Below are 72,089 nucleotides of genomic sequence, written 5' to 3' on the forward strand. Positions count from 1 at the left end.
AAAATTGTACAATTAAAATAATATTTTTCGGGCTGGGGTTGTGGCTCAGCACTCTACCACTCGCCTAGCACATGCATGGCCCTGGGTTCGATCCTCAGCACCACATAAAAATAAACAAAATAAAGGTATTGTGTCCAACTACAACTAAAAATAAATATAAAAAAATCTTTTTAAAAATATTGATTTTCAAAAGTATTTGTAATTTCCCATTTGTGTGTGGTGTTTTTTTGTCTGTTTGTTTGTTTGGTTTGGTTTGGGTTTTTGTTTTTGCTTATAGCACAGATTAAACCCCAGGATGCTCTACCACTGAGCTACATCCCCAGCCCTTTTTATTTTTGAGTCAGGATGTTGCTAACTTGCCAAAGTTGGCCTCAAACTTGTGATTCTCCTGCTCAGCCTCCCAAGTCACTGGTATTACAGGTTTGTACCACCCCACCTGGCTGTTTAATCCATATTTAAAGCATTTTTAAATTTCCAACTGTATTGCAATGAGCATAAATTGTGTTGTTAATTTTATCATAATATTTTGATGAGTAATGTAGTATGATTCTGCCTTTTAAGTTGTGTCGACCTTTATTTTGTGACTTAGTTTTTTGTATGAAAAACAAATAGCATCTATTCTCCATTTGGGGGCGCAAATATATACATAAAGATATGCCTATGTGTGTTTAAATCTCATATATGCTACTTAAGGTTATGTTGAATAGTCTAAATACAGTTTCCCCCAACCTCTAGTTGGAGTAGTTGCAAGATCTCCTACCCATTTCACAAACCTTTAGCAGGAAGATCTACTTCTGATTAGTACATTCCACAGATGTACAATCACAGTTGGGGGTGGGGTATATGTCATAATCCAGTGGAGAAACTAGATAATGAATAATAAGATCTAGAAACTAGTATAAATTGTATTGGCCTTACCACAGATGGGCTTGGTGACCTTAGGCAAGTCGTTTTTCAGTGCTTCTATTTCCTCCTCTATCAAATGCCCTGGGTAGTCATATCTGCTCTGCCAACATTCCAAGGTGTGTCGGGGAAGCCAAGAGATAAGGAATGTGGCCAACATAAAATGATAAAGAAATAAAATTTTTTTTAAAAGGAGCAGTGGTTGCTAACATACATAGGAGCTGAAGAAAAACCATAATTATGTAAAATGGCTAACCCAGGCTCCAAGCAGGTGCTCTTTCTATTGGCTCCCTTCCCTGCTCCAACCACCTTCAGCTCCCTTTGGAAACACCCTCCCTTCCAGCACTGAGACACCACCGTCCAATAACGTGAGCCTCCCTCTTCGTAGCACTGGCAGTTTGGAACCTGATGAAAGTGTATTTTGAGAACCAGCAAAAAACCTGCCAGCAGCTCAAATTCGCGCTTCATCACAATCAGCCCTGGCAGAGCATGTGCAATGCCTCCTCCTTCAGCAGTGGAGGCTGAATGGCAGATGCTACCCAAATGCTCATTAATCTAAGGAGGCTTTCGCCCCCAGACCCCCCTAGGCCTTGGACAGAAAGAATTTCGGCCCCGGAAATATAGGATGAGGAGCCTCCACGTCCTCTGAGCCCGTAGGAGGCAGCCGCGGGGTCAAATTTAAGCATTGCCCTCTGTAGAGAAGGAATCAATGGTGTTCTGGATGCGGATTTCCAGGGAAGATGCTCCTCCGGGTCCCGCGGCCCCTTGGGAAGATAATTGAGCGCCCAGCTAAGCTCAGAGCATGCCAGCCCCGGGAGCCGCGGGAGCTGGCGCCGAGCGTCTCTGCACCACCCCGCAGCTCCGGGCCCTCTTTCTCAATTTGCCCTCCTGCCGCAGTCAGGCCCAAATTAATTCTCTGCACTTGTGAGTGAGCACACACAAGTTCCCCAGGCACGATCCGTCCATTTCCCCGGGGAGGTTGGAGTCGGGGGAGCTTTTCAACCATTAACCTCCCAGCCACCTGGGGGAAGGTGGCAGGATGGAGCGAGTCGGGCGGGGAGAGGCGTTTTGCCAGTTCAAAGGCACCAAAATTAGCTGCCAATTCTAAAAGGGTTCTCTTTTCCCGGTTTTGACAAACAGATGCAATGGGATGCCTACTGCTTCCCTGGCCCAAGTCCTGGGCTCACTTCACAGCCTGATGCAGAGTTTCAGACCGCAGTCCTGCTGAACGGATACCCGGCGTTCTTCGACCTCTTGTCGAAGTCTGCAGACGGGTGGATGCGGGGCGCAGGCTTTTCCCTGAACGTTTTAACGTGGCCTTAGGTTAAAAAGCCCCAGAGCTCTCACCTTTGCACCTCCCCTTTATCTTCCTCCTCCTCATCATCCCCATCACTCCCCACCCTTCTCCACCACCATCCCACCACCACCGAAGGACGTGCCCCTTTGGTAGTGTCGGGGCTCCCAGACCGAGCGAGGGGGAGGGCGCCTCCCAATCCCCTCCTCCCCATCCCTGCCTCAGCTCGGGGTTTTACTGCAGCAGCCGGGAGGTGACAGCGACGCCTTAGCCTCCTCTGTTGCTCTCGGAGCCCGGGTTTCCCCTGCACTGGGAAAGCGCCCTCTCCTGAGAGGCTAGTCCCGGGAGAAGTGCGAAAGAGCTACAGAAAACCAAATTATAAAATGTAGAAGTCTCTGGGTTGCATTCCTCCGAGGACGAGCCTAATCTCCCAGGACAGAGTGGCAGCGTTTGGGAAGTTGGGACCATAGAGCAAGAGGGGGAGGGGAGTGGTGCAACCGGCATTCTCTTCTGGAAGGAGTCGCTGGGAGCCGTGCGGTTGGACCTAAGTTTGCGTAAGAGTGTTTTCCTTTTGTCAATAATTAATCACCGGAATCAGTCTGGCAGAATTGGAGTTTTAGCAATAGTGCAGAGGGCGGGGCTGAACACCTAACTCCTGGAGCCTCCGCGGCGCCCCGCGCAGAGGGAAGCTCGCAGCAGCTGGGGAGGAGCCAAAGCATCCGAGCTCACCTAAAGCCGCAGGGAGGTACACCCGACTGGGGACTGGGAGGTAAGCATCTTCCAAAATATCTACTTGGACTGGAAAGTAGTTAGTAGGATAGAATTTCTGTCTTTATTGCGGGGAGCGGGGACGTAATAGTGAGTTTTAATGCAGTTTATCAGTTTATTATTTAACATCATTGCAATTTTAAGAATTGAATGGGTTTTTCCACTTGCCTTTTACTATGTTGGCAACTAAGGTGTGTCACTCAACAGAAACTAAACTTTAATATTGAAACTTTCCCAGCCAAAATAAAATTATTTTCATTATTTATCTTTGCCTGATTCATTAGTAACGATTCAGGGAAATATCTTTGGGATGTGCAGTTTCCTTCTTAAATATTCATCTTTCTAGTTTCATGCTCTTATATAGTACTTTTTTTTTTTTTTCGGCCAGTGAGCTACTTTAGGCAATAGCACAAACAAGTCAACTGTCAAACGGTGAAGAATTTCCAAGGAGGAATGCATTTTAACATTTTTCTTATGATTTTCAAGCAATATTATATTGTCTCAAAGATGCATAAGTAAGCATTCATAAGTAAACAAACTTCAAAGCCCAAGAAGAACTATATGGTTAACTTTGCCTTAGGGTGGAAAAAGGGGATGAGGCTAGACAGAGAAGAGTTTTAAATATGAACAGGTTTCTAGACTCCTTTCAACTAAACTGGCATTCAACTGGTTGTCAATTCACAGATGAGCCCAGTCCATGCTCAAAGAAAACATTTGAGAAACTGTTAAATGTAACATTTACATCTTTGTCTCCAAAGTCCAAATAAATGCATCAGGCAAGCGAGGAAAGTCATTTTTATAAAAGACTTTATGGTGCAGTAGTTATTTTAAATTAAACAAAAATTAAGAAATGCATGATATTTTTGTGAGTTTTTAAAATTTATATATAAATCTTGAAGTTTTTTTAAATATATATTTTTTTAAGTTGTAGGTAGACACAATACCTTTATTTTATTTATTTGTTTTTATGTGGTGCTGAGGATCAAACCCAGCGCCTCACACATGCTAGGCAAGAGCTCTACCGCTGAGCCACAACCCCAGCCCAATCTTGAAGTTTTAATAACTTGATTTATGCATCTTAATTATTCCTATGCTTGTGAAGATAACCTTCATGTTCATGACTTTCAACAGCCATGATGACTTTGTACGTAGATCATTAGACCACCACCAACAAACTTTAGTATGAAATGCATATGGGCTCCCTATTCAAATATTTCTCTACAACTATTCAATAACCACAAATTAAGAATGGTTTGTCAAGCCAAATGCATAGACAGTTTAAAACTTTAGTGGATATGAAGCTTAAAGTCAACAAGTCCTCAACTTCCATAGGTTTTTCTAATCTGCTGTTTATAAATTTGCAAATATTTTATAAAAACTATCCTTTATCATTCTATAGCAAATTTTGTTTCTACTATATCTATTTGATCACCAGGTATACAGAAGCAAAATCTTCATTTAAAAGTATCCAAATGAGACTCAATCTCCAGAATAGTGGTGTGAAAAGCTATGTGAATCCACTCCTTATAAAATAACTGATAAAAAATTATCTCAGCATTAGCCTGAGGGAAAATAGCAAATAAAGAAATAACAATTCAAGACAATCTCTAGCATTTCAGTAAGAAAGATAAGAGTTTATAACATCTGAAGCTGAGCCCATTGTCAGTCCATTTCCCTACCCTCCTCCAGCTGGGTTTGATGGTGCTCCACCCCGGCTGGATGGTGCTTTACTCTGGTAGATAAAAACAGCCAAGAACACAGGGCTCTCTCACAACCTAGAACCAAGCCTAGAGCTGCAGTACATCCTCACGGCAGTTGTGTTGCACAAGCTTTATTTCAGGCAAGACCAACTAAGAAGTCTGAGACTTTCTTTCTTCCCACCCTACTCTTACAGCAGAAGACAAAGAACTCAACAACAGAAAGGCAAATAACCCATTTTAAAATGGGTGAAGGATTCAAATCAACATTTCCATAAAGAAGATATACAAATGGCCAATAAATTTATGAAAAGGTCCTTACTATCATTAGTTGTTAGGAAAATGAAAATCAAAACCACAACTAAATACCACTTCACACCAAACAGAATGGTTATAATCAAAAAGATATGTAAAAGCAAGTGTTAGAGAAATTGGGGCTAGGAATATAGCTCAAAGGTAGACCACATGCCTAGTATATACAGGGCCATGGGTTCAACCCCTTGTACAAGGGGGAAAAAAATAAAAATTAAAAAAATGTAAAGAAAATGGAACTGTTATATATTGCTGGTGGGAATGCAAAATGATACAGTTTCTGTGGAAGATAGTTCAGTAGTTCCTCAAAAAGTTGCACATAGATTTATCAAATAACACAGCAATTCCTCTCCCCAGCATATATGCAAGAAAACTGAAAAGTTGTATCTATACAAGAATTACTAGTACACAAATGCTCACATGAGCATTGTTCATAGTAGGACAGAAAGTGGAAACACATCTAGCATCCATTGAGTGATGAATAGATAAATGAAATATGGTATGGAATGGAATGATGGAATATTATTCAGCAATAAAAAAGATGTAGCTGATTCATGCTGCTGCATGGATAAATAGTGAAAAGATTATGCTAAGTGAAGGAATACCACATATTGTATATTTAATTTACGTAACACATTCAAACTCAATAAATCTATAGAGATAAAAAGTAGATTACTTATTGCTGAGGGCTAGAGTGGGATTCCTCCCACTCCAGTGGGGGAGAAATCCAAAGAAAATCAAAACCACAATGAAATACAACTTTTACCACTTCAAAATGGCATTTCATTGTGGTTTTGATTCCTCCCACTCCATTGTTGGGGAGAATGGGAAGTGACTACTAAAGGGTACAGGGTGTGTTTTGGGGATGATGCAGATGATCTAAAATCGACTATGGTGATGGTTTGTGTAATTGTGAATGCCATACTACTAAAAACCATTGAGTTTAGGTAAATTATATCTCGATAAAGCAGTTTAAAAATTTGTCCAGGAAATTAAAAGAGCAAATAAGTTTATAACTTGAAGTTCATAAATCTGTGTGTACTACTAGACCAATAGTTTAAACTTGAAGTTCATAAATCTTTGTGCACTACTAGACCAATAGTTTACTTGAGGATTTCTTTCCCCCCAAAGGACCACATTAAAATATATGAAATAATTAAAAGTAGCACAGGTGTTGCATAGCTATATGATTTGCATAGGTTTACACACCTGCCCAAGCTTTCTTCTATTTGGAAATAAGTCAGATGCCATTAATTTATTCCTATAGAGAATTTGCTTGCAATGTCACATCTTTTTGGACTCACCCATTCATTATATTAATCTAGGACCTGTGAAGCCAGTTGCTCCTCCTGCTTTTAGAAAAGTCTAATCCTTTATCAGTTCTTTAAGTCTGTTGTTGAGTTTGTTATGGCCCACGTTGTGTTGTGTGAGAGAGGGAGTTACCTGAATCTCAGCAAAAAGTGAACTTGTCTTCCATACGAATGAGCCCAGTTCTGCTTACACTAGATTGACCCTGAAAGCTGGAATCTTGGAAGAGCCAGGGGAGCATCCACTCTGCCATGTCCCTGCTGGAAAGAATCTGCTGTGATCATGACAATCTCAGATGCAGGGGAAGCCCCTAAATAATTCATTCATTCCTCTATTCATCCCTTATGTTTTGAGTTTCCCCAAGCTTCCTGATCCTGCATTAAAAATCATCAAACGGGATGATAAGGCTTTGTTCAGAAATAGCAGTGTAAAGTCAGTATGTCTCAGAGTCCCGCGGAGGTGGGAAGCATGTTTGCAGAATAGTTATGAGTAAACTGAATCAAACCAGGCTCTTAGCTTTAGGGATTCAGTCTACCTGCTTCAGGAAACTTCAAGGATTTTCCATTCTCACCAGCACAGGCCTATCCTTCTATACCTATGCTCTGAAGAGTGTACCATGCTGATATTGCCTTCATCATGGGGATTAATAATTTATTTATTTAACAAATATTTATTGCTTATCTACACTGCACCAGGATAGTTTTAGGCCCTGGGTATGTAATATACATATAACAGACAAAAACTCCTTATTTGAAGGAACTTAAATGAGAGCAGGGGCTTCAGACATTAATAACAATAATAATATTAAGTGAATATAAGGATATGAGAAAGAAATAAGAACTCTGGAACCAATAAAAGAGAAAAGAGAATGAGGTACAATTTTGAACTGTGGAATCAGGCTAGGAAATAAGATTCTATAATAATCTAATGTGAAGATCATGCACAAACCTGGCCTCTGTGTCTCAGGCAACAAAGATTGCCACCTCCAAATGAACTTCTGTCTTCCCCCAAAGTTTCAGTGTTCCCTTCCCATTGGCTTCAACTTCCAGCATTATTTTTCTCCCTAGATATTCCATTGTTTCATTAAGTAAAACATTATGTTATCTCCAAAACATTCCAAGCAGACACAAGGAAGCCCTAGCCTACCCAACACCTGCTCTGAAGAATTACAACCTAAATAGAAGACTACCTCATGAGAACAAATATTCTCACTCAGGGAAATCAGTCTAGGCTTTCAGTTTCCTTTTGGCCTTTTTCTCCAACTTTTCCATGGATTCTTGGAGTCTTCCAAGGGATTGTGTATAAACAATTAAAATCTGATTCTCCAAAGCTAACATCTTTTGAAGAGTGAGAATGAGAGAGAAATTGAGAAGAAAAATGTAAGATCCATGTGGGAAAGGTGAAAGGAGAACAAATCTTTCAGAACTACAGAGTGAGCAGAACAAATGGAGTGGGGGATGAGGGAGAAAAGCAACCAGAGACTCTCCACTTCACCAGATGGCCCCAGAGTTTCTACTCGGCACCTGATTTAAAAGGTACCCAACCAGGCCTTGTTCTAGTAAAATATAATGGGTGTGGCAGCTTTCCTGGAATACAGTTTTTTAGATAATGGCTTAAAAGGAGCAGGGACTAAGTTTTAAGTCCAAAGGGAGCATTCATTTCAAGGCTGGAAGAGAAGTGTTTAAGAATGTTCAGAGCAAAAATAGAATAAGTCAAAAGACCCATTGTTACAGTGGAGCAGTAGGATTCTCATTCATTTATTCAACAAATTTTAAATAAGCAGCTATGTGCCAGACACTGTGGGAACAAGACAAAAGAAGACTGAGTTTCAAAGACTTTTTTTAGAGGTTACATAATATGCCTTTGCTACAAAATAGCTGAAGAACATGGGGATAAGAGTAAAAACTTTCTAACCTCCTATCCTGGTCCTGACACCTCCTTCTTCTATACAAGCCTTCTTCTATGCCCTCAGAGTACCCAGAAATTCCCTGTCATGGCACTAACTATACAGGGATGCCCACTTAATTATCCTTTCTCCTCTAGAAAGTGGCCCGAGGACAGTGACGGTCTGTTTTACTAAAATTTATATCCCTCCATCATCCTTGCTAAATACTTGATTGAATGGCTAGATGTCCAAGTATATGGATGGATGGATGGATGGATGGATGGATGGATGGATGGATGGATGGAGAGATGAAAAGATAAACAGATGGACAGACAGATGGATGATCTGCCAGGTTGTGGTCGGAATTCTTTGCAGAGAAAAGCAGCCTGGCAGATTGTTAACGATGTGTGCTCTGTATTTATTATGAAACTTTGGGGCATTTTTAAAAAATTTCCAAATGCCTCAGTTTCTTTATTGATAAAATAGGTATGGAAATGATCCTTCTTTTAAGTGGACTACATGAGGAAATACCTATAAAGTGCCTTTCAAAGTTCTGGAACATAAATTGCTCAATAAATATCTATACTATTATCAGTATAGAATAACAACTTCCAGGGCGACAATTTGCTATTCAAGTATTGCATCTCAGCTCTTTCAGCTCCATTATAAGATCAAAGGGATGTCAGTAATAAAGTCATCACATTGGGTTCAAGATCTGTGAAAAGATTAAAAGAAATTTGGGGAATAAATAAAAGCAGCATATTGAACAAGAAAATTAAAAGGACAAGAAAAGGGAAGAAAAAAAAAACTCAAGATGATATGTCCAAAGCAACTTTTCTGGGGCAATAAAACCCTGATTGCTCTCACATCTATCCCCCCCACCCCCATGGATATACAAAGCACCAATTCGTGCTTACGTTCTGGAACATACTCACTGTGCCTCACAGAATGTCATGCCCAATAAGCGTCAGTGAATGTTCACTGATGTAGAAGAAAGTGAAAGGAAAACAAATCCTATTTGAAATTGAGACTTATCCAAAACTAAAGGTATTGAATTGCCTTCTTGCTTCTTTTGAAAATCTAATAATCTTCTCTGTGTGAGACCTTTAGTCAGAATTTATCATGTGACTCCTTATATAGACCCATCTATTACCTTCTAAATGACACGAAAAGCTAACCTGTGGTCATATGAAAATCTAGTACCTTTAATGCTTCCCTATACTTCTGTCAGACACAATACCCTTGGGTTCCTCCCTAACTAAAGGTATGCTATAGGGAATGTCTTACTAAAAAAATAATAATAATAATTAATTACTCAGACTGAAGCCTCTGATGGCTCTGGGAGCTCAAGTTGCCAGCAATCAGACATGACAGAAAGTGTGTCAGTTATCCAGAATGGATCCTGGCCCACAAGCCCAGGTCCACAATAAATGGAAGCTCTTCTGATTGACTAGGAAGAAACTTTCTTTTGTCTCAAAATTTTCTGTTGTTATCACTAGGACTTGACCACTACATATCTGTTTGGAGAGAGAATTTTAAAAAAGCTTTTTTAACTTTAATAGATTTAAACCTGGCATAGTATCTACACAAATACATAGAAATATTCCCTTACCTTCCTCAGCTGATAATTAGCAACCAAATGAACAACACACCTAAGTGCTTGATTCTAGGGTAATAATAGTACCAAGATTTCAATTTTTTTCATACACTGTATGCACATCCTCTGCCATTCTCCCATAGTCCGCATAGGTATTTGTCAGTGCCTAGCATGGTGCAGCTCAACAAATATTTGTGGTAAGCATTGAATAAATCTTGGTAACTTAAAATTAGGCTAATGCAATCATTAGAAAAGTGATTTTAAAAAACTATATAATGACAATTTATTTTTTAAAGATCAGAATACAGAATCAAACACATACTATGATTATAATCAAATGTTTAAAAATGCAAAGAAAAATCCAAAATGCCAACTATACATACACGTTTTTTAAGATGGTAAAATCATGGATGTCTATTTTTTATATTATTATTTTATAAGTTTTTATTGGGACATTTCAGGGGGATATTTTATTTTCATAACAGCAAATATGGTTTCAACAGTGGTCAAGAACATTAATAAACAAGCACATTCTTCCTTTTACTTAAAACCAAAGACTATTTGTATAGTAACAATATTTCTCTTAAAGTTGTCAACAAACTCTTCCAACTTAGCTACTATCTTTATTTTACCTTCCTTCACTAATATTGAATTTATATATAAAATTTAATATTTATCAGTTGTGAAAGTCTTATTAAATAGAGTAATTTTTTAAAAGTATTACTGCTGAGGGAGGAGCATTATTTGTCACATAATGAAGACCTATATCTCTTTAGTAAGGTTAAATGATAAAGAAGTGTTTTTTTTTCCTAAAAATTTCACATTTGTTCTCTCCTAAAAGCTCTTAAGCTAAGCATATTGCCTGAAACTATAGTAAACACAAAATTTATAAATAAATAAAAGCCTTCTTATCTAGTATTTAGCAGTTATAAACTCCAAGAAACATACCTGACTGATTTATTATTTTAAAACTATAAATAAATTAATTCTGTTCCTTTAAAATAAAAATTTATATACCACCTTAGTGTATGTATGTATATATATGTATGTATATATGTACATATATACGCATGTATATATATATAAACAATACTAAGAGGTAAATAAATATTTGTATATATTACTATTAATACCATACAGTATAATAGAAAATTCAATAACTCCTTATAAAAAAACATGACCCAATCTCTACATTCAATAATCACACGTAATATCAATACTCAACACTAAATTATATGCTTTTAAAAATGTTTACCTATTTTTCATGGAATTTGTAATAATATATGTTAAATAGCCCTAGTTTATCTTATAATGCTTTAAATAAATTATTTACCATCCGGTCTTGGAATCTATTCATATAGTTATCTTTGATCATAATAAGGCAATGCTTAAAAGTTAACAAACTGTGGAATGATCATCCCCACTCTAATATTTATCAATTTTGATTAGTTATGGTTTCTAGTGTGTTTCTTGTTTTTAGAATTATTTTAAAATTCTAATATGTCTGGGTTTTGGGGAACAGTCTTCATTTAGAGTAGTTAATGCTGTGGAGTACAAATTTGATATTTAGAGAGAAAAAAAAAAACAAAGTAGTTAAGAGCCAGAGTGAAAAACTTAGGAAATTTTATGCAAACTTTTTACCAAAGGACTGCCAAGGGGTCGGTGGGGAGAGTGGCACACTAACTCTCACACAGTGTATCCAGGGTAGGAGAGTCTCATTTAATATTGGGCAGGATGCTTGAGAGAATAGGATCCCATGTGTTTTTATCTCCCAAGAATAGCAAACTGCTCTTCCTTTATTAACTCATTACTGAAGAATAATTTACTAACTTAGGGCCAGAAAAAGGAGGCCTAGAAAGAAGACATTACTCACCACAGTACTCCAATTACCTCCCCTTCTCACTCTTTAGAAGACTACGGATACCACATCCGCTACACAATTGTGAAATTGGGCTTTAACATTTTAATAGGGTGTTTTATTGCCTAAAATTCTGAACTAAGAAGAAAATCAAACAGGTTGGCCCAGTTCTGGTTTTGATGGGCAGGAAAATCAGGTTATAATTTAAAACCAAAAAAAAAAAAAAAAAAGTGGTTCTACAGGTTCCCTCCATTTAGGAGGAAACAAACATGGTGCAGACATGAAACAAGATTCTGTACCACCTGACCTACTAACTTCTTCCAGGTAAATTGCTCCTCCCAAACTCATGAAAGTCACCACTTTACTCACAATTCTGAGGGGTTCAATAGTCACCTGAAAGGAATCTCTTATGGGGGGTGGGGAGGAATAAAATGCATGAAAAAAAAATAGGAGAAACATAATAATAATTGGGATAAAATAAATTATTATCTCTGGGTCCTTACTTAGATCAGGCACAATTAAACATCCTTTGCCAATGTTGTGTGGCTTCCTCTTTACAACACTGCAGAGACAATGAATGAGTCACCTCCATGTTACTGATGACATAACTGATGATGTTCAGAAAGGTTAGATAGCATCTTGAAAATCACACAAGAGGAAGTTCCAGTTTGCCAATTTCAAAATCCACACCCTTTTAGTAAGACAAAACAAAAAAGGCTTTTAATAAATTAAACTATCCTTCCCATGAGACACTTAATTTTACTGTAGAAATATGATCTTGAAGTTGGTGAAAATTTTTTAAAATCTTCCTCCTGATTCATGGCAAACCGCAGAAGGCCTTGTCTAGTCTCTATTTGAACTATTTTCCTAAGGAAGCTTTCAGTGTCTCTCCAACAAACCCATTCCTTTATTATTTATTTATTTAGTGGGGTTAGGGATTGAGCCCAGGGCCTGGCACATACCAGACAAGCATGCTACCACTGAGCTACACCCTGATCCTTCTATAGGCAACAATCATTGTCTAATTTTTTTCTGAGATTCACCTCTGATGACAATGAAGGAACTCTAAACCTTCTCCTCCATGAGAGTCTGTAACTTCATTTGAGAACATTGGGTCTTTTAAATCCTCAGGTTCTTCCCCTGAAATTGTTTCAAAGCTTCCCAATGAAACCTTCTAGGCCTTCTCCAAGCATATTGAATCACCTATTTGTTAACTTATCAATCATATCACAAGACTGTTGGCTCATCATAAACTTGAATTCCAGAAAAATTCCTTATCTTTTTTTTTACTTGAACTGCTGAAGCCAAATTTTCCCCCATCCTAGTCTTGAGCAATTAATTTTTTGGACTAAAGAACAAGACCTTTTCTTTTTCTCCAAGTTTTACCCTTGGATGTTCTTGAACACTGCAGATTTCTGTCTCTGATACTTCTGTCCCATAACCTGAAGTCATCTGCAAATTTGATCATCCATGCTCTCTATGACTTAATTCAAGTGGGGAAAAAAATTGCTATAATGGTTAAGAAAAATGTCAAGCCCTGGGCACACTATTGAAGAATCATTAACCATCTTTATGGTGCCTCATCAATTACAAAACACTTTCCCTAATGTTATCTCTTTTAATTATCTCAATTACCAATGCAATTATTGTACTACATGTGAAGAGGAAGACTAAAAAAAAAAAAAAAAAAACTATATGACCTGCCTGATGTGAAAGAGCTAATAAATGACAAAATAGGAAACAAGACTTAGGGCTTCTGTTTCCAGTGAGTTTTCAAAGAGATTTTTATTAATTTTTTCTTATTTATTTTTGATGCTGGGGATTGAACACAGGGCCTTTGCACATATACTACCACTGAGCTATGCCCCCAGTCCCCAAGGACAGATTTTTAAATGCAAAAATTTACCTAATCGCTTTTGCCTTTTTTTTTCCCCCAGTACTGAGGGTTGAACCCAGAGGTGCTTAACCATTGAGCCACATCCCCAGCCTTTCATATTTTTTTTTAATTCTGAGGCAGGGTCTCTCTAACCTGTTTAGGGCCTTGATAAATTGCTGAGGCTGGCTTTGACCTTGCAATCCTCTTGCCTCAGCCTCCCAAACTGCTAGGATTACAGGAGTGCACCATCACACCCAGGTCTCTTTTTCCTTCTTTTGTCCCATGACATTAATATAGACAATTAAAATCAAGAAATATTTTCTACAAATAAACCCAGAAGCCAAATGCACTATGCAGAGTAAAAGCAGGCTGTCCTGACAGAAGTAGGGAGAGGGTGTTCACAGACTCTCTCTTGCAGGCCTCCCTTGGGCCTCCCTTCAACCCTGGAAACTGTGGCATCTTATACTTCTCAGACTACAACTGGGAAATCACCAGCCAATGCCATGTCCTTAACTGTGACTTCTCTAAAAATGATTTTTAAAGTAAGGCCAGCTTATCCCTTGTTTTTATAATACATTCTAGACTCTTGTGGGAGATTTTCTGGCCCAATGGTTTAATGATATTTTACATGGAACAGAATTGTTTTAAAGTTTGAAGGCATCTTTATTTTTTTAAATCTTTATTTCACAGATGAAGAAACAGTAACCCAGAGAGGAGAAGTAACCTTAACAGGATCATTCCAAAGAGGAGAAAAGCTGAGAACCAGACCTGGCTGCTCCTGAGAAGGTAAACTCCTCTGACTGTATCATGGAATCTCGCTTTTAGAAATCCGACCCTTTTGACTATGAAATGACATTTTTAACAAGATGAAGCCTCTAGTTCTCTTGTAAGCTACCAACAAACATGTATAATATACTGGGCATTATATTGGCACTGAAGATGATATAAAGGAGCAAAATGTGGCGATCAGCTTTAGTACAAGGCTTCAAAATACTGATTCTCAGCTTATAGACATGAGTTTCAAAGTGTCCTTTGAAACAAGCAGAAAAATGTTCATCTATGCAAACTTTGTATAAATTGCTGGGGTTTCATACATGCCACCCTCCCCCAACCAAGTCCTTGGCCTCTGGGTGAAGAATTCCTTGACCTAGAAGCCAATCCCAGCACAAGTGCCAAGGCAAGAATCACATAGCACCAGCTACTGCCTTATTTATGGGTCTGCTTTTAAAGACTGCTCTTGTTTCAACATCCTTCATCTTTTATTTAGATGGAACAGCTTCTTATCCTGGAAGGCCTTTAGTACCAGAGAAGAATATATGTTTAAATAAGCACTTAATTAACTAAGTAGGACAATTTGAGAGAAAAGTACAGTAAAATGAAGACATTGTCTTGCAAAAATGTTAACTAAAACAATAAGGATGATCAGTGTTCATATCAGGACATTCATTTTCTTTCTAGTTTTTTGTTTTGTTTATTCTAATTCTTTAGAAAGAACAGGAAGTAGAATGATAAGAAACATAGACCACCACTAGCTCACTAGCTGCCTGCCCACTTTATTATTATTAATATTTTTATGTGATACTAGGGATTGAATCCAGAGGTGCTCTACCACAGAGCTACATCCCAGCCCTTTTTTTAAATTTTATTTTCTGTTTTGAGATGAGGTCTCACTAAATTGGCCCGGCTGGCCTTGATCTTGCACTCCTCCTGCCTCAGTCTCCATAGTCACTTGGGATTACAGGGTGTACCACCACGCCTGGCAGCTGTCTGCCCACTCTTATTACATCTACAGTAAGGGCACCCTATCAGCTAGTGGAAAAGGGGTAAAAATGTGGACAAAGAGAAATAGATTTATCTTGTAAATGGTTGTTCCCTAAATCTTTCCTTTTTGCTATGATGTTTCAGGAGATTTATGGTGCTGAAATCTCCATTTCCTTATATTACAATGTTATGAGGAACTCCAGTATTACTATAAAGGTATTGATAATGAAGCTTGATTTTGCCTATTCAAAAAAATACTTGTTGGACGCTTAGCATTTGTTAGGGGTAGTTGATGGGACAGAAGGAACACTTAGATAGCTTCCCAATGTGGTTTCCAACTTGGCTTCTGAAAATAAGCAAGGCACAAAACTTTTCATGCCTCAGTTTCCTCATCTTTGAAATGAAGTAGTTCATTGAAAATGCTCAGAATTGTTAGTTGCACATGTGAGGTGCTCAGCAAATAACAGAGGTTATAGAGGTAGCTGAGGCCTCTGTTCTCCCTTCTGGCAGCCATGCCCGAATTGAACATTCTTAAGAATAATCTTTCTAAACCTGGCTTCTGATTTAGTAGGTGATAAAGGCCATGTGCTCTGCCTTAGAAAATGATCCCATTCTCTTTTATTCTTTGTCTGGTCTTCCTAATCTGGCAATCATATATCAACATAAGGTGGTGATAATCATAATAGCTAATATTCATTTACCGCTTCCTTTTGTTGTTGTTGTTGGTACTAGAGATTGAACTCTTCAAACCAGCCCTTATTTATTTATTTATTTATTTATTTATTTATTTATTTATTTTTGAGACAGGGTCTTACTAAATTGCCCAGGCTGGCCTAAAACTTGACATTCCTCTTTACCTCAGTCTCCTGAGTAACTGGGATTATAGGCATGCAACACCATGCCCAGTCTAAATGTTTTATCCTTTCTAATCTTCCCAGCAAGTGTATGTAAAGTTCTATTATCATTTCTGTTTTCCAATTAAGAGCAGCTGGGTACCTTAGCAAGGGCAGCACAGTTTGTAAGGACAGAGGGTGGCATTCAACCCCAGACAAGACCCAGCACCCAAGTGTGCAACCACTCTACCAATCCAGCCCTCAGCAGGATTCTCTTCCAGTTCCCATGTGACCACCACAAGACCTTGGACATTAATTCCTTCACCTTTGAAACAGGCATGATTTAAGACTCTAGGCATAGCCTGAATCCTGGACTCCCAAGATGAGGTTTTTCTGACTCACCTGAAGGAAGTCCTGTTTTATAAGGTTCTAGTCCTTTTAAGGATATCAGTATTTGTTTCCTAGGGTTACTAGAACATGTAACCCCAGTTCTGGTGGCTGGAAATGACATAAATTTGTTTTATGACAGTTCTGGAAGTAGAAGCCTAAAATCAAGGTGTTGGCAGGGTTGCGCTTCTTCCAAAGGCCATTGGGAGAATTCTTCCTTGCCAGCTTATGGCAGCTTCACTAGTTCCTTGGCTTGTGGTGGCATGACTCTGACTCTGTCTTCACATGGCCCTCTCTCTGTGTCTCTTCTAGGACAGTCATCATTAGATTTAAAGCTAACCTGGGTAATCCAGGATACGCTCTGGTCAAGATCCTTAATTACATGTTTTAGACCCTCCTTCTACATAAAGTCACATTTGCTGCTTTCAGGACATAGACATATCTCTTTGGTGGCCACCATCCACCCTACTACAATATCTCTAATCCAAATATGTTTATGTCTGGGAGAGATTCTTCTGGTATTTTTCCTGACATCAAATCCACGTGTCTTCAGAGAGTAGAATGCTTCCTCTTACACAATGTAGGCTTATAGTTAAAGTGCCTACAAAATATGTTCATTAAAAATACATATATTTTTTAACTGCCCAGTTGCCCTTAGCTTCATCACATTTCTCTGAGAATCAACAGAGTTCTTTGGAAATGAATAATTGTTAACTATTTTAAAGAAAAAAAAAACTTGAGCTCACTAGCCTTCCCCTTTTCACTAGGAAAATGCAAACATCCACACAATGGGGAGCTCAAGGAGGAGGGTAAAGCTGCATTGATATGTCCACACTGCTCTCCCCAGGAAAAAGAGAAAGACACTTGGCTAAATTGTGAGCAAGACTTTTTTTTTATATATATCTTTTCAATAACTCACTTCTCAGTACAAAACTATAAAAATCTAATTAATATAATTCTGTTGTCTAAAAGCAGCAAGATGTTTTGGTCTTATCTATAAATTCCTGTCTTTTTCCCTTCTCACCTTCACCCCACAGTGTCACCAATGTAACCAGGAACTATCTGGGGATTGGCTGAGAAAGCACCTCAACAGCACTGTGTCTATCACCATGACCTTTGGAGTCAGCCTGGCTTTCCATTTATTACTCTACTTTCTAAAAAGCAGTAACAACTGAGATGCAAACTTGGGTCACCAAGGGCAGTGTGAGGGCAGCAGGTACATCATTACTGGCGCAAAAAATCAAATCTATGAAAATTCAATGTTGCTGTCCACCATAATAAGAAAATCGCTGAACTCATTCTCCAAAGCTTTCCAGACTGTGTAATAAGAAATAAAGAAGCCAAAAGAAGAAGCAGGGGAAGAGAGGGGTGGGGAAAGAGACCAGAAAGCAAAAATAAAAAATGTTTTATAAGCACACCTGTTCAGTATTACCTCTGAAAAAAAATGTGCAAAGAAAACACACTATAAGTATAGAAAATCTTACTGGAAAGCCTTCAACTGACCAGCTACCTACACAATCAGTTTCCCTTTGGCAGAACTCTTGGAACTAGTGTTGAGTGGTTATACTCTTGACAAATCGATATTGCAGCAATGTACCTTCACCCTCAAATTGTTCCTTGGATAAGCGTTCAGCTTCTGAAGAGTCCTCAAGTGTAATAATGATTGGTAAGAATGAGGTAAAGGCTTTATTTTTCATGGTCAAGTTTCTAGCTACTAAGACAGACAGAGTCCTTGGAAACAAACAGTAACTGGGTTCTTGACGTAAGTCTGGGTTTGATGGCAATGGAAGAGCTGGGGAAGAGAAGAAAAGGGCAGAAGTGTCCTGACGCTCAGCTGGTGATGGATTTTCGAGGATAGTAGGATGGACAATAGCTTGAGCTGAAAGCTAAGTGCTCTAGGTGTTGAGATCTGAGGAACCCTCTTTGCAAAAGCAGAGAAGCCTATTTTAGGATGTACAATTCCCACAAGTACTGTAGGAGATAAAGTTACTAAAATTTCTCTTATGCCAAAAATAAACGTAAACATGTCAACTCTTCTCAGAAGGTTCTATGGAGTTTTACAGTTTTGAGTTTTCATCACCTTCTGACAGCCAAGAAAGGAACTCCAATTGGGACTTGACAACTATTATTATTTGAAGACTTTGGGAGTGTTTAGTCAGCTGTGGATGGCATATCCACGTGATTTCATTAAAGTAGTAATGCTCCACTTCAGCTTGAGACTCTCAATGTTCATGATTCTTTTTTTGAAATGTTGTTCAGACTATTTTAAAGTTTATTTTTAAATTTCTGGCCTTCTTGATGTTAGGATTTATTCATTGACATTTAAAAAAAAACATATAGCATAAAATTTGCCATCTTAACCATCTCCAGGTGTACAGTTCAGGAGTGTTAAGTATATTCACATTGCTGTGCAACCAGTCTCTAGAACTTCATCGTTGTGCAGAACCCAAATTCCATCCTATTAAATGACAACTCTATATTTCCCCAAACTCAGCCCCAGGTAACCACCATTCTACTTTCTGTTTCCATGAGTTTAGCAACTCTCGATACCTCATGAAAGTAAAGTCACATAGCATTTTTCTTTTGTGGAGTAGTTTATTTCACTTCAACAAGATTCATCCATGTTGTAACATGTGATGGAATTTCCTTCTTTTTCAAGGATGAATAATATTTCTCTGTGTGTGTGTGTGTGTGTGTGTAATCTCATCCTTTATTGATTCATTAGATGGAGGATATTTGTGTTGCTTCCACCTTTTGACTACTACAATTATGCTACTCTGAATTTGGATTTAATGACTTTTCAAAAATAACTTCAAGTGACTTAAATTCATGATAGTATTGTAGTTTTGTTCATTGTTTTACCTCTAAAAGCAATTTGGCACCTTTGGACACAATGTCTTCAGAAATGAAAAGTTACTCAGAAGTTATACACTTTCCTCTTTCCTTCTTTATAGAATAACAGGTTTTTTTAACATTTATTTATTTATGTATCTTTAGTTTTAGGCAGACACATTATTTTGTATTTATGTGGTGCTGAAGATCGATCCCAGTGCCTCATGCATGCTAGGTGAGCACGCTACCACTGAGCCACAACCCAGCCCCATAGAATAACAGTTTTTTTAATTGTAATCAAGAAGATTGTCTTAAGACACACATTGTAGCTAAACCTTTGCCCAGATGCCCACCCTCCATTCCAGTACTTTCAGAAGGAAACAAGGACACTGCCTTGTTTCTATGCCATTATATGAAAGGACATCAGAAACAAGACAAACTCTATTGTCCTCCATCCCATTACAAAATTCTCTTTCCATTCATAACATCTCAGTCTTTATATACTTGCTACTCATTTTAGCTTCAAAACAAACCTTTTGAAAACAACATAACATTAAAACAGAACAGTTGAATTTAGTAAGTCCTAAATTATTATAATCATTAAAGTCAAATTCCAAATTTTGTTTCCTAGCCAGAAATCCTTCATTCATAAATTCCTCTGGAGTCTGCCAGAGTATGCCAAAAACCAAAGTCTGTGTTGAAATACTCAACACTGGTCTTATCACATAATGGCATCCCTTGATTGACTGGAAAACCCTGTTTTCTATTCTGCTTTTATTAGTGTTAATGAAAATTAGAGGCAATAAGTTTAGTTCATATGCCACAAAACACTCTGTACCAGCTTGGCTACATTGTTGGTAATTTTTTTTTCCTTTTAATATATTATTTTACTAATAATGAACTCACTTCTAATAATAGCAACTCACTTTTAAGTACAAGGTTACAAAATTTAATTAGAGTAATTGAGTTGCCTAAAAGCAATACATACCTTTGACTTACAATGGTTTCTTCCTCTCTGGAGAATCCATAGAATTATCCCACTCCTCCTGAAAGCGTAAAGAAAGTCCCTTAATTGCCCCATGGTTGTTTAATTTTCTTTCTTGGCTTTGATCATCACAAATTTAATTTGTCTTTTTAGCTCTCTAGTCCGACTTCAAGTATTCACTCTTCTGTCAACATGAGAAACTAGTTGCCAAAGGAAGGCTGGAGAGCATCCTAACCTGGAAAGGGAATTCCAAGAAAATATTAGGAAGGATGAAATATGGAACTTTCTGTAGGACATCAAAAACATTGGGGTCACCAACAGAAAAATTAGAGCCAGATGTACAGACACTAAAAAACCAGCAAGCTCCTGTTGTGCCTAATTCTTACAAAGATACATTATGAGATGAGAAAGCTGCAATGTGTTCAATTCTCCTAGTGCTCCAGCCTGGGATTACTTCCTTTAGAACCACTTTCTACCTGCTAATCTTAAATTATTACTCAGTTACGATAAGCACTTGTAAAAACCACATTAGAGGGGTTTAAATCCACCTCACATGTGTTTCTTATTCTCCACAGAGTCCATGAACTTTTAACATTATGAGAAACTAAAAAAGCATTTGTTATATATTTCTTAAAAAAAAATAGTACTGTCTCTCTTCCATCCTTCAAAAAGACAGATGGTACAGAATTTGCAGAAAATAATCTGTCTAAACTCATTGCCTGAAAGCAGGCAATGTGAATTCATAAATAACTTGTATGAGTTCCCCCATCATCCTGAGTAAATATTAAATAAGCCCAAGTGTGGTTCTGCCCTCAATAACCTTACAATTTTTGGTTATTCAGTCAGTCAATCAACCAACTTACCTGCCAGGCACTGCAGATAAAGAGTTAAATGCTACACATTCCACATGTTCAGACCTCACAGGCTAGTGGGGAAATCGGTTGTACTTAGCTAATTTTAATACAGTATAGTGTTGAAATGTTGCTACAATGGTAACACGTAGAAAGCAATATATTTCTTTGGCAGACAGGGAAGGTCTTCAGAGAATCATTCACAGTAGAGACAATATAAGAAGTGGGCCTTGAAAATATATAGGATTTTATTTGGCAGAGAAGGGGCACAAGAGAATTTCTAGGAAAGAAAAGAGTGTGAACTAAAACATGGAAGACTTAGAATCAATGGTATTTAGCAGGAGAGTTGAGAGACGAAGCTGGAGAGGTGAAGGAATCAAACTGTGCAGGGCCTTAAATGTTTCATTTCATAAGAATAGCGAACCATTGGAGGTTTTCAAGCAGAGAAATGAACTCTATGTTTAGAAAGTTAATTATAACAGCAGCATGGAAGATTGTAATCTCAAAGGGAGACAAGTTGGTAAGCTGTTTCATTAGCCCAAGAGATGGAGAGATTCTGCAGTAAAGTACAATAAAACTTTCTGCAGTAATGGAGATATTCTACATAAATGCTATTCAATATGGTAGCCACATGTCACATGTGCACTTGAAATTTAAATTTCCACATGTGCCTAGTGGCTGCTCTATTGAACAGTACAGAGATATCTTAGAGAAGCTAGCCCTTGAGTTAAGCCCTTAAAATAGTTTTCCAATTGTAAGTTGCAATCAGTGAGCTAAGAAATCTATGTGGTATATCACAACTGGGATGTTTTTAATGAAAAGAGAGAATAACAGAATAGGGTAGAATATACTATAATAATATAATAGAAGAGAATAGAACATAAAATATCAGCATCCATCTCAAAGATAGTATTATTTGGAGAGTGTTTGTTTCAGTTACATGATCATGTACGTACACTGGATCACAATGCAAACTGTATTTTTTCCTATTGTATTTTAAAATGTTTAAAGCCAGTCCCTTGTAGGAGGAATTGTTTAACCTACATACAAGAGTTATTGGGAAAAGATTTTCATAAGGCAAAGATAACTAACATAAGCAAAATTCACTAGAGTTTAGAACAAAGATAACTCCAGACCTTTCAAGAACTTCCTAATTCTTTTTCTTTGAAATTTTAAAATAGACTTAATTTTTTAGAACAATTTTCAGAAAAATCAAGATGATGCTACAGAGAATTCCCACATATCCTGAACCTAATTTCCCCTATTCAAATCTTACCTCAGTATGACATATTTGTTACAACTGATGAGACAATAGTGATACACTATTATTAACTAAATTCCCTACTTTACTCAGATTTCCTTAGTTTTTACCTAATATCATTTTTCTGATGCAGGACTCCATCTGGGGCACCACATTACAATTAGTCATTACATTTCCTTGAGCTCCTCTGAGCTGTGACCATTTTTCACACTTTTTTTTTGGGGGGGGGGTTGTTTTTTGTTTTTGATGACTGAGAATTTTGAGGAGTGCTGGTCATGTATCTTCTTCTGGAATTTATTTATTTATTTATTTATTTTTTATGATTAGTCCTGTGGGTTATTTACAGGAAGACTACAGAGGTAGGAAGCCATTTTCATGAGATTACATCATGGATACATACTACCAATGTGAGCAATCACTGCTGAGGCTGACCTAAAACAACTGAGCAGTTCTTATTCATCTTCATTGTAAACTTACTCTTCTTTATCTTCCTGTTCTGTACTGTACTATTCAGAAGGAAATCACTGCCATTCTTTTTTTTCTTTTTTCTTTTTCCTTTTAATAAGTGAATTACTTAACTAAAGGAAGGCTTGTATTTGCATAAGTTATACTGAGTTCTTTTCAAAGAAAGCTACTTCTGAATACAAGCATAGTCTCTTTATTTAGAGAAAGCATCTCCTCAATAGGCAGAAAACTTTTATCACTCACTTCTCAGATTTCAACTTCTGAATGTGAAGCACAGAAACAGCTGGGTAATTGATACAGAATTTCAAAATGAGTTGGGAAAGAGTTAGCCACAAATTAATTGCTGGTCCTCATTTTTTAGTTCCTGATTCTAATGTTGTATAAGTAAATGTCACCTAAAACATGTTAGCCCCCTGCCCCCCCTTTTTTTTTTAACCCAGGAGGGAACCTAATTTTTAGAAAAGGAAATCCCTGACAGAAAAAGTCTAATAATGTGAAGTACTCCTTTTTTTTTTTTTTTTTTAGGCAAAGGAGGAGCTGCAAGATCACTTCTTCTACAATACTCCCAAGGTAGATGCCACCATCCTAAATTACTGGCAACTCATCTTGCATCACAATTACCTAACTTCCTACCACTCCTATTCCCCAGAGCAGAAAACAACAATAAACTTTGTGAGCAAGCCCAGACACCACTTCTCTTGCAAGCTCCCCTCACAGCTCATGTTACCACCTGCATTTTTATAATTGTTGTACTTGTTTATTTTCTTATCCATTCAGCCAGAAGGGAGTCCTGCCCCTGAATCAAGTATCCCAGGTCTTCTCACTTTCAGTCTGGAAGAGAGATGAAACTTTATCTCCTTCCTCACTGCACATAACTATAGTAATAAAAAAGAATCTTCACCTATTGATCAAAGGGTAGTAACATTACAAATTTTAAAAAGAGAGAGAGTAAGAGAGCAATTAATTCTTCATTCAATTATGCAATGATCTCTTAGGGGACTTCAAAGTCCTTGATTATTTTCTAGTGTCCCTGTTCATTCAGTGAATTCTTTTTAGAAGCCAGTCCCTCACTCTGATTCTTAACAATCCTCCCTCTCTTTCCTGTAGTCTGGCTATGGTTCTTTCATCCATGCTCATGAGTACATTACCAATAAGAACCTTAGGTTTTACTGGTTCCCAATTACATTAAGTGATCATTCAAACCCTCAGTTGCTAGAACAGAATCTGAACTATCCAATGTCAGAAAAAAAAAAAGAATCTTATGTAAGGAAAGGATAGGGTCTGGGGAAACTGAGAGAGGATGGGACTGAGGCCTCCCTGATATCCTTCACACCCAGGTCCCTTGTCTTTGCTTGGCTTTGAGAAGAACACAGAAAATCTTCATTGAAATTTCTACTTCTTATTTCATTGTTAATTTATGGTATATAAATCCATGCCAATCCATGGGTCAATAACTGGAATTTGTCTTGACAAACTAATGTCAATCAATTTAATATCAATCTAATAGTAACTCACAAGCTTGGTCCTTTTCTTTAAAATGAGTGATTCACCTTAAGGGATCTCTACAGTCCACTAGCACTCTAAGATTCCATTTTAGCTACCCAGTACAGGAGCTAAGTATTATTTGAACTATGTATTGGTAGACTAGACCATGGAATGGCCATGCCTGTCTTGTTCACCATGGAATATTCAGTGCAATTTCCATAAAAAATTCAGTGGAATATTCTGAAAGCAACTTCCAGCATGCTGAATAATTATTTTCAATGGATAAATGGAAATAGAGGAGAAAGGAAAGTCTTCTTATAGTTAGATTCTGTCTCCCTATCTAAGCATTTCTTCCACATTTGAGTCCCTGGGATTGATGCTGTATTTGCATTATTGCTGTTTCTCACAGCAGCCCTAAGCAATAGGGATTATTATTTCCATTTTACAGGTGAGGAAATCGAGGCCAAGGACAATTAAATAACTGGCCCAAGAACACATAGCCAGTAAGTAAAGGAGTCAGAATTTGAATCACTATCTTTATTCCCAAATACATACTCTGGGCTTTGCAAGTAAAATAGAAATGCTTTCTAAACTACAAGTAATCCGATGAAAATGTAAATTGTGTTTTATTATTCATTAGGGAGATTCTGATCAATCGAATCCTCTAGGTAATGTTGAAATGTATACTGCTCTAGTCCTGTCTGAAGAAGACTTTCTCATGATTTAAAAAAAAAAAAAAAAAAAAGGCTCAGAGAGGGCTTTTCTCCCTGCTTGACAATCTGTTCACTCCAGGTAACAGTGATGACTTTGTGTGACTCCCCTCCCCAGTTCTTACTGGGAGCTTCAACTGCTTTGTGTTTCAACAGGGCCTCCTGAGAAGCCCAGGCGGCAGTATGATGACCCCTTTTAAAATCTACTGCCCTCCTCTTTACCAGAGAATGTTGTTTGAGTCTATTCTGGCAGCTATATCAATATAATGTTCTAGGCGGCTCATCTACAATAGGATTTCACTTTTCATGGCTCTCAAGGCTGTGGAATCCAAGACTGAGGCTCCCAAAGAGTCAGTGTCTAGTGAGGGCATCTTCCTAGTTCACAGACAGCTGTATTCGCTCCCTGTGTCCTCATGAAGCAGATGGAGCAAGAGAGCTCTCTGGGATCTCTTTTATAAGGGCACTAATTCCATTCATGAGGGCTCTGCAGTAACAACCTAATCATTTTCCTGAGGCCCCATCTCCTAGTACTATCATTTGGGGGGTTAGGATTTCAAGATTTCAAGTATTGGGGGGAAAACATTCAGTCTAAAGCAGGTATCATCAAATAATTCAGCATGTCAGAGTCAAAACCATATTAGAGTGCATCCCAGGCACTGCACCCACAAAGACATGCCACCACCTGCTTAGGCAGTGCCACTTTTGAATGTACAACCTCATTAAAGGTCTAAGTGGGTTTTAAAAGTCATCCAGTTTAGAGGAAATATTTTAAAGAATATTTCCAAACATGGTAAATCATTTTTTAAAAAGCACATAGCTAAAAACAAGGAGATTCATGGTGTGCTTGAATAAAGTAAATATTTCAAGCCCTTCACTGGGATATGGCATTAAGTCTTTAAAGAAGTAGGTAAGCAAATTTAACATTTCATTGTGAAAACTCCAGACTAAGACGTTTGCTCTCATCTGGTTCTAGGTTGCCTACATTTAATCAAGTTATTTGCCTAAATTCAGCCTCTTTTCCCAACGTCCTTCTTAGCATTTTCTATCTTCTTTGCCTCTATTTATTGCTCATTCCTGGCCCTTCATTCATTGCTTGTTATGTGTTCCAGAACAGCATTTCCTGCCTGCAATGCTTTTTGGAACAGAGTCCTTCTGGGACCATTACTATCCAGAAGCACATAGTTATACCAAAATGGTGTTTGTTCAATGAAAAATGAATTCTCCTACCCATGTTATTCATAAAATTGTCTAAAGTGTTTTTTTTAAATCATGCATATAGTCCCATAAGGGGTTAATAAAATGGACTCACAAGGAAGAAGAATTATATTACCTAAGCAAATGTAGAATCTAAAAATAGGGCACATTCTAACAATAGATTGTACCAGATGGCCTACCAATAATATCGAACTCTCTCTGTCTTCTCACCTTTTCATCATAAGAAACAATGAATAAACAATCTTTAAAATTGCTTATAATCAATAGGGGGAAACAGAATCAAAGAAAGGGGGACAATCAATGTTTTTTGTGGAATGACTTTTAGACTTCATGAGATTAAAGTGAGAGTTGACAATAAAAGCACTTTTCCCATGTCAGAGCTGACTGCTCAGAGGGCTAAGAAATGACAGATTGTGGAAACAGTCTAGGGAAAAAAAATTAAATCTTAACTCCTTAAATTGTTAGCAGTATGAAAATGTATTTGAAATGACCGTATTTCAGATCATAGCTGATTTGGAGTATTTGTGACCAAGGTCTTACTATGTCTTCTTCTTTGGTGTAATATATGTTTCTATGCTTTTTATTGGTAATTTCTTTGAGTGATTGATTAATTGATTGATTACCTTCCAGAATTTTACAAATAAACATTGGTTTTCCTCACAGATTCTATGGCTCAAGAATCTGGATGCAGCTTAGCTGGATATCTCTGGCTCAGGGTCTCTCACAGATTGTAATCAATAACCACCAAGACTGCCCAAGCAAGGAATTAATTTTAAAAGAGAAAGCAATCACCAGAAGATTAATTAATGCACTTTAAAAAACTATAATATAAAGAGAAAAGGTGAATGGCATTTCTAAATGAGCAGAATTATCTCATTATAAAATTGAAAAGAGTATTAAGAATATTTTAAACTGATTCTCAGTACACAGTTGACTCTGAGTAATGCACCTTCATCTAGCACATCCTGGCACTAGATACCTAATCAACAGACTAGACTCCAGGCTCCTGATCAGCTACCTGGCACTGCCTCGAACTCTGAATAATTAGAAGAAAGCCAATATGGGTAGTCATGAATAAGATGTCTTACAGGCAGCCTAAAAGCTCAAATAATGATAACTCCTGATATTTACTGATATTTACTGTTTCATTCTATAATGTGGGAAATCTCAGTGGCTGGGATAATGCCACTTATTAAAAATAACCACTCTGGTACAGTTTGAATGTTTGTATCTCTTCTGAAATTCATGTTGAAGCTTGATCACCAATGAAGTAGTATTGAGGGAAGGCCTGTAGGTGTTCCTGAGGACTCCTCCTTTGTGAACAAGGTATAGGCTTTTATTTAAAAAAAAAAAAAAAAAAGGCTTCACACATCATTCAGCTTTTGCCCTTCCATCCTCTCTTCCATGTAAGAACATGGCCTTCAAGGCACCATCCTGGAAGCAGATACAGGGTCCTCACCAGACACCAAACCTGCTAGCACCTACATCTTGGGCTACCCACCCTCTAGAACTGTGAGAGTCTGTATTATAACAACACAAACAGATGAAGACACCCTCCTTCTGTCACTCATTTTCTTTCAGACCTAACCCTATTCACTTTTGCTTCTTCTCTGCAGTCAGAATTGGGAGGAAAAAAGAACATTAGCAGTAATATCTTCCCAAGATCACCTGCATTTAAATCTAATTGCTTAGTTCTCACGCCTGACTTCTAAGAAAAATGGGAGACTGACTTTTCTTTTCAAAGAAAAGTAAAAAATTATCCATTTATCTGGATAATTTTGGCCATTATTACAGATAACTATGACCTCATCACACATGGACTTTCCATTTTAAGTTTTTGTGGAAATGATCCTTTATCAAATATATTACTTCTCATCAAAGCTAAGCCATATTAAAATCAATAATAGCTAACTATGTCCCACTTACATTGGGACATAGTTCTATGGTTATTTTTAAATTGATTACTTCTCATTCACTTATTTTTTTTATTCATTCAGGAAATATTTACTGATGACCTCTTTATGCCAGAAATTGTCCAAGGTCCAGTGTACAAGGATCAGTATCTCCCTATAGCCTGAAAAGTTCACAGTCTTAGCAAAAGCATCTTGCTTTTACTCAAAAGAGGGTTAAAAAAATGCTGGGCATGGTGGTACATGACTGAAATCCCAGCAACTGGGGAGGCGGAGGCAGGAGGATCACAAGTTCAAGGCCAGCCTCAGCAACTTAGCCAAGCCCTAAACAACTTAGTGAGAACCTGTCTAAAAGAAAAAGGGTGAGGAGTTTACTGGTATTGTTGCTTGGTGGTTAAACACCCCTGGGTTTAATCCCAGTACCAAAAGGGTGAGGGGAGAGAAAAAAAAAAAAGGAAGAGAAGGGTTGGGGAGGGAGGGAAGAAAAAAAAGAAAAAAGAGAGAAAGAAAGGAAAAGGAGATATTTTCAGGCCAGAAAATAGAAATCATCCTCAAAATTTTTACCTGTGAATAAGATAGTAAAAGTTATCAAAGCAGACTTTGATGATGTGGTACTTTCTTAAGAATAAGCAGAAGAGGCACAGGAATGAGCCTATTTCCTATAGGTACCCACTCCCGTGTCTATACAGGTCTGTAAAATCATCCAAGGGATCTTTTCAAGAAACAGTAGGAGCTCTTCTTTCTGTAAAGTTTTACATGTGGTTATAACTGTGGTGCTATCTGAAAGCCAGAAAAACATGTTTATAAAACTAGTTTTGATAAGTTCTGTGCTCCAAACCAATGATCATCTGAAGGTATCCTTTGGGCCTTCCATTTGTTTGGGGTGTTACCCAGACCACTCATATATTCAGCAAATCACCATAAAGATTCATCCAAGATACACAGCAAAAACATACACAACAGGATCAACAGGATCTGACACTCCCATGAATATGTTCCCTTCTGTACTAGCAAAAATGTGTGGTAATACCTCCTTCATCTCCAACCTACTGTGGTTCTACTTAGGATTTTTTAATGGTTATGATGGTGTAAAAGCAATAGAACCTTCATATAAAATATACATTTAATTTTGTATTTTGTTCCTTTCCTGAGCCAATAATACATGGCACAATATACACCCTGGTGAGGCTGGACTACAGCAGTGCGCTACAGATCCCTGTCAGCCACATGATTATGAAGATAGACAACTGTACTTGATTATGTATTATGTTGCTAAGCTTTGATGGTCGATAGATTATGTATATTAAATGCATTTTTTAACTTACCATACTTTCAACTTAAAATATGTTTATTGGGATGTAACTCCATTGCTTGAAAAGCATCTGTATATGCCATGTTTTTGCCCAGGGAAGCTATGCTCAGCGCCCAAGGATTCTATTGGGGCTGGCAATGTGGTCATCCTTTGCCTAGAAATTTTCAAAATTTCAGACTACCAGAATACTGTGGGTATTCACTACAAATTACATGGTTTTTAAAGTTTAGTATTTTTATAGAATAGAAAGAACATTCCAAAAAGCCAAGTTCTCAGATGCAAGCCAAGGGCCAAAATTGTACGCAGGCCCTTCTGAAGATAGCAGCCCCAGGTTTGCCATATTAACTTTTCTGCACACTATTCCTTAAGTCTTCTGCCAGATATATGTGGTTGGAAACAGAAAAGTTCACATTTATCTCTCTTTGTGTACACAGCTAAAGAAAATGTGGTTGACCTTAATTTTCAGGGATGGTTACCATGAGAGTTTTACTAACAATTCACTAATAATATTTTAGTAATAATTTTTGGTAGTGATAATTATTTTCTATTATCAATATGTTAAGTATTATTTCTATGTAATGTTCATGTTAATAATCCATTCAGTGATCCTTAACATTCTTTGATTTTAACCTGTCAAGATTATGAAAATTTAAGGATAATCTGTGTTTTGTTCCTTATTTCATTTTTCTTCTACTCTGTTATCTTCTTCAACAGGACAGACTTTCTGCAGCTTGAAGGAGCCGGCCATGGATTTCAGGCGTGTGAAGGAGTATTTCTCCTGGCTCTACTATCAATACCAAATCATTAGCTGCTGTGCTGTCTTGGAGCCCTGGGAGCGATCTATGCTCAATACCATCTTACTAACCATCTTTGCTATGGTGGTATACACTGCCTATGTCTTCATCCCAATCCACATTCGCCTGGCTTGGGAATTTTTCTCAAAAATATGTGGCTATCACAGTACAATTTCTAATTGATCTCTTTTGCATTCTGTGAAATGGCATTGCTCATTTATGTTGCTTATAACGTGTTGATTTAGGTGACTACTGTGTCATCTTTCACTCTCTGACCTGAAAAATCACTCTTCTCTATGCACTCTTGTGTCCTGCCTGGAGTTTGAGATGGATGTCTCTAGTTTCTTTTTGCACATACTACATTGTGCATCAGGCCATACAAAATATGATGCCTTTACCTCATATACCATGTTCACTCAATGCAAATCTATGACTTTGGAATTTGTTTTTAAATCAGGACAATTTCATATAAAATCTTCCTGGAAAATATGTTCATAAGAGATTTACCATAATCATACTTAAAATGATCCCTTAATACCTATCCTATGCTGAAAGATATATTACAAGAAAAAAACCTTCATAGGCTACTCTCAAAAGTATCCTATCCTTGTTTACAATGTATAAAAAGATGTGAATAAATTATATGGACTCCCTAAAGTTGTATTTTCTAGTAAACTGCTAATACCTGAAATTCTTTTACTTCAAATGCAAAAGAATAGGCTGGAGGCAATTATTTTCTTTCAGAATGGTTCATGAATTATTTCAAATGTCTCTAAAAGTCAGTTTGAAATCAACAATGTTGATTTTAAATAAACAAGTAAGTATTATAATACATAATCATATTAAGTGTAAGAAACAAAATATAATCAAAGTAAATTCAGATAATGCAGATATTAAGACTTTTGATGTCCCTTGTCTTGCATGATGCTGGGGAGTAAAGAGAAAAGAAATTATTTTCTTTTCTGTGCTTTCACTCACTGGAAGAAAAAAAAAAGGCATGTGTGGAGCTACAGGAAGAAAAGCTAATAAATAGGCTGGAAGTAATATTCCACCAGCAGGAACTCGACAGCTCCAGTTAAATGCTTTGATGTAGTGGCTCCTTTGTAGAGCAGAAACAAGATTTATTAAATTTCCTTCAAAAATGTGTATTTTAAAAGCAAATATAAGTTTTTAATTATATTGCTGAATCAAATGTTAATGCCAAAGACCAAGCCTTGCTGCTTTTCTTTCCTCCCAATAAATATTAATGTTAGTAATTCTGGAAGGTAAAAATGTAAATAGATTTTTGACAATATTTGCACCCTTGTTTGTGCTGGGAAAAAAAATTCCAAGGAAAGCTAAAAAGAAAGATGATTAGCATGCCAAATTAACTTGCATGTTAGTAAAAAAGCAAACACGTGTTTTAAAGAGAAATCATAACTGAATATGCATTTCTTGTTTTTTGCAAAATAAAATTAAGCTTAATTTTATAAGTAAACTGTCCACTGCAGATTTTTTTTTCCTCTCAAATTGCACTAAATGGGACACAGTTATCTCCCCAATTTATTTCTTGCTAATCCAATATGGCAGCTGATTTAAATGGTAGAGTACCATTACCAAAGGACTTGTCATGCTGGACCCCTTTTACATCTTAAGGTAGCATTAATGTCTCCCTACTACAGGTAGTAGGCGCTTAGAAAAGTTACATTTCTTGTTCAAGGTCAGTTAGTCACTAGCACGAAAGCAAGGATGCAAATCCAGGTCAGGTCCACACTGGACTGTGCCAATAATTGCCACATGAAAGCCCATGGGAGAACAACATGAAAGCTGATGGGACAGGATTCACCAATATGTCAGAAAGCAGAATTCCACCAAGTAAGAAGGGTAAGAGCATGAAGAGACAGTCAAGATTGGAAGAACAACAAGCCTGCTCTCCAACTGACACCTTTGCTATTCTACCCGAGTACTGTGTTCACCCATTTTTATGCTTCCCAGACCCACATGCCTACTTTGAAAGACTGTTTTCACTTTTAAATATTTAACAGAGGATTCTCAGTTGAGCATGAACTTGGATGCATTCCCAGTTCACAATGATCCAACACCCTTATATACGTGGACCCCTGCTAACTCCTTTTGGAATTCAGTCACAAAGACACTGCATTGACCTTCTCCAAATCCTCCTTCTAAAAATAAGAGAGTTAAAATAAACATGAAGAGACACAGTTAAGGTTAATAAAAGATTATGGCAAAGCACTGCCCCGGGATGTCACTTTGAAGGCAAACATCACTTCAGAGCAATCAAAAATAATAAATGCAGGGTCCAAAAAGTATAATCAAATATAGGTGGGCAGGGGAAACCTATCAGTAAACAGTGGAGGAGAAAAGAAAGCTGAACCTGGACAGCCTGCTCTGCTGAGTTTCTAGACTAGGCAGAGATGCCCTTAACCTTGACCGCAGTTAGGCTAGATTAGAAACGCTTTTTATGTGCTATTCTTTAGCTTCTATTACTTGGATATCTCATGGTATGTGCAAAACTGTTTTAAAAAGCCAAAATTCCCATGGTTTCAGTGAGCTTGAAATTGTCACTGACTGAACAAGGAATCATAAAATACTCTTTTCCTGGTATTGGCAAAAGCATCAATTTATTTTAGCTACTCATGCAACTAAATCATAAAATGCCACGAAATCAGATAATGTTACTGATCATTATTTATTATTGTGAAAAAAGCAATTACTAGCCCACTTTTTTCTACTTTTTTTCTTTTCCTATCACTAACATATTCAAGTATGCTCCTGGAAGACAGAGATTTGTCCTTATTTCTGAATTCCATCTAGCCCAGTGGTTCATACAGAACTTAGCAGAAATATACTTTAGGGAATATTATGTAGCTGCCCATATCCTGGGCTCACACAAAAACAAGGAAGATCAGTATATGTTTTAGGCCAACCTCAGAATGGACCACTTCTGCCTATGTACCAAAACAGTAGCACCCATTCACTCATTCAACAAATGTATTAAAAGTCAATCAAGTATTGATGGATAGATAGAAGGATAGAAAAATGAATAAATGTGTGAGGAAAATATAGCAGAAACTAAGTGATAGGTATTCAGGCATTATTTATAAAAATTCTCTTGGTACACTTGAAAATTTTTATTAAACAAAAATAAGCCAAACCCAAAAAAACCAAAGGCCAAATGTTTCCTCTGACAAGCAGATGCTAATCTATGACGGGGGTCAGGGAACAATGAAGGAACAATGGATTGTACAGAGGGGAGTGAGGGGACGGGAGGGAGGTTGGGGATGAGAAGGACAGTGAAATGAGATGGACATTATTACCCTATATACATGTATGATCACACTACCGGTGTGGCTCTACACCATGTTCAGTCAGAGGAAGGAGAAATTGTGTTCCATTTGTGTACAGTGTGTCAAAATGCATTCTAGGGCTGGGTTTGTAGCTCAATGGTTGAATGCTTGCTCGAATGCGTGAGGCACTGGGTTCGATCCTCAGCACCACATAAAAAAATAAATAAATTGAAGATCTTGTGTCCATCCACAACTAAAAATAATTTTTTAAAAATGCATTCTACTGGCATGTATAACTAATTAGAACAAATTTAAAAATAAAATTTTTAGAAAAACAGTAGGTTCTGAGAGACAGTGGCTTAAGCTATGCCAGGGTCACCCAAACAGAAATGTTTTAGGGGAAGGTTCAGGAATCTCAAATTATTGAAAGGTCCTTGTATGATTTCAACATATATTGAAGTTGGGGGATTTTTATTCAAAAGAATGGAGTCTTCTGGGCAGAAGAATTTGAAAAGACTTTTGAACCGTTTTTAAAACTGTTGGACACATTCTCGATTTCTGAATATAAACAGGGAGGGGGATTCGTCTCTTAAGATGACTCAGATGGATGCTTAGCTAAGTTGTCCCTCTAGATCTCCTTAGCTCTTTAAGGTTTCTGGTTATGTTGCTTCTCTTATGGAAGATTTCTGTGGAACTGTAGAGTCACCGCAAGAGGCTGCTGCAAGGTTACCCTTCATATTGGAAGAGTGGGACCTATTTCCCTTCCAGAATAGGACAGTCATTGAAACATGTGGCATTTAGTGTATCTGACACCAGGCTCTATGTTCTTTCTCAATGTAAGCTGGGTCAAATTCACAGTCTAGAATGGAAAAAGAGTCCAGATAGAGTCCCAGGAAAAAATGGACCAGGTGCCCTTTGCAGCCATCTTTGGACATTGCATTTATTTCTGTAGCCCAGGATGGTAAAGAATTACTCTGCCTTTTTATAAAAAGTGCCTTGGGACTCATATTGCATGACTTCCTGCTTTATTTGGAGTAAATGGTTTCAGGATTTCTTCTCCTGGACACACTAAAATGGTTCTAGGTCCTATTTGTAAAGTTGAAGAATGTTCTGATTTCTGCTTTACCAACTAAAGTTATAGTTTTATTATTTTTTAAATTAACAGACAATAATCATATTTATGGGGTACAATAATCATAATATATATATATGCAATGTGAACTGATTAAAACAAGCAATTAATATATTTGTCACCTCACTTTTTTTTTTTTTTTGATGAGACATTTGAAATTTACTCCTCTTAGCAATTTGGAAGTACATGATACATTATCATTATGACCATTATGCTATACAATAGAACTCAAACCTAAGTCTTTCTGTTTGCAATACCTAACTGGTATTAAGTTTGAATATGTCTTTCTGATAGGTACTTAGAAAGTTCTGAAGTTTTCATGCTTAAGGCTTTTTGACATACACTATCAAATTTAACTGTCAGATCTTTTCTAAGAATCCAATTATTTCCCTTTTCATTTTACTGGCTAACACTTCAGAATCTTCAGGTTGAAACCTAACTTGTGATTCTTCTTTTCCTAATTCATTCCTTTAGCACTCCTGTCCTGTTCCCAGTCATATTGAATTTACCCTCTACAAATTTGCCTAATTAATCTTTTTTTAAATGGTATTTTCACCATGTTACACCTTCTTAAAAAGCATAATGTCTTTACATAAGGTACCATTTTCTCTAAATACCTTACCAATATAGAATTATTTTCCTCCTCTCTAAATCTGAGGATGTCCTCAGTTCTCCAGACAAATCTCAGTGTTCCATAAACAACCTGTATTCATACCTCTGTACCCTATAATTCAGCTTTCCTGAATGAATTTCAAGATTATAAAACTGAGAAAATGGAATTGAACGAAGTTCACTGAAATGGAAATATTTATACCTACAAGTATTATTTTCGTTGTCACAAGCTGCTATTGATTTTTAAAATAATATCCTCAATTTTGATTAAATCATTTAAATTCCTCTCATCAACACTTGGACTTTTGTTTTGCTCATATTTTTCCTAAGAGGATAATACTTATTATATGGCATTGAATACTAAGTTGTTTCTATCCTCAGAAAAAAAGGAAAAAAGTCTATCAATACAGTAGTCATTAAACTTTATATTGGGAAATGAAGATGAATCAAAAACAGAAAGAAAACAAAATCTCTGAACTTATGAATCATATGACCAATTAGGCAAAACAACAACAAAGCAAAAAGCAAACACAATATTTAAGATCTGTATGAATTTTGGTAAGATATCATGAAAGAACAGCAGAGTGCCATGGTAGTTAAAACAGTTGAGCACTTGGGGCACAGGCTATGTATCTCTTCTGGCTGCATTAAATAAAATCCAAACCCTCATTGCAGGACTTTCAGTCAGGGCAGGACAAGGTGGAAGAGTTGTGACATCACTTACTCTGTAAGTGGAATGGGACTGGTTGTTGTGTAGGAGCAGATGAGACAGGGGCATCAGTAGGGATAATTTTTGAAGCTAGAAAGTCAACAGGTTTTACCAACTGCTGAGTTCAAAGGGTGTAATCCCATTTAATACACTTTTAAAAAAATCTAATCTGGGCTGGGTGCAGTGGCACACGCCTGTAATCTCAGCAGCTCAGGAGGTTGAGACAGGAGGATCACCGAGTTCAAAGCCTCAGCCTCAGCAACAGCGAGGTGCTAAGCAATTCAGTGAGACCCTGTCTCTAAATAAAATACAAAATAGGGGTGGGGATGTGGCTCAGTGGTCGAGTGTCCCTGAATTCAATCCCCAGTACCAAAAAAAAGAAAAAAGAAAAGAAAGAAAGAAAGAAAGAAAGAAAGAAAGAAAGAAAGAAAGAAAGAAAGAAAGAAAGAAAGAAAGAAAGAAAGAGAATCTAATCTGCCTAAAGGAACTTTCTTGTCGTTCTGGAAAAATTGTTTCCAGAGCTGATTCAGCTGTCTGTAAGAGAAGATAGAATTTTTTTTAGAGGTTGAAGGAAAAACTTCATTCAATTCTACTACTTTTCTACTTTTTAAAAGCTTTGCTGTATCTCATTGAGAGTCCTTATACATATGATTGGAAGAAAGGACACTGATTTTCCATCACAAAACAGAATGTAATTCTCTAGGTACTTTTCTTCATCAAAACTGACTAACCAAAATATCTATAACATGGATGTTTTACAGGATTAAATTATTCTAGAGTTTTAAAGCACTCTGAGAATAAACATCAGGCTTTGGGCTTTCTTTGATTCATTCCTGAATTATTACGTTGATAATAACGAAAGTAATGACATTAGGATGATTTAATGGCAAAGCTAGGAACAGGGTTGACCAACTTTTAATTTTAATTATTACTTAAAAATTCTAAGGAAATGGGAGACAGAAGGAGTTCTAATATAAAATTACAGTTTACAGTTGCCTTTACTATAATGACAAAGCTAATTTCTGTAGTTTTTTCGTACGCCTTTGTGAGCAATTAAGATGTATCCCACTTACAGTGTTAACATTTCTAATCTCTTCCACTGGATATTCAACATTCTAATTGCTCATTTTTATTATTACATTTTTGCTTTGTTCTGTTGGATAGAACTAATTGAGGTAGCACTTAATCCAGATGTCTGATTGGAGGAATACGAAGGGGGAAATCTCTACAGACTGCAAAATAGAGAGGTGAATACCTCATGTTCCATTCACAAGGCTTCTTCCTGGAATCACACCCATACAAGAAACAGGTAAATTTCCTGGATGGCTGTCTTTGTGGCTAGGGATGTCATCACTGAGGAGAGCGCCATGTCATTGAGCTCAGAAGCATCCACGCTTGGATTGTCATGAAACACACAGAAAGGGATATAGAGAGAGCAGAAGAAGGGAAGGAGAAGAGCGAGAGATTGAAGATGAAGGAGAGGAAGAGAGAGAAAAAGGAAGAAAGAAGGGTAAAGGAGATGAGAAGGATTTGTTTTCTAAATTTAAACTGGAAAGGTCTCACAAGCATTGAAAGACAAAATTACAACATATTTAGTTCAAAAATCAAATTGGCTTTTATTAGTGGATTCTAGGATTGAGCAACACCTCATTCTATAAAACAGAATAGGCATTCCAATAAGCTGAGCAGAGAGGGTGGAAGAAAGTTAAACAGAATAGCTATAGGAATACAAAGCAGATCCATTGTTTCAAAATTACTTTCCTTACAGAGTCAAAACAGAAAAGACTTTTTTATCATGCTAGTTCATGATAAAAATTATACAAACTAGCCCTTTGTATAATTGCTATGACTTCCCTGTTGACTTTGTTTTCATTTTTGTTTTTTAATTGGACCGTTCCAAAGTTTAGTTTGATTTGGTGGCACCTAGCATGAGTGACTGCATTTTGGTTTGGTCTGGTATGTTAAGTCCTAAAGCTGGAGATTAATCCACAACAATTGGCTCCCATGAACTTTATTTAACTCAAGTAAATTATAATTCCTCTTGGACCACATTCATCAAAGAACTTCCTTAATCTCACCTGTTTCCTAAAATGAGACATATCAAAATGTCTTATGCCTTTGTTTATATTAATATTTCTGTTTCTTTTGTTAAAATAATTCACTTTTCCATTGATCACACCAACAAAGAGAAAATACAGGTAATAAAAGATTACTTCAAGAAAGAGATAGAGATTCTGGAGAGAGAAAACAATTATTAGAAATCCTTGAAATGAAGGAAACAACAAACCAAATAAAAAAACTCAATAGAAAGCATCACCAACAGACTGCATCACTTGGAAGACAGAATGTCAGATAATGAAGACAAAATATACAATCTTGAAAATAAAGTTGACCACACAGTGAAGATGGTAAGAAGCCATGAACAGAACATCCAGGAATTATGGGATAGCATCAAAAAAACAAATCTAAGATTTATTGGGAAAGAGAAAGGCACAGAGATTCAAACCAAAGGAATGCACAATTTCTTTAATGAAATAATATCAGAAAATTTCCCAAACATGAAGAATGAATTGGAAAATAAAATAAAAGAGGCCTACAGGACACCAAATATACAAAATACAACAGAGCCACGCCAAAACACATTATAATGAAAATGCCTAGCATACAGAATAAAGATAGAATCTTAAAGGCTGCAAGAGAGAGGAATCAGATCACACATAGGGGAAGATCAATTTAGGTCTCAGCAGAATTTCCAACCCAGACCCTCAAAGCCAGGAGATCCTGGAATAACATATACCAAGCCTTGAAAGAAAACGGATGCCAACCAAGAATCTTATATGCAGCAAAACTGAGTTCAGATTTGATGACTAAATAAAAGCCTTTCATGATAAACAAAAGTTTAAAAAAGAATTTACAGTGAGAAAGCCTGCACTCAGAACATTCTCAGCAAAATATTCCATGAGGAGGAAATAAAAAACAATAATGAAAATCAGCAAAGGGAGGAAAAACACTAAAGGAAAGGCCAATCAAAGGAGAAACCAAGTCAAGTTAAAAACCAAAAATATACCAAAATGTCCAGGAATACAAATGACATTTCAATAACAACCCTGAATGTGAATGGCCTAAACTCATTCATTAAAAGACATAGACTGACAGATTAGATTTAAAAAAAAAGAAGAAGAAGATCCAATAGTGCTGGTGCTGTGGCTCAGTGGTAGAGCATTTGCCTCACATGAGACACTGGGTTTGATTCTAAGCATAGCATATAAGTAAGTGAATAAAATAAAGGTCCATCAACAACTAAAAAATATTTTTAAAAAAAGACTCAACAATATGCTACCTTCAAGAGACTCATCTCACAGGAAGAAAAAAAAAACATCCACAGACTGAAGGTGAAAGGGTGGAAAAAAACATACCACTCACACATGGACCACATAAACAAGCAAGGGTTTCCATCCTCATATCAGATAAAGTGGACACAAAAGCTAGTGAAAAGGGATAAGAAGGACATTTCATACTGTTTAAGAGATTTATACATCAACAAGACATAACAATAATAAACATCTATGCCCCAAACAAAGGGGCATCTATTCATATCAAACAAGCCCTTCTCAACTACAAGAACCAAAAAGACAACAACACAATAACACTGGGTGATTTTAATACACCTCTCTCACCAAACAAACTGGGTAGATCTTCTAAACAAAAACTGGGTAGATCTCCCAAACAAAAACTAAACAAAAAAAACTATAGAACTCAATAAAACAATCAATAATTTAGAATTAACAGACATATATAGAATATTCCATCCATCAACAAGCAAATACACATTCTTCTCAGCAGCACATGATCCTTCTCCAAAACAGACCACATATTATGCCACAAAGCAAGTCTTAGCAAATCCAAAAAGGCAGAGATACTACCCTGTATTCTATGTGACCATAATGTAATGAAATTAAAAATCAATGATTAAATTAAAAATGGAAGATACTCCAACACCTGGAGACTCAACAATGTGCTACTGAATGATGCATGGATAACAGAAGACATCAGGGAGGAGCTTTAAAAAAATTCTTAAAAGGTAAATGAGAACTCTGATACAATTTATCAAAATCTCTAGGACACCATGAAGGTAGTGCTAAGAGGAAAGTTCATTCCATTAAGCTCATTCATTAAAAGAAGAAAAAGACAACACATAAATGATCTGACATTACATCTCAAAGCCCTAGACAAAGAAGAACAAACCAATACCAAAAGTAGTAGAACACAGAAAATAATTAAAATCAGGGCAGACATCAATGAAATTGACACAAAAGAAACTATTCAAAAAATTGACAAAACAAAAAGCTGGGTTTTTTGAAAAAACAAATGAAATTGACAAACCCTTCGCTACCCTAACAAAAAGAAGGAGAGAGAAAACTCAAATTACTAAAATTCATGATGAAAAAGGAAATATCTTGACAGACACTATTGAAATACAGAAGACAATTAGAAACTATTTTGAAAATTTGTACTCCAGTAAAATAGAAAATATTGAAGACACTGACAGATTTCTAGAGGCATGTGATTAACCCAAACTGGGTCAAGAGGACATACACAATTTAAACAGATCAATTTCAAGCAAGGAAATAGAAGATACCATCAAATGCCCACAAACCAAGAAAAGCCCAGGACCAGACCAAATCACAGCAGAGTTCTATAAGACCTACAAAGAAGAATTAATACTAATTCTCCTCAAATTATTTCATGAAATAGAAAAGGAGGGAACCCTTCCAAACTCATTCTGTGAAGCTAGTTATCATCCTGATACCAAAACCAGGCAGAGACTCATTAAAGGAAAGAAAATTTCAGACTAATATTCCTGATGAACATAGATGCAAAAATTCTCAATAAAATTCTGGTAAATTGTATACAAAAACATATTTCAAAAAATAGTGCACCATGATAGAGTGGGGTTCATTCCAGGAATGAAAGGTTGGTTCAACATATAGAAATCAATAAATATAATTCATCACATCAATACACTTAAAGAATAATATGATTATATCAATTGATGCAGAGAAAACATTTGACAAAATACAGCACCCTTTTATGTTCATAACACCAAAAAAACTAGGAATAGTAGGAACAATACCTCAACATTGTAAAAGCTATCTATACTAAACCCAAGGCCAACATCATTCTAAATGGAGAAAAATTGGAAGCATTCCCTCTAAAAACTGGAACAAGACAGGGATGCCCTCTATCACAACTTCCATTCAACATAGTCCTTGAAACTCTAGCCAGAGCAATTAGGCAGACAAAAGAAATTAAAGAAATATGAACAGGAAAAAAAGAACTCAAACTATCATTATTTGCTGATGACATGATTCTATACTTAGAGGGTCCAAAAAACTCCACCAGAAAACTTCTAAAATTAATAAATGAATCCAGCAAATTAGCAGGATATAAAATCAATACCCATAAGTTAAATGCATTTCTATACATCAGTGATGAATCTTCTGAAAGGGAAATTAGGAAAACTACCCCATTCACAATAGCCTTAAAAAAAAATAAAATACTTGGGAATCAATTTAAGAAAAGAAGTGAAAGACCTCTACAATAAAAACTACAGAACACTAAAGAAAGAATTTGAAGAAGACTTTAAAAGATGGAAAGATCTCCCATACTCTTAGGCAAAATTAACATTGTCAAAATGCCCATACTACTCAAAGCACTGTACAGATTCAATGTGATTCCAATTAAAATCCCAACATCATTTCTCATAGAAATAGAAAAAGCCATCATGAAATTCATTTGGAAAAATAAGAGACTCAGAATAGACAAAGCAGTCCTTAGCAAGAAGAGTGAAGCAGGAGGCATCACAATACCAGACCTTAAACTATACTACAGAGCTATAATAACATGGTATTGGCACCAAAATAGACATGTAGACCAATGACACACTAGAAGACATAGAGACAAACCCACATAAATAGTTATCTCATACTAGACAAAGGTTCCAAAAATATACAGTGGAGAAAAGATATCTTCTTCAACTAACAGTGCTGAAAGCCATTATGCAGCAAAATGAAACTAAACCCCTATCTCTCACCATGCACAAAACTCAACTCAAAGTGGATGGAGGACCTAGGAATTAGACCAGAAACTCTGCGTCTAATAGGAGAAAAAAAAAAAGTAGGCCCAAATCTTCATTACGTCAGATTAGGCCCGGACTTCTTTAACAAGATTCCTAAAGTCCAAGAAATAAAATCAACAATCAATAAATAGGATGGATTCAAACTAAAAAGCTTTTTCTCAACAAAATAAACAATCAAAAGGTGAAGAGAGAGCCTACATTTTGGGAGCAAATTTTTGCCACTCCCATGTCAGATAGAGCACTAATCTCCAGGATATATAAAGAACTCAAAAAAACAAAAAAACAACCCACTCAATAAATGGGCTAAGGAGCTGAACAGACACTTCTCAGAAGAAGATATACAATCGATCAACAAATATATGAAAAAAATGTTCAACATCTCTAGTAATTAGAGAAATCCAAATCAAAACTACTCTAAGATTTCATCTCATACCAGTCAGAATGGCGGATATCAAGAATACAAACAAGAAGTGTTGGCAAGGATGTGGGGGAAAAGGCACACTCATACATTGCAGGTGGAACTGCAAATTGGTGCAACCAATCTGGAAAGCAGTATGGAGATTCCTTAGAAAACTTGGAATAGAACCACCATTTGACCCAGCTATTCCACTCCTTCATCTATACCCAAAGGACTTAAAATCAACATACTACAGTAATACAGCCACATCAATTCAAAATAGCTAAATTGGGAAGCAACCTAATGCCCTTTAATAGATGAACGAATAAAGAAACTGTGGCATATATACACAGTGGAATATTACTCAGCATTAAAAGAGAATAAAATTATGGCATTTGCAGGTAAATCTATGGAGTTGGAGAATATCATGCTAAGCCAATTCCAAAAAAGCAAAGCCCTAATGTTCTGATAAATGGATGCTGATCCATAGTGGGGGGGATGGGAAAAATGGAGGAACTTTGATTGGGCAAAGGGGAGAGTGGGAGGAGAGGACAGGGACAGGAAAGATGGTGGAATGAGACGGACATTAATACCCTAGGTACATGTATGACTGCACATATGGTGTGATGCTATATCATATATAATCAGAGAAATGAAAAGTTGTGCTGCAATTGTGTACAATGAATAAAAAAATGCATTCTGCTGTCATAGATATCTAATTATAATGAATAAATTTTAATTTTTTTAAAAAATTGAAATAAAATTTTTAAAAAGTGCTACATAGAAAAAAAATTTTCCTCATCTCATGCCCAAGATGAAAAGAAGAGATAAACATTTGTAACTTTGTTTGTGGCAACATCATAATCATCCTCCTGACCAAATGGTATTAGGAGTCTATTTGACCTTCTGAATATTCTATAAACTTACATTAAATTACACATATGTCAATTTATATATGTATGTATGTCTATAAATTGACATATGTGTGCCCATTTTTTCACGTGATGAAAATCCCCTCTTTGACCTCCAACCACAGGGAATGTTACTGACCACTTGGGATCAGCTCCATGTGTGCTCCAAGGCCACCCTCTGCCCATTTCTCCCAGCCAATGAATGAGTGAATAAGGCAGACCCATTCCCAGCAGGCCTGGCCTCCTCTGACACAGCAGTCTTGGGCACTTCCAGCTGACCTCTTCTCACTCTCTCCTTCGTGGGGAGTCAAACTGGAATTCCAGTCTGGCAATTCTCCCAGCCTTCCCCATCTTGATTCCTATTTTCTCTCACACCTGAAATAAAATCTCTGTGCACTTCCAAAGAAGATAATAATTCACTTTTCCCCAGGATTAAAATTCATCTTCTGAATAACTAGGCAGTTAGTCTCTCCATCCTGCCTTAGGTCTTGTGTCCTCCTCCATAACCTGTCCAGTAAGGTCCCCTCTGACTCATCCCTTCTCTACCTCACTCCATCCCTACTTCCAGAAAGAAGCTCAACAACCTCATCTAGAAAAATGGGGATTGGAGTTATGTTGCTCTCAGGGTTTCTTTCAATTAAAAAGAAATGCTATTCTATGAAATCTTAGTGTTCCCAACGTTTCAGCTTTCTGCAGATTTTCCTGGTTATTAATAGGAACCTGACCCTTCCTCAGCACTATCATTGTAAGGGGAGAAATGGAAAGTAGTTATAAGTTAAAAAACAGATAAATACATAAAATTCCAAAGAGAATCAATCAGTCCTTAATGTGAGACTCAGGTGAGAAATTCAAATGGCAGTGGATTCATGGAAGATGCTCCTGGAGGCAGTTAGCCCATTTTTTTAGTAGGTGCCCACACCCTGCATCCACTGTCTCTCATTCCCATATGCTCAGTTCTTTTAACCTCTTTATGGCCATCACCCTGTCTACTCCTACATCCAGCCCCCAGAAGGGTTTACCATCTTTTTCTGCAGCCTCAGTTTTCACCACTGGATAGGCAGGGGTATAACAGAGGAAGTACAGAAATAGGTGGCTCTGAGTAGAAGAAAATAGGGGAGCAGTTCATGTCCTGATGTAGCCAATAGGTAAAGTATTCAAAGGCTCAGCTGTCAAAATGTAATCCTGTAGCTCTCTCTCCCACCTTACTGTGCAAACGCCATACCTAGCCCAGAGTTAGATTTACTAGAGCCCTGAGGAATTGCTACACAACAAAAGCATAGAAGAACAAAAACAGAAGCTCATGGCCCTCAGGTGCAACCTCTGTGCCTCTTGGATGGGGTGTCAGCTTCCCCAACTACCCAGGTGTTGCTTCTGATAAACATGGGCCACATTTATTTGCACCATGTATTCTTCTTAAAGCTCATCAAATGGATGGGTTGATTAATTAATGAAGTATTTCTTACACTTCCAGGTAAGAGACATTGAGTCATATTCCAGACATGATTTATCACTAGAATTTGTATTGGGTGACTCACTTACAAAAAGAATTTTTAAGCATCTAAGAGATAGGTGAAGGTTTTGAGCAACTGCTGTATCTTCTTTGTGTTCTTCCTCTGATTGATGTTCCTTCTCTCACTTATTCTCACATCAAACCACCCCAACATTATTTAAAAAGAAGAGGATTTTTTAAATAAATAAATTATGCATTTGTACAGATTTGTGACTGCTTTGCTGCTCAAGTACTAGGCCACTTGTTCTCAGCTCTGATTACATTAAAATCATCTGGAACCTTTAAAACCTACCATCCAAAAAAAATTAAGTGAAAACCTTTCAGTAGGGGCTTCCAACATGACATTTTAAAAAGCTTCTCAGGTGGGAATGATACTGGCCAAATCATATTGTTACATTGTGCATGTATGAATGTAACAACAAATCCTACCATTGTGCACAACTATTACATACCTATAAAAATGTGAAAAAAAAATAAAAGTTAAAAAAAAAAAAGCTTCCCAGGTGATTTTAGAATTTGGCCAGGATTAAGAACCACTTATTAGAATCAGTGAACACTGGTTAATTCACTGAAATTCAGCAGAGAGCTGGATCCTTCACTCCTCTCTCTCACTTGCAGGGTTCCCTTACCAGTTTTTGATAAGGTCAAGGCACCACTGTTTTTCTGGGTAGTCTTGATCATCACAAATACCACTTCCCTATGGTTCTTCAGGAAAAGTATTTAACAATCTCATAAGAGCTTGAAATGCTAAATAGTTAACATCACACTCCCTGCTGGATTTTGTTCCACATAACGATGTCTTCAATCATTTCATCATGCATCATTTAAGAGCAGTAAAATATCACAATTTATGCTCACAGGCATGAAGCACTAAAGTACATTCAGTCTGCTGCTGATGAGTTTAGTGCAGCTTTTTCATTTGCAACCTGAATACAAGATCATGTCACAATAATTTGGTTAAGCCTGATAGATAGTGCCATCAGCTGCTACAGAGCATGGGAAACTTGATGCATTTCACAATGATATTTTGGGGCACCTCAAAGATGAGTAATTTGACCTTGCTTACTTTTGTTTTAATCTTGCAGCCATGTCTTTAATGTAATTTGTGTGCATATATGTATACATATATACTTATATTACACAAGGACACATACATAATGAAATATATAAATGCAAACTACACACATATGTGCACACTTTTTTGACCAATATAAATGGTGGCAAAACCACTCTAATTTGAAGAAACCAAGATAAACAAGTATGAATGTGATTGGAAAGTGGATTACCATTCAGTGAGTGGAGTGACCAGTTTTGGGTGGCCCTAGACAAGCCACTTCATTTCTCTAGGCTCTAACTTCTCTGCTGTGAAAGGAAGGACTCACCTGGGGATGGCATCTGTGTTTCTCTCTTATTGGTTCTTCTAGCACTAACAGAGCCTCCCTAGAGGGTCAGGTGATGAAGAATTCTGAGGCTGCATCTGCCCACTCCACTATCATCATATCAGTGCCTCTCATAAGGGAGAAGGGGAGTGGAATTTAAGTTCCACTGGGTCAAAGACCATAAAATTTCTTCCCCCACCCATTGCAGTGACAGGAGATCAATAGAAAGAATATTAAAATATCTGTTTGCAGCACCTTAACTGCTAATCTTCACAGCTGTGTAAAATGTGTGCACACATACTCTCAGCTTGGCTCAAACCAGTTACATTTATCCTTTAACTCCTAATTCTCCCTCTTCTTATCAGGACAACCACATGTTATAGCAATAAATAATATTTATATGGCACATAGTTTATGTTAGGCACAGTTCTAGGCATTTTGCATATGTAATTCATTTAATCCTCACAACCCTTATTATCCCTATTTAACAGATGAGAAAGCCAAGGCACAGATTATTTAAGTGACTTGCTGAAGGTCACATAGTAGTAAGGGAGCTGAGGTTTAAAGTGAGGCTGTCTGCTCCTGATACAAAGTGTTCAGCCACTAGAGGAACTCATATCTTCTCCTGAACATCCATACTAACCATCCTCTGTTCCACATCTTTTTTTCTTCTTTTGTATTCCATCACTCATTGAGATTATGTGATTATAGGAGATCAACCAATGTGGTAGACACTATGAAATTTTGTCAGAACACTACATAGAATGTCTATCTTCTGGTTTGCCCACCTAGTTTGCCTTTCTGTGGGGATGAGGGTGGAAAAATTCAGAGATGGCTTCCTAAATAAAATGATGCCTGTGCTACTTCTTAAAGGATAAGTCACTATTACCACATCAAAATCAGTTTGCTCTCAAACATAAACACTCCCCTGGCAATTGGCTATCCTACTTGAACCCCAAAATATTTATATATAGATATATACTTATATATATCTATATAAATGTATATATATATATATATATATATATATATATATATATATTTGTAGATAGAATTGACCAAATTGGAAAAAAAAAAAAACTTTAAATTACCAGCACAAATAAAGTTTAGTCCTACTATAACAAATAAAGTTCAGGCCTATTATAATTGGGGTAAATTGTTTGTTTTATGCAAGTACTAAATTGTCACTTCCAGGTGATATTATTAGGCTGTTAAAGAAAGGGGAAGAAAAATTTAATTTAATAAAGAGAAGAAAGAAAAAAAAAGTGCATGCTAAGGATTAAACCCAGAGCCTCACCAGGTACATTCGGTGGCGCATGCCTATAATCCCAGCAGTTTGGGGGGGCTGAGACAGGAGGATCACAAGTTCAAAGCCAGCCTCAGCAATGGTGAGGCGCTAAGCAATTCAGTGAGACCCTATCTCTAAATAAAATACAAAATAGGGCTAGGATGTGGCTCAGTGGTTGAATGTCCCTGAGTTCAATCTCTGGAATAAAAACTAACAAACACACACCTGGGGCCTTGCAAATGTTATGTATGCATACACTCTACCACTGAGCTACACCTCCAGCTCAGAAATTCTCTATTAGGAAAGAAGGAAATATTTCAGAACAAAAGAGATTGAGAGAAATATTTTCCTCTCACAGTGAAGAGTTTCACAGTGAAGACTCTCTTATAAATCAAAGGTAATGAGTTGATAACTTCATGAAGACATGAGGGGAAAGATGCTATGTCTTGGTGAGTTCAACAAATAACAATTCTCTGCTTCTACACTCTGGGACCTAATATTAGGATAGTTCAGCAAAGAGAAAAATCAGAGAGAATTAAAAGGGAACTACATTGGAATACCATTTTTATTTGTTTTAGTTTGGTTGCTCTCACTTTTTATTTAATAGCCACATGTTTCAAATTTATTACAATAAATAACTTTTTACCCTGACTCTGATGGTAATTTTATTTTGCAGACATGTAAAGATACGAGCCTGGTAAGACACATTTACCTATGAGGCTTGAAAACACTGAGACACTCACAAAAGAAATGTCAGGAAGGACACAAGCGCTTCTCAATTCTTCAGAGCCGCTCCAAGATGACTCTGAGCTAATTACCATAACAGGTCACTCAAACTAAGCTTAAAGGTCAATCTGTTTTAAAGACAATCTGTAATACCCTGGAAATTGCAAGTTACCTGCCTCCTAGATGATGGGCAGAGAAAAACATGAAATTTATCAGAATGATCAGACTCTTAACCTTCTAAGAAACAACCTTAGAAACAAGAAACTAGTCAGAGGTGATTTCAAATCTGTCTCAGTTAAAAACAAAGAGCAGGGACAGAGCAAAAAGGAAAAATGACCAGAAGCTCTGGTGAACAGAAAGAGGGTGTCAAGACCAAGTGGGAAAGTACAGAGGCTGAAGGGGGGTATTGTCTGGAAACTCCATGGTCTGCAGAATTGTCTGTAGATTCCAAATTCTCAGCTGCCCCAAGGAAGTTAGGATGGAGGGGACTTTTGGGCAACCTAAGCCAGCTCCCCAGGTTCAGTGCTAAATACCAACTCCCACACTTACAGAGCACACTTCTGGCATCATTCTGGACTTTGAAGGAGAGCAGCAGAGCCAAGTTTCCACCTGAAGTCATGTACACTCAACGCCCACAATCAGAGTGGCCCTGGAGGTTATAGCACACCCAGCACACCTGCCATTTACACACTTCTTTGCAAATGGGAATGTTCTGAATTAAATGTCATGAACTTTCCTTGATTAATTTGCTTATCAAACACTTGTTTTCACAGGACAAAGGTGACTTGAACACAGGCCTATTTCAATGACCACAAATGCCACAAGAGTCCACTTTCTTCCTTTTACAATTCTACATGATACGTGACATAATTTGATTAATGTCAATTCTTCCTTTAGACAATAAGAATCAAGAGGGCAGGGATTGTTTATTTTTGCCAGCTACTGTATGGTCCTTGCCTGAAACACTATTTGGTACCGACTAGGCTCCCAATAAATGTTTGCTGAAAAATCACACCCACACAGAAAGTTACGAGCACTGAGAAAATACACATGCAGCACCCATCACAGTGCAGGGCAACTGAATCAGTGTGTGTTGAATCGAATGAGTGAGTGGAGAAGAGTCTACTTCACTCACTTCTGGTGCCCCCTCCTAACTTCCTACTTTGGGGCATCTTTCATGACCATATTTTCCAAACAGAAGCTCAATGCTCTTATTTCCTGTCTAGTTACCTGCCCTTTCCACTCCACTGAACCAATCCCCTTGAAATTGTTTCAAACAGTTGTTTGCAAATTCCCCTCCTCTGCAGTGTCTGTGACATCATTACTACAGGTTTTCCTCCTATGGTCCTGTACTTTCTTCTTTTCAGTCACTGACTTCCTCCTATCCTCTCACCTTGACCTTCTGCCTTTTTTCTTTCATTAAAATTGGGTTTAATCACCTACGGGTTCCACTGCCACTTTTTGCTAATGACTTATAAATTTTCAGATCTGTATTTTCCTGACCTGTGGTCCCATATTCCTAACCTCCTGGGAAATATTTCCCTCCTTGTGTTCCCAAAGCTTTGTATCCTCCCCCAATCACAGGCTATCTGCCAGACATGACGCTTCTTCTACTGACTCCCCAGAACAAGATCCACCTAGCACCAGTCCCAGCACAAAGCAGGGAATAAATGCTTGTTGAGTTAATAAGTTTATGAAACTATTAGTAGGCCTTTTCATTTGAATAACTTGCAGCATTTCATACTTTAGACCAAAATGATGCATTTTTTCCCCAAAATTTCTTTGCCTCCTGCATCTTCTGCAGTTTATGGTATCAGCGTCTATCCGCTTGAGCTTAAAATCTTCAAGTCTTCTTTGACTTCTCTCCATTTCCCTCATATTTATCAAATCTTGAATTTTTCCTATCATATTCCATTTCATATCCATTCTCCATCCCTACTGTCAACACACAAACCTTAGCAAGGACTCGGGTTCTATCTGGATTATCACAACATCTTCCCTATTCTCAAGCTTGCAAAGATTCTCTTATCTGCTGCAAGCTTATAGTCTAAGATCCTTTAACTAATTGCTAGAAGTCTCCATAATCCAGTCTCCCCTCTCCCCACTCTATGTATTCGATCTCAGGTCCACACCCACTGTTCATTCTTGTTGTTCCTGTCATTGACCACACAAGTAGTGGCTTGATTACTCCTTATCTGAATTTTTTCCTTTCTCATCATCTATGGAATTATGCCCATGATTCAAGACTGAGTTCAAATAATTTCTTAAATTACTGTAACTATGCCAATTCCCCAACCCCTTCTTTTCCCTTAGCATTTAAATTTTGTACCATGATTTCATTCAGGGCTAACCTTCGAATTTTGCCCTGATTTCTCTATGCTCACCTGTTTCTCCAAAGAGATTATGTGTTTATGGAGATAGAAGCTATGTACTGAGATCTCAGTAAGCAGTAAGTAGATACTCTCTGATTGGTCAATTTGATCAGATTTTGCATAACAGTAACTCATTCCAAAGATGCAGTCCCTGAATACAGACTACACAGAAAACTGGTAGGAATCGAGAATCATTTTATCTGCTTACAAAGTTGGAAACGAGTTCCCTAAAGGAAATATTGTATGCTCAGGTTTTTATAACAAAACCCCTTAAGACACAATTTTCAAAGTATTCTTTTCAAGGAAAAGCAAAACATTTTGGTGGAGAATGGGAAAGGAAGGGCAAAGTAAAATCAATATAATTTCTCACACAAAATATAATATCCTCATATTCTCAAAGAGCTTTATCCTGAGGATGTAGCTTGTCCTTTAAAATTGGTCCTAAAGATTTTAAATATTTCCTCTCTTCTTAAGAGGAGAAAATCTGTCCTGGGTATATCTCTTACTGTTTCTTAACATTTTAACTTTGAGTAATTTTAGACTTGACAATGAGTTGCAAAAATAGTAAAAAGAATTTCCATATACCCAGCTTCTTCTAATATCAACATGCTGTATCATCACAGAATAATTATCAAAACCAGGAAACTAATATTGGTGCACTATTGACTGAACAACAGATTTTATTTGTGTTTCTCTGGTTTTTCCCACAATGTTCTTTTTCTGTTCCAGTTTCCCACATTGAAACAGTCTCCTCCAATCTGTGACCGTTCTCAGTCTTTTCTTGTCTTTCATGATCTTAACACTTTTACTGAGTGATAGGTATTGTTTCTCCCTTTACAATTGATAAGTACCTTCAGGGAGACACTTTGAGACTATGCTAATCTCCTGTTGCTCCTCAAACTTTCACCCACTAATTTTTTTATATCACTTACAGCTTTATTTCAATTTCTTTCTCCATTTCCTAAAAAATTCAAGTTAGAGAATCAACAAACTGGGTCATTGCCTAAAGAAGCCCTAACATGGATCCACTGAGGCATGTGTGGCATAACTTAAAGAAGACTGAGCGACAGTATAGACAAACAGACTTGGAATGCAAAACAAAACAAACAACCCCCAAAAATAAAAAGAGAAAGACTTGCTTTGTGCAAGTGTGTCAGGAAAAATATCGAGGGACAACCTGATTCCAGGTGACCATGAGTGGAAAGGGAAGCAGTGCAGTCACAGAAACAATCTCCAAGTCGGGTTTTATAAATAGGAGCATGAGGATAAAGAAATCTAAGGTTCTTGTCACCCACTAATTTTATCCATTAAAATTACATAGTCGCAGTTCTTCCTCTAACCGTTTTCACCAGCTGAAGGACATATCTGTATTACACTTCCAAGTCAAAGAGGTAGCTGAAAAGATACATGACAGAAAAAAGCAAGAGGAGCAGAAAAAGAAGAGGCAGAGATAAAGAAGAAAAAGTTAATTTTGTGTACATTTTGCTAACTATATATTAATTTGAAAAGAAATCGTATTTTAAGGGGATACTATCCCTTCAATATACCAATACTGAATCTCAAGGAAATAACTAGAAACAAACACATTTCTGGCACTTCTGCCACCTAGGTGAGTAACACAGCAGGGAAGTACATTTATGAGATCATGCCCAATACAATCATTCTTATGGCTTTCTCATTTATCTTTTATAGCAAGCTTTATCTTGCAACAGGAAACAAAGGGCCTCAAGCCACAGTATGAACTAGGGGAAAGATAATCTGGAAGGTCGGTATTAATCAAGTGGAGATTGGAAAGCCCCAGAAAGAATTTAGTTAGAGAGAAACATCTCCCTGATGTGGTTGATGAAGAGCTCTGGACACATACAGACCATGGATCCCATGCTTAACACCAAATTCCTTGCCAGCAGTAGATGAAAGATCCGTCGAGAGGTGGATAACAGGACTGTTTCCTCCACCCAGTCCCAATTCAGATTGTCTTTGTTCCCTGTGTGGAAAAGTAGGACGGAGCTGGAACACAGTGGTCCTCAAACTGGGAAAAGTGCTTTTTATCCAGAGATGTATGGCAGGTGTGTGTCAGAGAGGGAGGTAAGATCTCAAATACCTTAAAAATCTTGAAAGATTACCTTAATATTTCATTCGTATATGATTGATACTTTTTTTTTAATTTTTTATTGTTGGTTGTTCAAAACATTACATAGTTCTTGACATATCATATTTCACACTTTGATTCAAGTGGGTTATGAACTCCCATTTTTACCCCATATACAGATTGCAGAATCACATCAGTTACACATCCATTGATTTACATACAGAACACAACAGACACTAGTATGGCAATATGTAAATGATTGATACTTTTTAAAAGAGACAACAGACATACTCTTGGCCAATCTGGATAATACAAAACTTCACTAATTCCTGTGCCTGCATTTTTGCACTGTTGTTAGTAATCAGATTATAATCAACTGACATTTGAAAGGACAGTATTTGACTTCTATGTGCTAGCAGATGCACTTGAGTTGACATACGCTTAACATTCCATATGTGCTATTGTATTTAAGTAACTTATTTTAACTATTATAAATGACAAATATTGAGATTTGCAATGATAGAATTGAAAGACATTTTCATGGTCTAAAACTAGTTTCTTGAGTTACTGAATAAACTGAGAGGTTTAAACATGGTCTCATGAAAATGGCAGCATGCAGTAATACACTCAGCTTGAGCAGGCTAATGAGGAAAGAGTTGAGGCAGACTTAGCATGGGAATGAGCACATAGGTCATCTGAAAGTTAAATTAATTTATCTCAAACTATACAAACAAACGCTGAACAATACTTGGAAGGAGAAATTTGTGAAAGAACTGAGTCATCATATTTTATATGATAATTCAGATATAGTGGCCTGGCAGTACCATCCAGGAAACATGTGGAACATTGTATATATCCACCTCTGTCCTAATCAGCATGCAAAAATTCATTACCAGAACATATGAGATACATGGAAAATATTGTTATTGCGTGGTCTTTTTAAAACTTTTCAGTCCTGTATGTGCATTTACGATTTATTATACTGATGGATCATAGATTCAAGAGAGAGTATGTGGTTTATTACTTAAAAAGAAAAAAATGAGCCAGATGAGGTGGCACACACCTGTAATCCCAGCAACATGGGAGGCTGAGGTAGGAGGATCACAAATTCAAGCCCAATCTCAGCAATTTAGCAAGGCCGTAAGCAACTTAGTGAGATACTCTCTCAAAATAAAAAAATAAAATAAAAAGGGCTGAGGATGTGGCTCAGTGGTTAAGTGACCCTTGGTGTTCAGCATTTAAAAAAAAAAAGAGAGAAAATTTTGTTGATCCTCAATTTATTTGGTTTTATGATTGTGTAGCACCTAAAGGCATAAGGAAGTTTTATGCCTAATTACGTATTTGTATGTATTTAAGCCACAGTATAATAAAACAATTCAATTTACTAGATGAGGGAGGCGTCCAAAGTGAAAGAAAATGGTCCAAAGTGAAAAGTTAAAAAAAAAAAAAATAAACAAAATGACCCTATTGGTAGAAACAGACCTGAGTGATGGGAACAGGAGGTTAAGAAATAATGTCTGGGCCTATGTGTGCTGATCCCCATATTCTTTCTTTTAAAATTCTTTTAGCTGCAGTCCTGTCTTGTCTTAAGTAAATAGAATATGCTACATTTTTAGCCAACAACCTGTTATCTGCAGGAGAAATGCATGACCTTTATACTGACCAAAGATTCCTGGACTCAAATTCCTGGAATTTCACAGGTTGGGCCCCTTCCCAATCCAGGGAGCAATCCTTATCACACCCAAAGGGAGCCTATATCTGCAGTTTCCCAATTTCAGAGCTGCGGTGTGGCCTGCAGAGAGGAGGTTGAGGGGCTCCAAATTCTGCTAGTTTCAAACCCCTTAAAAACTTCAGCTCTGGAGGAGGTCCAGGCCACTCTGTAGTCTGTATTGTACACTTACTATCTCTCTCATTTCCCCCCAATAAATTCATTGCTTGTCAGTCGATTCAACTCTCTCCACATCCTTCCTTGAGATTTTGCAAAGAACCTGCAGCCTCCAAGACCCAACACCCTCTCCAGGTCCTGGCTACCACTTTTGGCTCTGCTGCCACCTCTTGCAGTTACTTATCTGAGTTGGGCTGGGTGGGTGGGTCCTGCACTACAACACTGTGGTGACTGTCCAGGAGAAAATATTGGGCAAAGTCTCAACTTTTCCAAGCCTCAATTTTCCTTTTCTGCAAGAATAGCAATATATGTGCTTGCATATGTGTAAGTTTGTAAATGCAAAGGGGGGAAAGGGTCTACAAAGAGTCTCACTCTACCCTTAACAATGGTAACTTCTGAGGAAGAAAGTAGTTTGGAGGTAGAAAGGGCTGACTTGAACTTTTTACTCCATAATGTTTTCAGTTTTATGCAAGTACATTCATCTAATTGTGTAAAATATAAAGTGATCACATAAATTTTAAAAATCAGATTCCTCAAGTGGTTAAAAAGGCAGACTTCTGGAAACCTGAGACTGAACTGATACTGGTGCTTCTTATGAGCTATGTGTGAGAACTTGAGCAAATAAATAACTTCTCCAAGGATTGGTTTCTCATCTAAAAGATAGTAGTGATATTACTATTAATTACAGCAGTTTATGAGATTTAATTTGCTGTGGAAATAGCCAATGGGCTGCCTGGGCTATGTCATAGTTCTCTGTTTGCTACACATTGTCATTTGCCACTCAGATCCATGCCTGCCCCTTCTCCACATGCTGTGTTCCTTGTAAACTGTATCAACCGACTTCTGTGCCTCCATCTTTCCAGACAGGTTTTGCCATTGGGTGAGCTGGTAGGAGAGAGACTGGAAGATGGAGTGAGAGTAAAGTCAGGTATTCATCCTCCTGGCCAAAGAAATTGTTTGGATGACCTTTTTCTAAACCCCACAGCTTTGGTTCTCAGTCCTCGCTGGGTTGTAGAAAGCCCTCCATCCTGTCCCTTTAGTTGCGGTGTGATCAGGCCTCCCCAGGTTGCTGCCTTCAAAAACAACAAAACAACACTTCGTTGCTTTTCTTTACTCGGTTAATGGTCCTTTCCTTAAACTCTTCGGATTATCCAGTTGGAATGCAGCATCTGTTTCTTCCTAGACTTCTATGGCTCATTGTTCCATAGGATGACTCCAGTAAGATAAAACCCAGCACTACAGACAGCTTCACTGCAGGAAACCTCCAGTGGAAATTCCTGCAAATCTCAATAGATCAGCCTTCTGCTTTGGCAATATAGGGAGAATGTTAACTGGTGCCATTTCAGAGAGATTGGGTGGGTAGAGCCCTTTCCTGCTGGTCTAAAATTTCACCACAATGATAACTGTAGTTCATTCACTGATAGTTATAAAAGATTTCTAATCACAGATTATAAATCCAAACTAGCCACTCAAAACTTGTCTGCAAAGGAAGGGTGAGATCTTTGAAAATGTAATGTTCTCATGCTCATGAGTTGCTCACTAGTAACTGTATAGGAAATGCTCCTTGGGTCATTGAGGACAACCACCCAACAGTAGCCCCAGCTAGACCCCTGGAACTTCCTTTATTACAACCCCTCATTCATCCCTAAATATGCACATTTCTGTTCAAAATCCTATGGCAGATACACATTTTATTCAACAATCACTGCTGTAGAGCTTACTATGTGCTGGGCACTGGTCCAAGTAATTTATAAATATGAATTCATTTAATCACCACAATCCCCGTATGATATCCATTTTCGAGATAAGGAAACTGGGGCACAGAGATATTAGGTAAAATTTTCCAGGTTATATAGCTAATAAATGGTAGCCCTAGCAGTGAAACCCAGATACTCTGGCTCCTTAATTTGCTCTGAAGCCTCGTTGTGTAATAAGTGCTCACATCTTGCCAAGCTTTTATTTTTCTCCACAATATGTACACAGTCATTTTCCCACCACTGTCTTCCATCTCACACTTTTACATCACCTTCTCAATAAACATTCATCCAACAAAACCTCACAAACACCCTGTGAAGCCACAGTCTAGTGAAAAGACAGATGTTAAAAGGGAAATCCATCAACAGCAAAATTGTGAAATATGATATATCAAGAACTATGTAATGTTTTGAACAGCCAACAATAAAAAATTAAAAAAAAATGGATAAGTAAATCATGGCCAGTTTGCACAATGAAATGAAATATAGCAATGAAAGTGAACAAATCACCAATAAAAAAAAGAATAATAAAAAAAATTAAAAAAAATTAAAAAAAAGAAAGTGAACAAATCACAAACAGGCAACAACACAGCCCGGCTGGTTAAGACGGAGACTGCAAATGCAAGTACAGAGGCAGCAGTGTCTCCTAAGAGCTATGGGTCTGGCAGGGGAGGGCACAACTGGAGGATCCTAAGCACTCTTGGCCCTGGAAGATGGTGTCAGAAGTGCTCCCATACCTTTCCTTAGTTAGTGCCGTTCCAAGGAACCATGTGCACTACTTGCTACCTTGGGGCTCATCCATTCCTCCTGAAATAAAAAACAACAGAAGGAAAGTTTAATCCATCTTCGAATTTTAAAAAAGGAAAAGCCTAAAGTAGTAAATGAAATAAACATTGAAGTCCTGTGTCTCACTAAAGCAGTCTATGACAGATGTTGGTATTCCATGACCACATGGTCCTGCAATATGGTTCACATAATAAACCTAATGAACAGGTGGGAAACAGCAAGGGTCTACACTACTGATGAAGAAAGGAATATTAATAGTGACCAATTAGTATCAAATGCCCTTGAATTTTGCAACATCTTCCAACAACATTTTCTGATTCTTTATGTATTCAAAAATCTTTAAAAAGAGTCTGGACTATTGCCACAGATTAAATAATTATGTGTGCTCATTTGTTTTCTTGCTACACTATTGTTTATACTTGATACTTTGTCCAGTTAAACAATCATTTATGAAGAAATTAAGTCTGTTAGAACTTAAAAGAATTAAAGTTTCTAATAATAAAATCAATACTTCATATTTCAATTAACTGATAAAATCTATATATTTAAAACAGATACAAAACTATTTCTATGAATATCAGTACTTTCAACAAAATCTACACATGCACTAAAATTCCCAGACTGCTAAATACATTGTTTTTCAAGAGAGAAAAAAATCTCAAATGCAGAGGAATATATACCTTATGATTTCATTTCTGTGATGTTCAAAACATAAGCAAAGTTATTCTGTGCTGTTAAAAGTCAAAATAATAGTTATTCTTGAGGGTAGGAAGCAGGATGGGGCTTTGTGGGTCCTAGTAATATTGTGTTTTTATTCTGGGTGTTGGTCACATGTGAGCATTTCTTGTATAAAAATTCATCAAGGGCTGGGGTCGAGCTGGGGTTTTACTCCCCGCACCATCCACATGCACATGAGCACACACCGTACCCACACACACTCACCAAATCATCAAGCCACACACCTTTGATTTGTACTCTTTGCTTATCTGTATTTCAATAAAAAGTTTACTTAGAAACACTCACAAATTTATAATTACTAATTTTGAGTGCTAAATATATGCCATTCCCTCTATTTAGCTCTTTACATATATTATCATTCTTCTCTTCACAAAGGCCTCTGAAGTTGGTATTATTTCAGTTTTTCCTCTCTTGCTTATCCCCATGTTTTTTCTGTACAATTACCGTTATTTCCTTCAAAGAATTCAACACACTAGGAAACAACTTTACTTGTTTATCATCTGTCCCCACATCTGAATATATAGGTAAGGCACTTGACATTTTTATTCACCACTTAGCTCTTGTGCTAGCCCAGTGCCTGGAATACATAACAGCAGGTCTTCAGTGGGTGTCTACAGTTGCTGAATATTTGTGAGCATCTGAATTTTTTAAAGACAAAGAATCTAGTGGGAGCCAGGCAATCACAGGTGGAACTGACTTGAGTTGGCAAGATATCCTCTCTAAGGAAACTGTATTCCCAGGATGGCTGACAGCCTGGAGAAGGAGGGAGACCCACCCACACTGCTGCCAGAGGAGCACGTGCAAGGGTGCACAGTCTGGGATGGGTTTGGCTCACTAGAAGAATGAGAGGCCAGTAGGTCTGGAGCACCTAACCAAGGAGTTGAACCCATGCTGCCCTACATATTTTTCCCCCTGTCTTTCCTCCTGCCAGGCCCTCTTTCTAGCATTCAAGACTCCTCTCAAGTATCAACCTCTCCAGGAAATCTCTCAGGAGGACTCCAGCCAAGAAGTAGGCATAATGGCATTTACATCACCACCCTTAGAAGGCCCCAGGACAATTTGCACTTCCTCCATGACATTGTCTTTATTCTGCTTTGTGTTGTGATTGTATGCATGTGAAGCTGATTCTTCCATCTCCATAACAAGTAACTTAAAGACAAAAAAATTGGCCTTACTTATGTTTATAGGACCCTCACTACACTCTTAGCACAATGCCTTGCACATATTGTCCAACATGAACTGAATTAGAATCTTAGCATAATTTGTAGTTGTAAGGAGTACTGAAATAGATGGAAGCCCTGCATGTATGAGTGGAGGGGAGGGAAGAGGAACTTATTGGGGAGGCTTTTAGCTGGAAGCATCAAAAAAGCTGATGGATCATGACTTAAACAAAAAGAAGGTTTATTTTTCTCATATAACTAAAGGTAGGTAGTTACTGGCAATTTGTTTAGATACACAAATGCACCTAAGGGTCCAGACCCTTTCTGTATCTTCTGTTCAGGATCCTTCACAATTTGACTTTTGCCCTTGTTGCTCTCTTCTCATGTGTACAAAATGGGTTTTGCTTTACTAGATAACTTGTCCACTCTGAGTCAGGAAAAGGGAAATGGTCTAGGTCCAAATGAGCAGCATGCCTCCTTCTACAGAAAAATTTTAAAATTCGTCTAGTTATCAGCATGATCTGCCTACATCTTATTGGTCAGAACTAGATTACATGGCCAGAAATAAGGGAAGCTGAGAAATAATACTTAAAATTTTTGGCATAGACCTGGATCTGGGCACATTGCCATCATAAAAAGCACAGAGTTTCACTGAAAAAAGATCTGTCTCTTAGGGTAGAAAATATTATTTTAACCTTGAGGATGATCTGTGTACACTTTTGACATGACAGTTACAAAAAATAAACTGGAGATCTTAAACTTAAAAGTCTTCAAGATGTAAATGAGTGAAACAGGTAATTTTGGTACAGATGTGTCTTACGTGCATATTAATCCCTAGGATACTCTTCACTTCCACAATTAAACACATGTTCTCCCACTGCTCTTGAGCCATGTGGCATCTTCAAGTATCTTCAATACACCTTTAATAGAGGCAAAAAAGATAAAAAGATGTACAAAATATTCCAATATCTGATTAATTCTACCAGAAGGCAAACCGCTTTGTGATCACATTGAAGGATGGTAATTGGCACTTAGTTTCTACATCTAAAGAAAATAAGGGTGTGCAGTAAGGGCAGAAACAATGGTGAATTAGCTCTGTCCCAATTGCCCCAATTGAGCAGTTGATAATTGCTATAATAGAATATCAATTTTTCCAGAGAAATAGGAAATGGGTATTTTATGTGAAATGTCTCATGATTAAATCTTAATAATGAACTTAGGAAGTTTTGAATGTGGTGAAGGCAAAATTTTTTTGTGACCTCTAAGAGCAGCTGTCAAAATGAGTGTCCTTACCACAGCCTACCCAGCCCCTGCCCATCAGCCTTCTCCCCATGACAAATCACAGCATTTCCCCAGTGTGTTTCTTTCCACTTTCCATCAACAGGATACTGCCCTCAACTCTGACAAAAATTATTAAATAATGACATTTTTTTCATTCTAACAGAGGATTTCTTTTCTAAGAGTCAACTTCTCTTACCATTTGTAAGTTCTTTCCAATTAGTTATTAAATGTTAAAAAGTCTTTGTCAGTAAAGTTTACACGATGGAGATGAAATAACAACCAACTGAGATGTTTCTGGTTACCAGAAAGGGCCATTGTTGACTCAGCAGTGACATGGCCATATCTTTTGCTTGTTCTTTCATTTGCTTATTTTCATGTAGGAAGTGCTGTGTGCTTCCTAAGTAACTTGGGCCTTTGTAACTCAAGAAAATGCTGCAACTTCTTATTTTCTCAAGTGTTCCAAAGTAAGACCTCAATAAATAAAGCTCTGCCTCATTATCAGGAAGTTTGATTTTTCTTTTCTCTCCTGTTGTTTCCTGTTTTCCCTTTTCATTTTAGCCTTCACCCTTTGTTAAGCCTATAGCAAAAGCAAGAGAAATTTGACAGAGAATATCCTCCTCACTTCACAAAATAATATTCCTAATTATTTATGTCACTGCAGCTATCCAAGGCAACCATTCCCAATCTCAGATCTAATACTGTTTTTCTCTCGTGGTGATAAAGGCATGCCCTTCAGACTCCGCTTTCTGACCTTGCTACTATATCTTACATCTGCCTTCCTCATAATTGTACTACTGTGTTGCTTTTTCACCAGGCTTATAATATTCTTTTTCCTTTGAGAAATTCTTTGGATTTTCAATGTCTTTTTATCTTTCTCTGGTATCAAAAAAAGCAAGAAAAAGCAACATATAATAACTAAGAATAAAATGACTTTTTCCAACACAACATATGGTTCTTCCCACTCCTTTATACCAATGTCAAGTCAGCTTCAGTAACTGTCCCCATGTAAACGTTATTTGTTTATGGTTTATACATCTGCAGTCAACTCTTTGAATAATCCCTATTTGCCTTTTCTATTCAAAAGCATAATGTGTACCGCATACCCATGTTTATCTGATTGCAATTGCTCCTTTTTCTTAATGCTGCCATCATGGTGATTAGATGCACTATGATAAAAGGCATTGAGTGGATCTTCCTTCAACATAAATCAAAGATGAGTCAAAATTTGCCAAGTATATTTATTTATAATTTATATCATTTGTAGTTCCAAAAAGCATTTGAAATCATTTATAATGAAAATAGAGTCAGGTTAATGAAAAGAAAATAAAAACAGAGGTCAAAAATCTTTCAGAATTGGGATAAAATAGTTATTGTCACAGAACATAAAATTTTGGCTTGAAATTTTCTGGCACACTCGGGAAAAGAAGAAGAACAACAACAAAAAAAAAAAAACTAGTACAAAGTTCTCATCCTGTGAAAAAATAAACCACCTTAGTTCCCCCTTCAATAAATGAATCCATTTAACAAATATTTGCAAAGGACTTGCAAGGCCTCAGAGAGCAAGCTATTAAAATGGCCTAAAGAATGCTTCATTCAGTGGGATAGACTGATATATAAATGATGACCATGGCACAAATTAAGTTCAGTGATGGCAACCTGCACTGGATATTGTAGGAACCCTTGCTGGAGTCCGGAGTAGCACACAGGGTCTCCATGCACAGATACCCAGAACACCCTCAATTTGTATAAAACTTTGTTTCCTCTTACAGGAGTGATATTATATTCAGGCTATTTCTGCTGCAGTCTGGCTGGGCAAAAAAACCGGGAGGTGACAAGCAACTTGAAGGTTGAAGTGGGAACTGCTTTATTGCGGGGAAACTCAGTGGGAACTGAGCGGGAACTCAAGATAGCGGGCACCCAAGGTAGCGGGAACCTCCTTATTGCGGAACAGCAGAGGTATATATACCTAACTGATTACACACAGCTTGACTCAATTAGCATCATCTAGATACAGCAATCAGCCAATAAGGAATCCCCATCATCTTAATGGCTTGGTGGCGTTGTTGCCTCACAAACCGCTCCTCCTGGCAAACTGCCAGGAGCCATCTTTACTTGATTTGCGGTCCCCAACATATTTCAAGTTCCAAAATTCATTAAATTTGAAATGGCTAGATATATACATCAAGAATAAGAACATATTCTGGATGATATAAAATATAAAACATAGGACATGCTATCTTATTCTAGAATAGTTTACACAGCCTGTTCTTTGAAGATTGTATCACTAAGTGACATTTGAATCAATTTGCCTTGGGGGAATTTGATCAAAAGAACTCAGCAGTGCCCTGTGAGGAGCCTTCATGATGGATGGTGACAAACCCATCCAGCCACAGCCCTTCCCTTGGGAAGGGTGAATGTGAACCCACAATGAGAAAGCAGCTAGAAGCAGCATTGCTCAATTATGAAGGGAAGCCAAGAAGGCCAGTCCATTGGGCTATCATTACTTCACCATGGACAAGAGAGCTGCTGAAGATGCAGAACACGGAGCAGTGTTTTCACTGAGCGAAGCCTGCTGAACATCCCCAGCCCTGTGTTCTGAATGTTTGTGTGTCTCCAAAATTCAACTGTTGATATCTAATCCCTAATGTATTCCCATTAAGAGATTGGGCTTTGGAGAAGTGATTAGCTAATGAGGGCTCTTGCCCATAACAGGATTAGTGCCCTTATTTAAAAAAACAACAAAAAAAGGTTTGACGGACCAGGATTGTGGCTCAGTGGTACAGCACTTGCCTAGCATGCATGAGGCACTGGGTTCAATCCTCAGCACCGCATAAAAACAAATAAAGGTATTGTGTCCACCCACAACTAGAAATATTAAAAAAAAAGAAAGAAAAATTAAAGGCTTGAATGATCACATTGGCCTCTTTTACGATGTGAGGACACAGTGCAATGATGGCACTATGAGGAAAAGGCTCTCACCAGACACCACATCTACCGGCATCTTGATCTTCCATTTTCCAGACTCCAGACTTGCGAGCAATACATTTCTGTAGATTACCCAGTCCAAGGAATTTTGTTAGAACAGCCCAAACTGCCTAAGACAGTTTGCCTTTGAAGTGCAAAGGGATTTCTAGTTTTCCAGGCTCACTCTTGACTTTCACGGTTCCCCAAATATATCCACCTCCTAATCCCAGGACCTGTGAATATATTTCCTTACATGGCAAAAAGGACTTTGTAGATATGATGAAATCAAGAACCTTGAACTGGAATGATTCTAGCTTATCCAGGTGGGCACAATGTACTCACAATAGTCATTATAAGACGGACTCAGAAGACTCAGAGTTAGAGAGAGGCAACACAATGTCAGAAGCAGAGATTGGGAATGATGTGTTTTAAAGATGAAGGAAGTGGCCACTAGCCAATAAATATAAGCCACCACTAGAAAATTAAAGAGGTGAGGAAACGTATTCTTCTCACAGAGCCTTCAGAAAGAACCAGTCATGATAATATTTATTCCAGTGAAACTCATTTTGGACTTCTGACTTTCAGAACTGTAAAAGACCAAGTTTATATGGTGTTAAGTCACTAAGTGTGTGGAAATGTATTAAAGCAACAATGAGGGATTAATATGAGTTCTTTGTTCTACCTCTGGGAACCACTGTATGCCTTAGGCTCATTCAGTGGGCAGAGATGAGATGATGCAGAGAGTGTGGGTTTCTGTGTAGGCACGTGTGAGGAAGAGCAGGACATCCACTCAGCACTTGTGCTAAAAGGTGAACAGGAAATAAAGAAATTGAAAAGCACTGATCCAGGGTGGCATGAGCGCTGACAGAAGAAAGCCTAGTTTCCAGGACCTGAGTTTTCAGTGGATGAGTAGTAAGTGAAGGTTACTTAGGTTACTTACCATAGGTTCACACTGTTTGCCTTTAAAGAAACCAATCTGTCTACCCATAAATTCGAGGAGAAACAAAACACTTGGATTCTCACAGTAAGGGAGAATTCAAAACATAACAATTAGTGTCTTCAAAAAGCAGTTATATCGAGATGTTCTTAAGACCTTAAGAAAAAAAGAAAGCATGCTATTCAATCACAGTCCAGAGAGAACAATTTTTAAAAGAATAAGACAAACTGACTCAGAATATGTTGTTTGTGGTAATCCACTTGATAAAAAAAAAATAAGAGTTTAGAGCACCTGGATGAATTTTCAAAAGTGATTCAAGGAAAACTGACTGGCACCTTAGAAAAGGTGGCTTTAAAAGCCACTGCATTACTAGTGACTTTTAATTTTTTTCTTTTTCTTTTCTTCTTAACAGAAAGAAATTGAACAAACCTTCACCTGTATGAATGGGAACTTATTATGCAACTATTGAGTTTCATGATTGTATTATAACAAGTAGGGCAGATTTGAAATTCTTCTCCCGGAGAAGGTAATTGAGGGCACCAACTCTAGGTACAGAATTTACACTCTACTATTGATTCTGGTGTTTAGTTAGGCAACCATGTAATCTGTACTAATTACAGAGTCATTATATTTGCACATTGTGCACTTATTTTTTAAATAGAATGTTGGTAGTCACACAGAGTTGACCACATAGAATTCTAATAACTCAATGTTTTGCAAAAATGGATGAACATTCTGTCATGATTAAACTTTTATCTATATCAAACTTGAAATCCTAGGTCCTCCTTTACAATGATCTAGGGGGAGAAAGGTAAGAGGGAGAATAGGATTTTTAACTCCTCCCATTAGCCATTTATAGCCCTCTCTGCAGCTGGATCTTATCCCCCAAAAAAGTTAGAGTTGCAAAAAATATTTTATCTCTTCATTATTTTAAAATTCTTTGTATGTTATGATGTTTATTCTTTTAACAGCTTATTTCTATTGTGAGCTTCTATCCTGTTGGGTGGGGAGGAAACACAGCCCAGGGCCTCTGGGTCCTCTGTCCCTCTGTTTGAGTCAATGGTTCCAGAATCTCAGGCAGTGCAAAACATCATGGGTAGACAGCTGTGACAGCCATCATCCCAGATAGAGGCCTCTAGAACTTCAGGATCTTTCCACTACCCTCATGTATCTGGGGAGTCTTACTTCCTTACCAGGTCCCTGCCTAGGAATTAAGCAACAGTGTACCATAGTTAAGTGAAATGCAGTCAGCTTATCTTACTAACTGTGAGATGAGAAAAATATGTAAACTATTTATGTCATATTTTCTTCATTTTTAAGCTGGAGACATATTATCTCTCAAGGGGTCGATATGAGAAGAAAATAGATGTCAAGAATTTAGAATTGTGTCTGCATATAAAAATCATGTTTTAATACTCATTAAAAATGTAAACTCAACAAAGACAATACTCTTTGTCTATTTGTTCATTTCTCTGAGAGCAGTGACTGGTGTTGAAGGATTTGAAGGAGTATTGAAAGATTCAGGGCATGTTTCTCTGCTGTGAGACCTTGGAACTCTGTTCTCATGTTCCCTCCTTCTAGCCCTGGGAAATCTTTCTCTTTTCTCAGAGAAATCTTTTTTTGCTTTTGGTTTTCGAGCCAATATGTTGTTTATATACTTTCTAGGCCATGCCCTCCCCACCTAGGCTACCAAAACCAGGAAGATAGTCTGCTTTTCTCCCAACCATATTTCTACATGGAAGTAAAATTAGACTTTATCTTCTAAGTGAAAAGGAAGGAGGAAACAAAAGAAAAGCCAAGTTTAAAAGTTCTACCCCACAAAGCTTTAGCTCATTATTATTTTTTTAACCTTTTATTTAAAAAGTTTTCCATGGATGAGTCCTACTGTCATGCAAAATTATAGGGACTGTTCTTGAAATCACAATAGAAAATGCAACTCCAGGACTGCTCACTTGTCAGCTGAATCTAATCAGGGTGTGACTAATGGATCCATCACCATATTGGCTGTGTTGGTCAGACAGTTTCCTTCTGGCTCCCTTGGAAAGGATGGGCCTGGCTTTTGGATAGCCAGGGCACTGGAGTTACATCAGTGAGCAGTTTGCCTTCTTTGATAAATGCTCTATTTTAGTTGTTAGGTACACATAGCCTACAGTGAAACATACTATATCCACTTTCTGAACAGAGGTGATGCAAGCAGGTAGTAGAAGAGTTTCCTGCCAAATCAGACTTCATAATAAATTTCTCCTCCACCATCCCTCTCACTCACCCAGTTCCCAACCTCCCATTCATTAGCCAAAGCCTGGGGGAGGGTGAGTCTTTGCCAGGAGACACACTCAGGAAGGCTCATTTGTCCATACCAAGTTATACCAGCCCTGCTGCTCATTAAAGCCTCCTTGTTCTTCAGTTCTCTGAAGAGCCCTAAAATCTGCACCCAAAGTTAAGTGGGCTTCTAGGATGCAACACCGGAACCTACATTTATAACCAAATAGCAAACAGTCCATTTCAAAATAGACTTGCATTTTGTTTTGGAGTTGTATTTTAAGCAAGATGTATTATCCCGTTCTTGGTTTGACCAGTCAGAGTTGAGATTAGATTTTAGTCATAATCTGTGATGCCTACAGGGGAAGATGGTAAACTATCCATTAGCAAAAATGTCTCTCCATGGGTCTATAAGCACATGGTAAATATTGGTAAAGACTGGAAATGACATATAGGGAAGTAAAGAGTCCTGGATAGAGGTTCTAAAATCTTCATCCCAAATCATGGCCTCATTTCTATATGTTCTTGGGCAAGTCAGTGACCCTTTCTGGATCAAATTTCCCCATCTGTATGTTATGAAATATTTTTGAAATATTTTAATGTCCTATAACATTCTTTGCCTCATGGTGGCCTATTCATAGACTATAGCATCCATCCCTTTAGAAGGGAAGGTATCACCTAAAATAAAGAGATAGCCTTGCCAGGTGTTGTGGTGCACACCTGTAATCCCAGGGGCTCAGGAGGCTGAGACAAGAGGACCACAAGTTCAAAAGCCAGCCTGGGCAAAAGCAAGGTGCTAAGCAACTCAGTGAGACCCTATCTCTAAATAAAATATAAAATAGGGCTGGGGGGTGTGGCTTAATGGTCAAGTGCCCCTGAGTTCAATCCCTAGTATCAAAAAAAAAAAAAAGAGCCAGACTCCTTGCTCAAGGATGCCTCTTTTTAAACTTCAGAGTGAAGCAATAATTCTAAAATCTCTGACTTCTTTCAACCATCTTTTTATAGAAAAAGCAAATCTTGGAGGTAGATGACCAATTTATCTCAATTTTCCCAAGACTCTCCCAGTTTCACCACTGTAAGTCCCATACTCCAAGAACTCCCAGGCAAATCAGGATGTTGGTCACCCTTCTTAGAGGTTTAATAATGATCTATATAGTAGGGTGATAACTGAACACAGGACACACCAGTAGTAAGAATGTGAGGACAAATCTGTGTTCAAGTCATTTATTAACAAATCACCCTAAAACACTGACAAAAACAAGAGCAAGCATTTATTTTGCTCATAAATCTGGGTGCAGAATGGCTCAGCTAGGAGGCTGTCACTCTGAGTGTCGCTTAAGGTCTCAGCCACGACTGGAATCATCTTGAGGGCTTCTAAGTACATGTCAATACCTGAGATGGACATACTTGAAAAGACAATGACATAAGCTTTTTAGGTCTCTGTTCCTCTCTCTCCAAATGACTCCTCATGTGGTGGCCTAATGGCCTGAGACTTCAAAGGAACCAGAAGAAGTGACCCAGCCTTTCCTAGTGTAGCCTCAGCTTACAAAGCATTGCTTCTGCCATATTCTTTTTATGAAGGACTCACAAACGCCCACCCAGAGTCATGGGAAGTGACATAGAATACACCCATTTTGGGAAAGAGTATCAAATAATTTGTAGACTTTGTTTCAAAACCACCAACAGGAGGAAGAGGGGCACCTTCCCCTTCCAGCTCCATGAGTGTTCCAGGAAAATAAGTGAGGGAGGGAAAACAAGTTTTCAGATGTCTATGTGTTATAGATCATTCCTTAGACCTATAAGATCAGAGGGGCTGGTGTCAGGCAGGACAAGGGTCAAGACAAAAGTAAATGTTGCCAGTTCTGGTTTACTTCCTGGGATAATATCATCATGTAGAGTGTAGATTCAGGATAAAAAAAAAAAAAAAAAAAAAAAAAAAACCTATATAGGAAAACCAGCTGCCAAAGGCAGGTGCCAAAAGAAAATACAGGATTGCATAAAGTGCAATTAATTAGAAGCTGACAGACACATGTCTCACACAGTAACAAGACAAGTAGATTCCCATACCCCAAGACAGAAGGGGTGTATATGCTAAGTTAGACAAAGCTGGGCCATGGCCAACCAGAATGTACCTGGGCTTTCTTGGAAATTATTAATACATTAAATATCTGTTAAGAAATTGTCCAGGCATCAGTGGCCAACATGAAAGGCTCAGCTGACTATCTTCATGTCCTTGTTTATCATACAGGGTGTGGAATGCTTGTTATGGTCACCCAGTATGCAAGAGGGAGGTTATGACCAAGATGGTTGTAGTCATGTCAAGTTGGATCCCTGTGGGTGGAAACAGTAAGTGAACCACAGCAAAGTAAAAATGAGCAGCACAGTACAGGTAGGTAGTAACAGGGTTTAGTTATCCAGAGCTTCCTTGGTTCTCAAGTGATATGGAAGGCGCCTAGGGGTTCCTGCCTGCCTAATAAAGGATGTAATAAAATACTGTTTCTATGGCAAAGTCTTACAGTGTTAGTGTATGAATCTTAAGTGAGAGTACAAGGGCTCTCACTTACCTCAGGAAAAAACAGTGACACCAGAAAAAACTCAGGAAGGGAGAAATCTCTAGGAAGGACCTACAGGTCAACTGAGTCCAGAGAACATACAGAGCTCTCCAGAGGCAGGGCAGCAAATTGTCCTGAACCCCAATGCCTGAGTAGACTGATGAGGAGAATCACCATGGAGCCAGAGAGCAGTTCCAACAATTGGGCCACTCTACCCTGCCTCCTTGAGGTCATGTGAGCCTCCAAATACCATTGTGGAGAAAAGAAGGTGGAGAAAAACAAAATCTTGTGGAGAATAGTGATTTGAATTATGACCTCTGAATATCTCGTGGCTGTGTTGCACTGGGAACTGCTTGTGCAGAGGTACAGGTCAAGGTGGCCCAGTTGCTATGGTGACACTTGCTATGGTGATGTGGCAGGGGAGGCTACGTGCAAAGGCACACAGCAGTTATCAGTCAAGGCATTGAGTTCAGACACCAACTCCTAGGGATAGAGGATTCTGAGCAAAACAAGATGACCCTAATGTCTCACCAGTCCTGTGTCCTTCATATTGCCTGCTTTGCTGAAACTTTCCCACAAATAACCTTTTGATGAAACCTATATAGTAAACGTGTTGAGCTAGCTTTGGGTCAGTCAGTCTCCATCAGTTTAGCTGAACCACCTGGCCCCACCTTTTATTCTCCACGTGTGTCTATTTGTCTTTCCTTCACTCCCCGTTGCCCCTCATCTGGTCTGTTTCCCTGAATTACCAGCCACGGCTCAGACAGAGATGAGTCCTTGGCAAAATCTGAAAGTAATCTAAAGAAAAAACCAAGGAGAGGAACCTAGGTAAATACAAAAGTCTGGAGAGAAACAATTTTGAGAGAGTATGGATAGGGTAAAGAATAATTTATTAGAAATGATATTTTGAGATCAAGAAAAACAGAAGAGCCATTCTAATAGAGCAGTAAACAGAGTTGACATTTATCTTGAGGCCTGAAAGCTATGAAGAGCCAGGGAAGAACAGAGGAGATAGAGTCATATGGACGTGATGAATTAACTGGCAGGTATAAAATCCTGGTTCCTTTTTTCTCACTTCTCCCATGGGAAAATCAGGAGATATATATGTATGTGTGTGTGTGTGTGTATATATATACACACACACACACACACACACACACACATATATATATATATATATATATATATCCAATATTTCTTTATTATGTACATCTAAATTATAGTGTGAAAAATGGAAACCACTCTTGGATGACCTCACGCCCTGACCTGCAGCCACAATGACTCCATTCAGCTCCTTCTGTCTTGCCAAACTATTTCCTTTCTTCAGGGTTTGCACCTGTGTTTTCCTTTATCTGAAATGATCTCACCTTAACTGTCAATTGCTGAGGGAGGCCTTCATTTATGGCCTGTCTTGGCCTCCATTTATGGTCTTCTCTTGTTTGTTCTGATCTCCTGAACCTACTCCTCTTAAGACTTCCCCATCTCAGGAAATGGTCTGACATAAACAGCAATAAGCCTCAGTCCTTCTGATCATGCTTTCATTTGCCTTTACCCCACATCCAATCCAAGCACAGTTCTGGCAGTGCTGCCTTCAAAATACATACTAAATCCATTCCCTTCTCTTGCTTACTTTTGCCCTATTCTAGGTCAATTCCTTCTTGCATGGCCTGAATACAGGGGCCTCATAACTAACTTCTTTGCTTCTATTTTTGCCTCTCGACACACCATTTCATGTCACACTAAACAAAATATTTTTTAAAATACAATTCAGATCTTTCATCTCTGTTTAAACCTTCAATGGCCTTAAAGGCTTCCCCTCAGCCCTGGAGACCAGCAGGATCCCAGCCCTGCTGAGAGCTCCACCTAACAGCACACTTCCCTCCCTATACATGGGGGTGTTTTCCACTCTGACCCCATCAGTCTCCTTCCTGCCTCAGGGCTTTGGCTCTTCCTCCCCCAGTGACAATCTTCCCCCAGAATCTTAACACGGATGGTTCTTTTTTTTTTTTTTTTTTTTTTTTTATCATTTAGGCCTTAGCTTAAATATTATCTCCTTGGATAAAATCTTCCATGAGCCTTCCTTCCTCCCAAAGAGTTCCCCACCTTGGTCTTTTTTTCTTATAGCACTTACCACTATGATGAAATTGCCAATTAATCTGTTTTCTTTTGATTTTCTTGTCCCTCCTCCACACACACACCCATATGTAAGCTCCCTGGGAGCAAGTTCCTGTATCCCTAGTACTCTGTCAGAACAATGTCTGGCTCTCAAAGGAGTGGACAGACGAATGAATGAACGAATGAATGAATGAATGAACATCTTGAAAACAACTTATTCTCTGAAGGAGCATTTTCTTCTGGTCTGTTTCCTCACCTATGAAATGAGGTTGTTGAATAAGGCAATCTTCAGGGATCCTTTAGGCTAAATGTCTGGGATTCCTTCTGTAATTGAATGTATCATCTAATGTTGGCTCAGTAAGGACATCTTGTCTCCACAGATAGTTATGGGCCATTTCAGTCTTCTCCTAAAGTATCAATTAGTGTCTGTAAGATAGAGTAAAATGTCATTAGTTAATCATATGGTTAACAGTTGCTGATAAAGTAAGGCCGGACCAAGCAAAATGTAAGTCTCTCACTGCAACAAATGTTGGAATCGCCTGTGTTGGGGGTCTACTTATATCTTGCACTTAGTTTCTCTTTGATTTGGTTCCTCTGGACTGGAACCCAATAAGTAATTGCAAGAAAATTCAGAATCAAGACTCCATTAACTGCAGGTGGTTTGTTGTGTTCCTACCTGAGGCAATATTCTTTACTATCAGCTGTACCTGGTTTTCCATTTCAATTCATTTTTCAGGTTTTTCTAGGAAAAAAAATACTGAGAAGAAATATTCTCATTTTTGCATTATTCCAAACTGTATTATGATTT

General features: G+C 37.7%; 1 protein-coding gene across 5 annotated transcripts; it reads left to right on the plus strand.

Moving 5' to 3' along the window:
• The first annotated feature begins 2,022 nt into the window (after positions 1-2,022).
• Positions 2,023-30,941, plus strand: Sptssb (serine palmitoyltransferase small subunit B). Of its 5 annotated transcripts, none has more exons than XR_009226489.1 (4): positions 2,023-2,966; positions 14,189-14,284; positions 17,247-17,354; positions 17,517-22,625. XR_009226489.1 is itself a non-coding variant. In XM_058578281.1 (4 exons), the coding sequence occupies exon 4, from the start codon at positions 30,252-30,254 to the stop codon at positions 30,480-30,482; it is 231 nt and encodes a 76-aa protein (XP_058434264.1). In that variant the 5' UTR covers positions 2,440-2,966; positions 14,189-14,284; positions 17,247-17,354; positions 30,220-30,251; the 3' UTR covers positions 30,483-30,941. The 5 variants fall into 5 exon arrangements, 4 of the variants coding, with proteins under 4 accessions (XP_058434264.1, XP_046278941.1, XP_046278940.1 ...); XM_058578281.1 differs by lacking the exon at positions 17,517-22,625 and adding an exon at positions 30,220-30,941 and having other exon boundaries at positions 2,440-2,966; XM_046422985.2 differs by lacking the exons at positions 17,247-17,354; positions 17,517-22,625 and adding exons at positions 23,399-23,443; positions 30,220-30,941 and having other exon boundaries at positions 2,441-2,966.
• The last annotated feature ends 41,148 nt before the right edge of the window (positions 30,942-72,089 follow it).

This window comes from Marmota monax, unplaced genomic scaffold (genome assembly GCF_021218885.2).
Source record: "Marmota monax isolate L192 unplaced genomic scaffold, Marmota_monax_Labrador192_F-V1.1 WCK01_AAM20220418_F8-fsc00175, whole genome shotgun sequence".
In the NCBI taxonomy this organism is placed as follows: domain Eukaryota; kingdom Metazoa; phylum Chordata; class Mammalia; order Rodentia; family Sciuridae; genus Marmota; species Marmota monax.

Excerpts from the sequence above, each read along its gene's own strand:
- Sptssb (XM_058578281.1), top strand. The coding sequence starts at position 30,252 with ATGGATTTCAGGCGTGTGAAGGAGTATTTCTCCTGGCTCTACTATCAA.